Genomic DNA, 72089 nt, shown 5'->3' on the forward strand with positions numbered 1-72089 from the left:
TAAGAATTACCACATATATGTGCCCTTTGATTCTAGCATTAAAATATTACAATTACAATAAATCTATTTAAAAAGAAAAATTGGGGTTTCTTGCGCCGCCACTGTATATTATTATAAATTTGGTTATAGCCGCCTCCACTAAGTGACAGTCTAGAATTTTAGTTTATGGGGCTTAATTAAAATATATGATTTATTAATAAATTATTTATTTATGTATTGATTGAAGGGATTGAATACTAATGATGATAATCGTTTCATAATTATAAAATAAAATTTATATAAAATTACTATTAAATTTACTTAAAATTTTTAAAACTCTCAAGGTCTCATTACTCATCAAAATTTAATATAAAAATTAAAAAAAATTAAAAATTATTAGTAAATCTATAAAAATTTTCAAAATTTCAAGTTGGCGACTCACCCCTAGCTCCCTCCCTGCCTCCATTGGTTCTAATAAAAAGATAAAACCTCTCCAGAGTTATTTGCCTTACAAATTTTAGTAAATTAATTTAACAAGAAATTATAAGATGGGTGATCCAGCATGTGAGACTTAGTTGGTGGATTCATTTAGGATGTGTACATGTCAGTTATTTAATTTATGCATGTTGGATTTAATTAATTAAATACATGACGTTTAATTAATCTCCCTGTCTTTTTCTGTTATGGAAATTTTAATATGTTTAATTAATTATATTGGTTGGTTTATGATATTAATCAAATAATTAATATATTTTTTCACTGATTTAAAATTCTTTGATTGAATTGATATAAATTTTAAGAGATCAAAATCAATATATTTGTAAATATCTAATTTAAAAATTATTAAATAAATAAATTATTATAATGGAAAAATAAATTTAAAACACACATAATTGCATAATCACTTAATATAAAATTTATATAATTTGACTATAAGTTTAATATTTATGGGCAAGATGAGAGAAAAAATTCTACTTCGATGAAAAATAACAAAATAGAATCACTTAGAACTCTCAACCTTAATGCTAGTATATTTTTTGAATATCTCATAAATTTATCACACAAGTAGAAAATATAATATTTATGCTAATTCTATCAGCTCATGTTTTTCGCTATTATAAAAGATCTTATTTTTTATTTTAATCCGCTTGCAATGTGAAATTTCGAGTTGAATCATAATTTAAATAAAATAGTATAAATAATATAATTTTTTGTCAAGATCAAAATTTGGATTGAGAACAATTGAAAAGAGTGAGAAGCCAAAATTATAAATTAAAAAAAAAAGTAAATTTATTTTATTTTATTTTCTCTCTAACAAACAAACAAACCAAATAAAATAAACTGACTTAAAAAAAATAAATTAAATTTAGAGTCATCTAGAAGCTTGATTGGATTAATTAATTATAATGTGAATAGCAATTGAAAAGAGTGAGAAGCCAAAATTATAAATTAAAGAAAAAAGTAAATTTATTTTATTTTATTTTCTCTCTAACAAACAAACAAACCAAATAAAATAAATTGACTTAAAAAAAATAAATTAAATTTAGAGTCATCTAGAAGCTTGATTGGATTAATTAATTATAATGTGAATAGTTTGCATATGTAATTATATATTTAATTATATTAATTGGATTGTTTGATTCCAGTGTCCTTTCACATGGCAACCATTTTGTTTGGGCTTATAAATATATGTATGGGAGTCGACAATATCCTCGTACTCCTCCATTTTTCAGTAGGCAAGGAAAATAACTTTGAGACTATGGCTTCCACCTGCAACTTCAATAGGGAACTTAACAAGGTGCCGATACTCTTCCTGCCATTTATTATTAATTTTTCTTTTTTTTTTTTAAATAAATATATATGTATATTTTCGTATAAATATTAATTATTTAATATGAGCTCATATATATATATATATGATACATGCAATTAATTAAGCAGGTATTGTTTGAAGGAGATTCATGTTATAGGGAGGTGATATTGAATAGACCAAGCAAGTTAAATAGCCTCGATTATGATGTGGTATATATATATATATCAATTCCCTTTATTATTTTTAATTTCCTCTTTAATTTCCTGTGATAATTCTGCATTTTTAGTTTTCAAGTAAAAATAATAATCAGTTATTTTTTTTTTTAAATTCTGATTTACAGATTTCTCAAATGATTAAGAATTTCAGAGACTTTGAAACGGATTCTACTATAAAATTTGTAATTTTGAAGGTAATATACATTTATGCTCTGTTTGGATCTTAACCCAATTAAGGAATGGAATTTATGAGTCATTATGTTAATTAATACATCATTAAAAATTAATTAAATATTATATTTATTATAAAAAAATAAATTTAATTAATTAAGTATTATTTTTTAAAAAATTAAAATTTTTAATATTCATTCAGTAATATATATTTGTATATAATTAATGATGTTTTTAAATTTTATATAAAAATTTGTTTTATTAAATTTTTTAGAAAATTATTAAATAATATTAAAAATTTGAATAAAATATATTTATTTTCATAAATTATTTAAATATTTATTAAAATTTAAAATTATTTATTAATGTTACCTGATAAAATATAGATTTCATTAATTATGTTTTGAATATATTTTTAACAGGCAAATGGGAAAGCATTTAGTGCAGGTGGAGATGTTGTTTCAATTATTCGTTCCATGATAGCAGGTTAATTAAATTCTTCCATCACTTGCTTCCAAATTTATTTCATTCCATTCATTTTTACCACAACTTTCAATGTTAGAAGCATAGATTGTGAATATCATAATCGTTTTGTTCCAAAATTTTGTTTATAATTTTTTTTTATGGCATGCAAGAATTTACCCCATTAATTAAAACTTGAGGTAAAAAAAATAAAATTCTCTATAATCATCTCTTTAAATTCTCTTGCTGTAATTAAAATTAAAGATCTCATAATATCAAAAACAACTTTAATACTATTAAAATATAACTCATTAATGAATCTTAAAGAAATTATTGTTGAAAATAATAGTTACGAACTTTGAAGGAATTAATCTTCTATAAATCATAAAAGGGATATAGAGATACCCTAATGTACCAAAAAAAAAAAAGAATTCATTAACAATTTTTAATTTAATTATATTAGAATCGCCTTCAAGACTATGATGTCTCAAGTTCAAGTGAAATTTTTACTTGTACTTGGTATATCAAGGATCCAAACACATAGACTTTCTCCGATATATTGTATCATAAATTTATAATAAACCAGATTTAGATAAGAAAAATTTCAAATTCAAACCTCAAACGAAATCAATTTAAAAGTGATGGTTTCTTAATATTATTTCATCATCTATTGTTGAAGTAATAAGATTAATGTAGTTGTTTAATTTTATCTCCTCAATTGTGTTGTAAATTTTCAAAATGTTTATATTGATTATAATGGAAAAAAAATAATGCTTCATAAGTTTTATAGTTTTAAGAAGAATAAAAATGTGACTTGGTCTAGTGAGTAAATTCCACCTCTCCAATTCCTTACTTAAAAAAATATTAATATTATGCACAAAAATCAACTATATATGTGATATTATTTTATTAAAATTACAACAAAAAAATCTAATATGATTACAAAATTGGTTATAATTGCAACTCTAACCATTTTAATATTATTATATGAAAGCTTATTAATGAATTTTAATTTAATTATATTAAAATTATATCTAAAACTGTGATGTCTCAAATTTAAATTTCAATTATAATTAAAAATCGATTTTGTGAGATTATTATATTACAATTACAAAAAAATAAAGAGTCTATAATTTATCTAATATAATTACAAAATGGGTTATAATTGCAACTCTAACCATTTAATTTATTTTATATTGTGCTTAATCCATTAATTCAGGACATTGGAGTTTTGGAGCTAGATTTTATAAGAAACAATTTAACTTGGACTACTTATTGGCTACATATAAAAAACCTTTGGTGAGTTTTTTTTTTTTTTTTTTACTTATTTTAATTTGATAAAATTTTAAATTTATATTTTTTGCAACTCATTAATTTTATTTTTTTATATATAATTAAATAAAGCTTCCACTCATTGATGGTATTGTGATGGGAGGAGGTGCTGGCTTGTCAATGAATGGAAGATTTAGGATTGTCACTGAGAATGCCGTAAGTAATTATTATTATTATTATTATTAGTATTATTATTATTATTATTATTTGAAAATTATTATTATTATTTTACAGGTATTTGCAATGCCAGAAGTTTTTATAGGACTTTTTCCAGATGTGGGGGCTTCGCATTTTCTTTCTAGACTTCCAGGGCATTTTGGTAAAATTCCCATCTTTATTATTTATTTTTAAATGTAAATACTTTACAGTTAATAAAATGTAAATCCATGCATGCTTTGTGGATTATTTATATTTTATTTAAATTTTATATGATTATTTATTGAAATAATTTTTTTACAGTTTATTGAAATAATTTTTTAAAATTAATTATTTTTATAAAATACATTTAAAAAATAATTATACATTAACAATAATTTTTTAATTTATCAATTTAAAACATTATTTCAAATGTCCTCCATTTTCTATATATAAATATTAGGTCATGTTTGTTATGATGTAATTAAAATTATAACGTAATCATAATTACATTGTATATTTGATTACGTTATTTAATAACATAAAAATTTTAATATAATAAAATAATAATTACATCATATAATCAATTATGGTAATCAATTATGGTTAATGTGGCAATGATCATTTTGATTTTTTATTTTTCATTTATGGTCAACACTAATACTACCACTATTTAGCTGCTACTGTTACTATCACCACTACCTCATCTTGTCATCACCACCGTATTACCATCATCGCCATGACCACCACCATATCACTTAATCATCGTTATCACTATGTAGCCATTACCACCTTTACCACCATATAGTCATTGCCACCACTACCACTCAACTATCACTACTACTCAACTACTAATTATTGTAACCATTATCATTTATTATTAATAATATAAATAAATTAAATATTAAAATCAAAATTATCATTATATTATATTATTTATGTTTTTATTTTACAATCAGAATGTAATGACAATTATATTACATAATAATTTTAATTATATTACACAATTAATTACATTGCATTAACGTAACCTTAACGTAACCTTAGTTTATTTAGAAAGAATTACAGTAATTATATTCTAAATTATATTGTATCTGACACAGGGGAATATTTAGGACTTACGGGAGCCAGACTAAATGGTGCAGAAATGGTTGCATGTGGCTTGGCAACTCATTTTGTCTTCTCAAAAGTACATAATTTATTAATTACTTCCTAATATATATATATATATATTGCATATAATATATTTATTAATTAGATTATAATTAATATGGTAATTCTTACTTTTATGATATAGGATTTACCTTTGCTGGAAAATACACTCCAAATGCTGGCATCCTCAGAAATGACAATAATTTATCAAGTTGTTAATAAATTTACGCAAAAACCAAGCATAAACGAAGATAGTATTTATCAAAGGTGATTAAATTTACAATTATTTATTAAGTAAATTTATTTCTATTACTAATAATTCATAATAGATTCGGCTACTAGAATTTATATGAGGATAAATTTATCAACTATTGATACAGTTATTATCATTTGTTATTTATATTTTGATTAAATTTATTGATTAAAAATTGAGTTCATATATGGATTTTTGGGTGATTTGTCTCTCTAATTAGCTTGGAGACTATTAACAAATGCTTCTCAAAAGATACGGTTGAGGAAATTTTATTAGCACTTGTAAGTATATAATTAATAATTTTGTTTTTTTAATATTTAATTAATAATATATGTTCTCTTGTAAAAAGGAAAATTATACGACTCATGTGATCTAATTAATTGCTTCATTAATACCAAATGAATTTTCTTAATCTGTTGCAGGAAAAAGAGGCAGAAAACAAAGCAGAAATTTGGATCACTAAGGCAATAAATTCCATAAAGGCAGCTAGTCCAACAAGCCTCAAGATTGCCCTTAGATCGGTATTATTATTATTATTATTATTATTATTATTATTATTATTATTATTATTATTAAAGTGAATTTGACACTTGAAAATTATTGAATTTAATTCATTTACTAAGCTTAAAAAAAAAGCTAATTTCAGAATCATGGCTTTAAGTGAAAAAAAAAATATTTTTAGATTCAAATATAAATTTTACTAAGAAACTCAAAATAATATTAATGAAATGCTTCATATTAATGTTATTATATTAATATTTTAATCATTTCGCGATTGCAATGAAATTTATCTTTTTATATAAAGTGTTTATTTGATTTGTTTCTTTAAAAAAAATTAAAGATTGTCTTAATTTTTTATTTTAAATGAAAATAGATTTTATATTGTAACTAATAGTGAAATTTCATGCTACTTTGCTATATGATAAATTCAAAATTAAAAATTTCAGATAAGAGAAGGAAGATTGCAAAATTTGAAACAATGTCTCATTCGTGAATATACAATTTGCTGCAACGTCATCCGAGCAACTATTAGCAATGATTTTTATGAGGTAAAAATTGGGAGTTGATTATTCGTTTATATTTTCTACTTATTCTTAATTTTAAAGGATTTCTTCTATAACTATTAAATAACTCTACAGGGTTCAAGAGCTATGTTATTTGACAAGGACAAGAAACCAAAGGTATATGATAATTAAGTCTTTGCATTAATCTTCTACCAACCCATTTGAGGTATCCTGAAAAAATAATTCATATAATTATTGCAATAAATGCTAAAATTAGTAATAAAAATTTTGCAGTAATACCAATTTTACTGTTTATAAAGTTAGCATACAATAGTAATATGAATAATTGCTACTAATAGCATGTGCTGCCAATAATAATTTTTTTTGTAACCATCACAATTTTGTTATAAAATACATACAGTCAAAATTTTGTAGTAGTAACATTTAACAATTCATATATTGTTATCATAAATTTATGACAACAAATTTTATACATTTTATACTTTTAGTAATAAAATTTTTAACTGTTAAATTTAACATCTATTATAATAAATAAAAATTCTGAATGTGAATTTTAATTAAAATTAAAACTAAATAAATCAAAATTATATAAAGTATATATTTTTCATATTTTTGAAAGGTTCCATGATTTTGTTGATAGAATAGCATATGTTTCTTTTGATTTTGTTTGCATTTTTACATTAATTATTCTTATATATTCATTGAAAACAGTGGCAACCTTCAAACCTGGAGTTAGTAAGCAACGATATGGTGGATCGCTGTTTCACTGGCATAGACGATGATGACTGGAAATATTTACAAATTCATGATAGATCTAATATAGTTGACGTATTAAAGCCTAAACTTTGAGTATATTCTATTAATTATGAAACAAAATAATAGAAAATAAATATCAAATAATTATATAAATTATTGTTATTCAACTTCAATTACTTGGTACGTTGTTTTAGACTATAGCAAGAAGTGGCATCTACTTGTATTTGTATTGGTATGTTAAACTTGTATAGAAATTAATAAATTAATTATAAGCTTCCACAGTTATTTATTTAGAATAATACTAAATGGAATTTATCTTTTTTTAAAATTAATTAGAAACAATATCATGAATATTGCTTAAAACAAAATAATTAAATTAATAATGAATGACCATAGACTTCAATTAATTAAAATTTTCATTATAAAGGATTACTTCTACCAAATAATCCTTGTCATATTTGATCTTGAGAACAAGCCAAAACTAGGATTAATGGCGGTAATTAACCCTCTCCATCTAATGCTAAATTATGCCTACGTACTCTGTATATACTTGGACTCATCACTTGCTAAATAAATTTCAGTTTCTACTACATCTTCCTCTTTTAGTTTCACCCCTTTAAGATTTGAATGCGCACCACCACTCCCTCCATTCTCTTTCATCTTGAAGAAGTTCATCACCGATGGCATCTCAATCAGGTAAGGTGATATGCAATTCACTTGAATCCCTAACCACCCAAACTCCATCGCCACATTCTTCGACAACCCACAATCGCATGCTTTGTGCTAGCGTATATGCGTGAGATGCAACTCTCCAAATGCTATAACAAACACTTTCAGTGTAATTATACTTCCTTGACGAGCAGGAATCATCACTTGAGCAGTACATTTGGTAAGCTTCTATCAGGATAATCCTCACCACTTGCTCAAAATTGGTTATGTCGTCGTCCTTGATCCTAGGTCTGCATTGATTGCCAATGGCAGCATTCTTCACCATTATGAGCTTTTCGAAAGGGAGATTGTGGTGTCTGCTGCCTTTCGATGTCAGATTCTATAGTTACGCCATCGAGCATGAACACCACTACAGCGGCTCGAAGGTCTCAGGACGCCAATAGGCCAAAATCGTCTTGGATGTCAACGATTATCACTTAGGCCCTGTGATTGCAAAAGATTATGGTCATGCACTTGCCGATGCTTGTAGCCCTTCTAGTAAGTACTCATAAGAGGTGCCAACGAGATCATGTAATAACCGAGGCAGAATACTAGGTGAGAGATCATCTAAATGATGGGTTACTAATGGAAAAGAAATGGCATAACTAGCCAATCATTCTACGACATTTTTAATTCTATATTGTTACGGTCTACGAAAAATTCCTTGTGAGTATGGAACTGCAAAACAGAAAATAAATTGGTTAGAGGTCCCTTGAGTATGGACCCGGTGAGGACCCTCCAATGCTTAAGTTAGAGCTAATATGAGAAAATAGTATATCATATTGATTATGGAGAAGAACATAGCTCCATAGATAATCTGATATCTTTATATAGGATATAGACAATAGTTAGTTATGGTAAGTTAACTATGTAATTATATGGATATTATTAGCTAGCATTATTATATAATTATATTTCTATGTATAGTGCATAATTATAGGCATTGTTATATTTGACAATCCTATTAATATTACTTACTTTAATCAAGATTCTTTTCTTTTATTAAGTGGGTCTTACAGTGATTGAATCGACTAAACAAATCTCATGGCTGAACGATTAAATATGATTAGGCTCATGGGCTATTTGGAAACTCGCGTTACTGGTCAAATATATATATTTTAAGGAACTATATCATTAGTCCCCCTTTCAAGTATGAATCTTTAGGTTCGTTGTACTTAGACAATAAAGTTTTGGCCATCACCTTACAATTTTTAGAGTGTGGACTATTACTTTGAACTTGATAATGGTGGACTATCACTTTACGTAGGCTTACACTTTCATTTGTTTAGCCTGGTGGACTATTGCCTTTAGTAGGTTAAGAACTTTTATTTTTTAGCTCTGGCAGACTATTATCATAGCATGGTAGACTATCACTGTGGATAGGCTAAGCACTCTTAGTTTATTTAGCCTGACAGACTACTACCGTAGATGGGCTAAACACCCTCAGTTTATTTAGCCTGGCTGATTATCGCTATGTATTGGCTAAGCACCGTCAGTTTATTTAGCCTGACGGACTATTGTCGTTAATGGACTAAGCACCTTTAGTTTATTTAGCTTGGCGGACAATCGCCGTTAATGAAGTAAGTACCCTTAATTAATTTAGCCTGGAAGATTATCGCCATGGATGGGCTAAGCACCTTCAGTTTGTTTTTAGCTTGGTACATTGTTGCCTTGATAATCTTGATAATGGCGAATTATCGCTTTGGAGCTATTGGCTTTTTTGAAATTATTTGCAAAAATAGTACTTGTATAAATATTTTTGTGAAGATAATCCATATAATGCATATTGTAGATTTATCCAAGATTGTTCAATAAATAATATTACAAATGGAATATATAATGTACATTTCCAAGGGTTTACATACTGATTTTGATCAATAATAAAGGCCTTCAAGCTTAAATAATTTTGGAGAGCAAACATGTTATTCATGAACATATATTCATATATGCAAGGCTATAAAATGAATTTTAATCACCTATAAACAGGAGCTAAATGGAAATCAAAAGCAATACTAATTATGGAAATTAGAAAGACAAATTCTAAAATAATTTCGGGTGCCTCCAATTTTACCATTCAGCTTGAAAATAATATTTGAACTATACAACTTAATATAATGAAGCTTGTATAATTGCCCTGAACTAGTTCTAGAAAATAATTTCTAGAGTTGATTTAGAATAATATAATTTAATTCGAGCCCATTGAGCTATGATAAAACAAATTTTTATTCATTTAAAGTCAAAATGAATTTCCATTTTAACAAAAATAAGATCTTGTGCCATCATGCGAGAGACAACGTTGTGGTTTTGCAATATAAAATCATGGATAAAGCAAGTTTGCCATCCCAACATAACATTGCCCATATTCAACAATGGCACTATTTCAAATAAACTAGAGAATAATAAGATACAAACAAACACATGGTCAGACCTTGATATGCTTTCGCAAGTGCACGGGTCACAGTAATATAGTTTTAAAAATAATATCGTTCCCACAGGGAATTGTGCTTAAATTGAAAATAAAATGATAAGCTAATTAGAATGGTAAAATTTAAAGATATTAAAAATGAAATTTCAAATTAAAATTGGTATTTGAGGAATTTAAACTAAATCAAATAATTAACTAAATTAATTAAACCAGATTACCAAAATTTAAATTGAAATTGCTAATTATGAAATTGGTAGGAATTAAATCTAAATTCAATAAAAATTAAAGTGATTCTAGAGATAAGATTTTCCATATTGTTTGCATGTGGTTTATCCCTAATTTAGCCAAACACATGAGAATTTCAATTTTGAGGGAAATCAATTCTTAGTTCTTTGAAACCTCTTTCAAGCATTTCAAAGTTGGTATTCATTAAATCAAACCATATTTTCACGGTATTTCAAACCTAACAAAAACCCAATTAAAGCTCTAATTGATTTTGAAAAGTCCCCTTAATCCTCTTAGCTTATCTCTAACACTAAGAAAACTAAGTTTATTGCAAGATTATCTATCCTAAACATTCACTTTTCAATCTATCTATCAAGGATTAAAGCTTAATTTAATGAGGGCCCATTCATCAAGCAAGGCAACAAGCTCACAAGAAATAAATCAAAATGCAACAAATCTTATTTAAATGACTAAATTAGTTCAAAATCACAATACAAAACAATATTTACAAACCCATCTCTAGAATCTCAAATATCTACTCACAAATCATGGTTTTAAGACAAACCCAAGTATAGAAATGAAGAAATATTGGAAAACTAAGTTAAGGAATAGAAAAACCCAGTAGAATGATGAAGTATCAGCTACTGGAGAGTTGCAGAAATGTCCTCTGTTGCTGCTGCAAAACCAGGCGTGCTCCTCTTCCTTTTCTTCTTTCTTGCCGAAAATCTCTCCCTCTTTCTCCTTATGGAAAGAAATAGATAAAAGAGCTTTTATATGGTTCAGAGATCTGCCCTAGAATGAGCAAAAAGGTGAAAAATTCTAGAGAAAATGATGTGTTAAATCAGAGGAACGAAAATGTCACGTCAGCCATTTTCAGTAAAACGACACAAGTTGAATCGGTTGTGTCGCGGGTTGTGTCGCGGGTTGTGAAACTTGCTACCCGAGAAAAATTGCATATCTGACAATCGACACAATCTGCTACATAAGCTGAATCGGTTATGTTGCGCGTTGTGTCACTTTTGGCCTCTTTAACTCAACTTCAAATTTCTTGCAATTCAATTCTAATTTCTTCCAAATGGCTGCTCTGATCAAAATATACCAAATTTCTCCAAATTTAACCTACAAAACAAATAAATTTCAAAAATTAAACTAAGAAGTGTAAAATTATAAAATTGACTAAATATATGCTAATATCTATAGTAATAGCTATGAACAAGAGTAAATTATGTACAAAATTATACCTAAATGATGATATAAAATGCATGCATCAGACCTTTAGTGATTATGTACTTAATTTTAAGCAAATCATGGCTATTTCATTTTTTAAAGACTGAAGATGTTTTTTTTTTTATAAATTTTGACAAACCATGGAAGCTAATATAAGTAAAAATTAATGACATTATTATTCTAAAATGAATAAATATCATTTAAAGAAACGCAATAATGTACTTAAAAAATAAAGGTAAGACTTGAAACCGTTTCTTTTCAAACCAAACGATGGCATTTTTGTGGTTTCCAACAAAAATAATGCAATTCTATCTATACGAAAAAGGGTGGCTCTTTCGTAATTAAGAGCAAAACTCAACCAATTGTAAATTGGTGAACATCATGTAAGTACAACTTAGCTTTAATGCCTTTTATAGAAAGGTGGCATATTTTTAATTTTCCATAAAATCATTTTAGCACATCACAACGGCAGTATGCAAATAATTCAAAATTTATATGGAACATGTGAAGATGGCATGTATTGTGATTATGATTAGAACTCAATATGGCAGGACTCATACTTGAATAAAACGTGAGCAGTTGCTAAATGGTGGCCTAATTGAAAATACAAGTAATGATTAAGGCCATTCTTATGATGGCATCATTTTTAATTTCCTCAAAACCTTGACAGGCGGCATGAGTAAACTCTAGGGCTCTCTACTCAGTCCTGGCAACAAAAACTAATGGCAATTGATGCAATTATAATATAGAAGTAATAATGATACCTCACGTAAATAAGGATCCAATGAGGAGACTTTAACAGTATAAGATTGGTGGCAAAATTGTAAAAACAAATAAGAATCAAGCCTCCTCTATGTTTAAAGAACTAATGGTAAGAATTGTAAATAAAACTAAGAGTGGAGCTAATTTATAAGCTCATCATTGGTGATATTTGTGAAAATAAAAGTAGATTTTTGGGGCACTTACCTTAGCTGTGTCAGGCTTGTAATTTTTTATGAAACAAATTGGCCGTAGATCTCTGAAATCCCTATCGTGGTAAATTAGAGTGACTTGAACCCATGTGTCTTTTTGTAATGTCTCTATGACTTCTCCTATCACAAGCTTAAAAAATCAAAGGTGAGGGCTTCTCTACAAGAGATAAAAAGGAAAAAGACATAGCTTTTTGTGTCGATTCCCATAGACAGCGCTATTGTTGTGGTCTATAGAAATTTCTTGTGAATATGAGACTACAAAACAGAAAATAAATGAATCAGAGATCCATCGGGTATAGACTCGATTATGAGATAATAGTATATCAAATTGATTAAGGAGGAGATCATACCTTTAGAGATGATCTGATCTATATATAGATATTACTAGCTAGCATAATTACATGATTATATTTCTATTTATAGGGCACAATTACAAGTATTGCTAGATTTGACAATCCTACCAAGATTACTTATATTTAATTTAATTAAGATTCTTTCCTTTTATTGAATGGGTCTTACAGTGGTTAAACTAACTAAACAAATCTCATGACTGAACTATTAAATATGATTAGGCTCATTGGCTATCTAAAAACCCGAGTTATTAGGTCATATATATATATATTTTAAGGAGCTATATCATATATCAATTAATTAATTGCTTTATCCTTATAAATTAAAAAATAAGAGATTTTATTAAGTGTGCTTCAAGAAATTCTTGCTTAAACACAATTTATAGTAAATCCAAAATATAATATATTTATTAGGACCCATATATAACATAAGTGAAATCTTTGTTTGTATTTTGGATCATAATATATCAAATTTATGTTAGTTTTTCTTGTGTGCTCCACACATATGTTCTAGGCGCTTTCAATATATTAATCAACCATAAAGAACATATATTCTAAGACGCCTCGCTAGTATATCTCAGTTATATAACCAATGGGCCGGTTCGATCTCTCTATATTGTTTGATTTATTGAGTTTTTTTTTTTTTAATAAAGATTGGAAAAGTAAAGATTACACTTACTAAATGAGTGATATATTTTCAACCACCAAATCAAATCAGACTAGGTAATTGTAAAATATTTAGTTTGTGAACTTGTAATCTCTTATATATATATATATATATACACACGCGTGCTAAAAAATTAATATAAAAATAATAATTATTTTTTAAAAAATTAACTATATAAAAATTGAAGTATCATTAAATAAAAGTAATGAAAAATTGAAAAGATTTTATTCATATGTTTATATGAAGATTTAAACCAATTGAAATAAAAAAAATTTTCATATTAAATTTTAAGGATGTCTTAACTGTTCTGTCCAATGCTACATTTCATCTCTTTCACTTTCCTATATTCTCAAAAATCACAATATTTTCCCCTCTCTCATCTCTTTTTTTCTTTTTTTTATTCTTTTCCTTTTTTATTCTCTATTAATTAAAATTTTTCTTTATTTTCATAAAAAAATATAATTTAATTTTTTTAAATGTGAATGATATTTGTTCTCATAAAGGAGAGATTGCAATAAAAAAATCATCAAGCTACACAGTAAAATAATAAAATTGTAATTTTTTATTCTCTACTTATATATATATATATATATATATATATATATATATATATATGATTGATCAACGTGCATAACGAAACAAATACTAAACTTTAGATCCTGAAAGCAATATTGATCAATACTTGTTTAAGTGGGGGAAAAAGAAAACAAGAAAGACGCTTCTCCTTAAGAGTATAAAAATATGCGGTGATTTTCAATCCATAATCAAAAAACACAAATGCTCTGTTAAAAGCATGTCGTAATCGATCTTTTTTTTTTTTTTAAATCTAAGTTGTAAGTTAAGATCAAGAATTTTATGTGCTTCCTTTCTCTTTCGAATTTTTGTAAAGTTGCTTCGTTTGATATCTTTATTTGTTACTTACCTGTCCAATATAACAACATATATAAAATTGGATATTAAGTACTGATAACAAACATTAGTATTTGTTTTTACGGTGTATCATTGCTTGGAGTATATGTGAACATGGGTATGTGTGTATCATTGCTTTTGTTTATAAGACCTAGAACATGGGTATGGAGTGTATATATATAATTTCATATATTTTGCATATTTTATTATTTAATTCATGTAATGACTCTTTTTTAATATGTGTTTCATTGCATTAAACAAGGTTCTTGGGCAAGTACAACAGATTTATAAACCAGCATGACCTAAGGCCCATCACCAATCTCATACAATTAATCAACCCAATCCAAACCCATAGACCTTAGCCTCAGGAAACCACCAACTACCCACAAAATCATTGAAACATACTGCCTACAAACGATCGCCTATACCATTGTGCAATATCACCGGTTACCTCGGCCGGAGCCGGTATTTGTGCAACAACTGAGAGAGAAGAACAAAACATCGCTTGTTTTCGAAAACAAATCAAGCATATCCAATCGCTGATGACATTTTAGCCACTACTCTAGCCAACAACAGAAGCGTTCCAGAGGAGAAAATGAGATCAAAATGCAAAGGGCCAAGGCATTTCAGTCTAACATAGCCTTTCCTCGCGATAAATTCGGTGGACTGCGGAGGACTCCTTTGCAAGCACTCTTTCCCCACAATGGAAACTCTACCTGCAAGCCAGAAAGCAACCAAATATAGGGTATCTAAAACTCTACTCTCATCATTTCATCGCCCCTGTAGATACCAAAACTCAAACTTTACACACCACATCCAGGGAAGAAGGAGAGCTGACTTCCTGGCCGGAGAGACAAAAAAACAACGAGTTCCTCCCCACCTCAAAGGGCAGGGGAAGTTAAGTGATAATCAACCACGGCAGTACTGAAAGAAGGATTCAAGGAAAACCAAACGAAAGAAATTTTCTCCCTTAATTTTTGTAATGAGTATGACATTATTCATCACATTGAGTAATTACACAAATTATTTTCATGAAATAAAACACGATATATTGCTGCAAGAGAGAGCGCTAGTTATATTTTCTACCAAATCCAACTCATATTATTTGGTCTATGCAAACCTTGAGAACAAGCCAAAAGCAGGATTAATGGCGGTAAAAAAAAAAGTCCATCCAATGCTAAATAATGACCACTCATGTACTTGGATTCATCACTTGTTAAATAAATGGCAACTTCTGCTACATCTTCCTGTTTTAGTTTTGCCCCTTCAAGTTTTGAATATACACCACCACTCCCACCATCTTCCTTCATCTTGAAAAAGTTCATCGCCAATATTGGCGTTTCAATATGAAATAGGGCGACAAGCAATTCACTCGAATTCCAAACCGCCCAAGTTCTGCTGCTGCGTTCTTTGCCAGACCCACAATCGCATGTTCTGTATTGGTGTATGCATGAGACACAACACCTCCAACACCAGAACAAACGCTTGTCAGCATAATTATACTTCCTTGGCGAGTAGCAATCATCGATCGAGCAGCGTGTTTGATTCCCAGGGATACTCCTATCAAGAACTAATTTAATGTATACACATCTCACATTTTAAGCAACAAGTTATTATTATTTTTTTTTAAGCATTAAGGTGGAAGGGTGAGATTTGAACCTTAGCTGTGTATTAATAATTAATACTACCAGAAATGTCCATCTTATTAATATTCGAAAATAGTCATAATATTTTTCCTTCCATATATATTTGGATGATACTTATAGAAAAAAAATACTTTCATTAGATCATTTGATCAGATTATTATAACTATTAAATTTATAAATATATGATCATCGATTAATCAGAGCATTTTTTTTATATGAGTTTTTCAATTTTAATATGAATTAATAAAATGTTTTAACTAGATGAAAGAGGTGAATTAATTAGGTATTCTTAAGGACATGGGAATGAAGGATTTTGGATTTAAATGTCTCTATCTCTATTAATGATAAATGTTCCGAAAGTGAAAGACAATTGTGAATAGGCAATGTATCATTTAAAGGGCATAACTTCAAATTGTAGCGGCAGCTGGGACTGGGAGAAGTGAGGTGCTTGCCATTGCCATGCTTTGAGAATTAAGGAACTTAAAAAGCTACTCTCTTTTTTATTTCCTCTAAACAAGTATCAAAAACTTTCTTGTTTTTAAGGATGGTAACAGGTCAACCATTTGCGGCTATCCGATTCAATTAAACTATAATAGAACAAATTTAAATGATATATAACCGGGTTTGGATATGTTTGGGTTGAGAAACATTATTTGTATCGAATTTGAATTTTATATGTCTATTATTTATTACCCAAACCCATTTATATAAATAAATAATTAAATATAAAATATATATTTTCTATAATAATATTTATATATTTGTATATATTATATTTTAAATAAATATTTTATAAAATTATTAAAATTTTAAAATATAAATTATTAATTAAAATATTTATTATATAGAATATTAATTAAAATATATAAAATAAAATGAATTTAGATATTATACTGGTAATAATAATAATAATCAATTTAGGAATCCAATAGTTAAGGATGGATTTGAATTGAATTTAGGTGATGTAAATATTAATTAAGTTTAAATTTAAATATGATAATTTTCACAAATCGTTATATATGAACCATTCGTGTACTATATATATTGTTATACGTGAAGCAAATTTTATAGACACATCGCACAGGTGACGTAAGCCAATCAAAAAGTTAATTAAACAAATTTATAAAAAAATTATATATAATAATATAGCTCACCATAAGTTTAATTAAAATAATAATTGATAATTGGTTATAATATGCTAAGTATAGGTAAGAATTATTCTAATTTTATATACACCTAGTCGTCATTAATTTTATGTGTCAAATAATCAATTAAGGGTGTATGATTTCGATTCTAGTTCGAAGTCTATTTAAGAATCGAAATCAAATTCAAATTTTAATATGATTTTTGTTCTATATTTTATTATTAAATAATTTTATTTATTTATTTCTATTGAGGGCGAAGATAAATAAGATAGAAAGAAAAAGAAAATGAAAAACCATTCCCTTCATGGATTCATCATCATTTCATTATTATTATTATTATATATAAAAGAGGATTTGGAAAATAGAGCATTTTGGCAGAGAATGGAAGAGAGAAGCGCCTGGGGTTGTTAGGCTTTGCGAAGAGCTTTATCGTAAGCGTGATGGACGGCTGTGATTTTTTATTGAATGAATGGCTAAGATTGATTTAAGTTATAAAAAAAAAAAATTAAAAGGACAATGCGTTAAGAGGCTGTGAGTATTGAGCACATACCATGAGACTTTGCGCTTTAAGTTTTCTACCACAAAGGTACAAGTGAATCTCCATGCAACAAAATTGCATATTTTATTTATTTTGATTTGATTTAATTTTTTTTAAATTTTTTTAAAATGAATCGAATCAAATCAAATTAATTAAAATCAAATTAAATTTCTGAATCAATTCAATTTGGTTGAATTATTTGTTTTGAATTGAATAGTGCTCACCCCTGCCACTATCACTATCACTACCACCACTACCATTATCATTATCACAAGTAGGGATGGTAACTGGTTAAATTTTTGCAGGTACCCAATTTAGCCAAAACCTAATAGGATGGGTTTTGGTTATATATAATCAGATTTGATAAGGGTTCGAGTTTGAAATTTAATACCCGTAACAGGTTTGTATCGATTCAAATTTTATATATTAGATATTTGTCTCCTAAACCCATTTATATAAATATTTAATTAAATATAAAATATATAAAATATAATTTAAATATTTTATAGGATTACTAAAATTTTAAAATATAAATTATTAATAAAAATAATTTTATGTAGATATATATATATATATATATATATATATATATATATATATATATATAATATTAAATGGATTCAGATATTTTTTAAGTAATAATAATCAGATTTTGGTAGTTGAGAATAAATTCTACTTAGATTTGAGACAGGTTCGGGTTTTGAGAAATATTAATCGGGTTCGAATTCAGATACGGTGATTTTCGTGGGTACTCTACTCGTTGCCATCCACAACCACTTTTACTATCACCACCACCATTACTGCTATTACTACAACTACCATATAATTATAGGTGTAAAAACTGAGATATATTTTACATCTCAGAGAGGCTATAATTGGAGATGTCATTATTTCTGATACAATAATTCCTATAAAAATGGGAAATGTCTTACCTTTAAGTGCGGTTTGAACTATCTATTTACGTAATTGGAAATAACCAATTAGGTATCTATACTATCCAAGAATTTGCATCCTCCACTTGATCTGCAGAAGTTTTGGTCCAAGGTAAAGATTCGAAAAGAAATTAAAATCAAAATTAAAATCATAATAGAACATAATCTAAAACTGAAATTGTATCGAAATTGCTTAGTACCGAACTGAAACCAAAACTATCACTATCACTATAACCACTACCACTATCACTACCATTATACTACTAGTACCACTACTATCACTATCACTACTACTACCACTATAACCACTACCATTATGCTACCACTATCACCACTATCACTAACAGTACCGCTAGCATTATATTATCACTACCATTACCATTACTATTATCACTACTACTACTACTACTACTACTACCATTATCACTACCACTATCACTACTACTATTATTAGTATTATCATTATCACTACTACTATCACTACTACTATTATTAGTACTATCATTATCACTACCACTATCATTAACACTATCACTATTAATATAGTTATATGTGTAAAAATTGAGATTCGAAAAGAAATTAGAATTAAAATTGAAATCAAAATCAAAAATAAACTAGAACTAGAACTGCATCGAAATTTTTTAAAACCGAACCGAAACTGAAACCAAAGTTTGATTCCAAGCATAGTTCTTAAAAATAAAAAACCAAAAGTTTGATTCTGATTTGGATTCTTATGTAGAAACGTATCGATTCTTATGTAGAAAAAATGAAAACCAAAACCAAACACTCCTACATAGTTTTCCTGAATTTGGCTAGTGCAATTTATTTTGAAAAATTATCATTTAGATCTAATTTTTTATAAATTTAAAAATGATATGCTCCACATTTGAAATAGATAGAATTTATATATTTATGTAATGAATCTATAATAAATAAAATCTAATTAGTATGTTTTTGGCTTTAATTTAACTTATTTTAAAAAAAATTAATTTGAAATGAATCCAATTCAAAGTAAATTTAAATCTAATATTTTTTAATATTTTAAATTTAATTACAATTAAATTAAATTATTTATATATATTAATTGTAAAAATTTAAAGTAGAATATTATTTTTTAATATTTAAAATAATATTTTCAAAAATTGATTATTATTTTTCATAACAGTTTTAAATAATTTTCAATATTTTATCTGAATTTAACAACTTCAAGACAACATTTCATTTTTTTTAAATTTATACATAATTTAAAATTAGTTAAGTACAAACATAAATTCATTTTAGCAAGATATAGATCTAAATATTAAACAAGAAAAAAGTAAGTAACTTGAGAGCTGAAAAGTTAAAAAATGGAGTGAGAAGAAAAAAAAAAAAAAGGGTAAACATTAGGCAATTTAGCCGTGTTTTGACCCTAGCAATGCGTTTTAGCTTGCAGTGATCTGTCTTCCAGTGATAAGCGATCGAAGATGAGCGGCGGCGTTTGTCTCTCCCAGGTCTCTTTCGGTTTTGAACTTGGGTAGACTCGCCTCAATTAGGGTTTTTACTAATGGATTGCAATATAACCGTTCCAATACTAGACTGATTATATTTATTAATCAAGAAACTACTATATATTATAAAAAAAAAATTGTTAATTTTAAATTGAGGTATATAAAAAATATAATTCATTAAGACATTTTATCAAACATGTTGAAGATGAAAATAAGAAGAAAAAATGAATTAAAAAAAAATTTTTTGACACTAGAACAATAACAATAGTATTATTTATGAAAGGATCAATATTTAAATTTATGAAATATTTTAATCCCAGCTAATTTGCTAGTTAACTATCTAAAATTACAAACCTTAACTTATAAATCGAAGTTAAAAATTATGAAAACCTAGATTTAACAATTGGATTAATTAAGAAGCAAAACAAGCAAAGAGAAAACCACGAAACATGTACCTTAACTAATAAATAATTTAATTCTTTAGCTATGTCAAAATCAAGAGTGAGAATATATATATATATGTATATATATATATATATAAAGCTCTATACAAATTTTAAAACATGTATCATTTTATTTTTATTTTTTTTTTATCATTTCACTTTTTTTTTTCTCTTTTATATCTTACTTTTTATATTTTTCATTTTTAGAGTTTTCTAAATAAATATTCTCACCTTATAATATTTAATATTATCATTGTTTTTTCTTTTAAAATATTTTTTAGTATAATAATATCTCAATTCCATAATTTTATCAATATCATTATCATTATAGTAATATATATATATATATATATATATATATATATATATATATATATATATATATATATATATATATATATATTACAAAAATTGGGAGCCAAGGGCTCCATGTTCTTTGATTCTAGAATTAAAATATTACAACTACAATACATCTATTTTTTTAGGAAAAGAAAATGGGAGGGGGGCTGCGTCCGCCATTGTTAAAATTATAGTGATTATTGGTATGAATAGTTTTAATTATATTGGTTTGTTAGATTCCAGTGTTCTTTGACATTGAAACCACTTTGTTTAGGGAAAATTATTATTTAATTTTTATATTTTAATGAAATTAATTACTTACTTAATGTAGCTTATATATTTTATTTTTGTTAAACTATTTAATTTTTTATTAAATTTTTTGTTATTTAAATTATTATTTAGTCTCTTTATTTTAGGAAAACTAATTAGTTAGTCCTTATATTTTAAAAAATATATTAATTAGTCTATATAATTTAGTTATGTTAACTTTTTAGTCTCTCTCTTTTTTTTTATACCCAAGCTGCCTTAACTCTCTTCCCTTATTTTTCTCTTCCCTTATTTTTCTCTTCCCATTTTTCTTCCCCTCCACACACACAACCTTCTCCCTTCATATTCTCTCTATTTTTCATGGATAAATTTCTCCAATAATCACTTAACTTTGTAAAGTATTTCATTCTAGTCATTATGCTTTAATTTGTTTCAATAAAATCACTTATCTTTTTTATTTTTTCACTAATAGTCACTTAAACTAGAATCTGGTAGAATCGCCAGTGAACTCTTATATGGCATGTCATATATAACTTTAATTCATAAAAAAAAAAAATCTTTTTGATATATCAAATTAAAAAACTAAAGAAAAAAAAAAGTTTTTATCTCTATACACTACAAGAAAATATCAGAATAGAAACCGAATTTAGAAACGGATTTATATCGGTTTATAATTTGAAACGGATTTTGAAACGGAAATCTGGTAGAACAACTTAAATACATTAAAAACCAAATAGCAACTGATTAGAAACCGAAATTAGAAACGGAAACTCGTCGGTTTCTAAATTATGAAGAACATTTTGATGGCAAATTTAGCAACTGTTTATAAACCGACATAAACCGATTTTTGAAACCGAATAATTTTCCGTTTCTAATATTTGTCATATTAGAAACCGAATATATCGGTTCCTAATTTCTTTCACTTTAATTTAGAAACCGATTTAATTCGGTTTCAAAATAAAAGTATTATCTATTTATATTTAGAAACCGATTCGTATCGGTTTCAACATTCATATAATTTCCATTTTATTTACTAAAAATTAAAGTCTGTATAGAAACCGAATCCTATCGGTTTCAATTTTCCTTTGTTTTATTTAGAAACCGATTTATTTCGGTTTCAAAATAAATCTAATCATTAATTTTATTTATTAAATTTTAAGGATAAATTAGGAACCGATTCATATCGGTTTCTAATTACCTGAAATTTAGAAACCGATTTATATCGGTTTCAAAAGTAATGTAATTTCTATTTTATTTACTAAATTTTAAAATAAAATAGAAACCGATTCCTTTCGGTTTCTAATTACTCAATAAATTTAGAAACCGATTGCTTTCGCTTTCAAATTTTACTTAAAACGTTAGAAACCGATTCCTATCGGTTTCTATTTTCTTTTATTATATTTAGAAACCGATTTATGTCGATTTCTAATTGAAAGTAATTTAGAAACCGATTGCTTTCGGTTTCAAATATTAAATTGTTCTCTAATTATATTTATAATTTCTATATTATTTACTAAATTTTCAAAATAGAAACCGATTATTATCGGTTTCTAATTTTTCACCGATGCTTAGAAACTGATAACTTTCGGTTTCAAAATTTATCGATTATATATTTGATTTAATAAATTTTAAAGTAAAGTTAGAAACCGATTTCATCGGTTTCAAAATCAATGAAATTTTAAAATAAATTAAGAACCGATTTATATCGGTTTCTAATTCTTTTAGTTATATTTAGAAATCGATAGCTTTGGTTTCAAAAATTAAAGTGTTATCTAATTATTTTTATTTAATTTTAATTTTAATTATACAGAATTATATTAATTTTATTTTCATAAAACTATAGGGATAATTTAATTTCAAATATATATATTATATTAATTTTTTTCAACTATATTAATTTTTATACTATTCTAGAGAAATGTCTTTCATAAACTTACGCTATTAAAATAATTTAAATCAATAATTAATTATATTTATAAAAATAAAAAAATATTTACAAGTAAATACTAATTTAATACTAGCTCCATTCTATGTCAATAATTTTTAAAATTTTTTATAAGAATTAAAAAATTATTGGATAAATATTTTTATAAAAATAATATTAAAAATTAATTAAAATTTCTTTATAATATCATTGAAATGTAAAAATATGTGAAAAAAATAAATATATTGAGAATAATAATAATTAAAGTAAAGTTAAAAAATAATTAATATTTTCATAATTTTATAAAATAACAAATAAAATAGAAATTTTTTTTTTAAATGAGAGTGCTAAATTACATAAAACTACGTAGTTTTAAGGATAGGTGACCTTAACAAACCTAAAACGCTCCTCTGTTCTTCATTGCCGCCCCTTGCTTCTTAAAGTTTCGATCACTCCTAGACGCGACGCCCTCAGTTGAACGAGTGTCTTGTCATTGCTTGTCGTTGCATTCCTTCACTAAGCTCATCATTCAAATTTTGTGCATTTTTACCTCTATTTTCAAGTGAAGCTCCTGTAATTTTATATTTCCCTGTGTCTCACTCTCTTTTTTTGTTTATTTGTTTTTTTTTATTCCTTCTTTCTGCGTTTACTCTTTTGTTTTCTCCTATACTCTATGTGGACCACTGTTATCATATTGTAGTTAGGGGTTTTTCTTTGAATTGCTAGATTTGTGCTTGCTTCTTCTATTTTGAGTTCATTGACCATTGATTTGTAGGGAGATTTGTTCTTTTGGGACAATGGTTATAAAGGGAGATTTGGGTTTTGTTGCTTCTTTATGTATTAATTTAGACCTTTAGATTTGAGGTGTTTTTCTAGAAAATTGCAGGTTAGTTTTTTAGATTTTATTATCTGTTAGTTTTTTGGAGCTTAATTATACAGTTCCGGCGTTAATTTGAAGCTTTCTTGGTGGTCATTCGGTTTTCTCTTCTAATAAGCCTTCTGGTGAGCATATGTTTTCTTTCTATATTTAGTTACTGATTTGTCTAACTTGTCTTTTTGTTTAAAGCTCTACTGGGTTTCTTGAGCCGAGTATAGGTTCTACTGGATTTCTTGAACCGAGTATAGGCATTCATTTCTCTTGCATTGGTATATTTGTTAACTTGTAAACTCAAGTGAAAATAAGAAATTTCATTACTTGATTTTCATCTGTATATGTAGCTTGTGCATGAGATATGAAATTACGAACAGGGACTATTCCCATTCTCGTTTCTTGATTGCTAAATTTGATTACTGACCTTAGTATAACATTAATATATGCAATGGTAGTGGGGGTGAGTTTGGTTGGTTGTGTGAGATTCATCAAACTTTAATGTCATTTTTATTGGGTAGGCAGTTGGATTTTAATTCTATTGTGTTATCTACATCATTGTGCCACATTCCTGTTTGCTACTGGCCTCCTTCACCATCCAACCTAATCTCTACTGAATCCTCTTCCCATCCAACCCTTCTCCGCCTCCTTCACCAAACCTCCATGAAACTCTTTTTGGTTGTGTATATAGAATGTTAGGGGAATCAAGCATTAACTTGTTTGTGAAGTTAGTCCTTTTCGGTGGAACCAATCCAATTTTCTTTCATTTTGGAAAAGGTAGATCTTTCACCGGGTTTTCAAAACAAAGACCTTTCCTCCAAAGAATTGTCAACTCCATTTTGTTGAGAAGACAATGAACATGCGGTTGCCCTGGTTCTCGTGAGTGGCTTCCACAATGATCCTCTAATATGCTTATCCGATAGCACGTGTTCTTTATTCTGTCCATCTCGCCCACCTTCCGGAGTCCATGGACCCGTAAACGCCCTCACGACCTCCTTCAGAGAGGTAACAACTTCTTTCACTTGTCCTCTCCAATTGGCGTTAACACCGATTTTGACTCTAATTCATCAAGATCTCAACAAATTCCAAAAGATTTAGCATAGGAATCGCCCATCTGCTTGTGTCCACATGAATCACTTACAGCTGGCGTAGATTTTGCTTCAGAATTCTGCTCATATGCAGCAAGCGATTGCCAAGTTGCACCGCTTGTTCTTATCCGCTCCAAGGACAGAGCTTTCTGCAAAATATATTTTTAATGAAAATTAGCCTATTACATTTAGATTAAACTTAATAGTTTCATCAAGTTATATTTGAGTGAAGAACAAAACTTACCTGTAATGTCGTTCACCAAACCATAATCATGATGTGCAAGTAAGCCAGGCCAAGTTCCCTAATATCCTGTATCAGTTAAGTTACAAAGTGGAATAACGTCCAGAGATGTATGGTTAAAAGAAGACATAAAAAGAACAATCTAATAGAGATTGTATTCCACCTTGATCTTTCTTGTTCAATGGTTATTTGAATCTTCTTCCCTTGAGATCTTGCAATCTTTGTCCTCTTTCCACCAAAAGCTATACCTTCTTCTATGTTCTTCAGTTTGCGATGCAGCATTTCAATCTCCTCATCAATTCTTCCAGACCTCTGAAATATTCAGACCAATGTGAAGATGAAATACATTACAACTCCATATAGCAACATTAATAGACATCATAAAACCCTCAGTTGCACACAAAAGACGGAACAAGTTTCCTCTTAAACAGGAAATCAGTCACACAGACAAAAAGAATACATGTTTCTTTGACATTTCCTTCTGATTATAATTATATGCCTACAATGTCAAACAAATTGCTCAGTTTCTAGTGTGCATTAGTTGAATGCATTTATATGGTTCCTTACTTAAACTGCTTGTTTCTTATGTGACTTCTAACCAAGTTTGAGTTCCATTCTCTTTAGAAGTCCCATCACAAAACTTGAGCTCACCAGTAGCATAGTAAGACATTAAAACTCTGCAAACACTTGAAGAAGTAAAATTCATAATCTTTGATTCCTTGTAAATTCTATGCACAGCTTTTTAATACAAGCTAGTCTCATGAAATGTCACTCTCCCAAAACGTCACTCTCATAAATTCTATGCACAGCTTTTTGAGAATCAATTCATTATTTACATTAATCTAATAAACTAGAAGGGAATTAATTAATGATAAACGACTTGGATAGATTCCTATTATATATATGAAATAAAATATATAATAAATATTTTATCAATGAAATTTAATTTTATAATAATAGAGCTGTCTCTAAATTTATATCTTAATTTAAATTTTAATTAAATTTATATCTTACCATGTCATGCATATGATGTGGTGTAAAAACCAATAAAATGAATACACATCAATTATTAACTAATTAATTTTTTTATTCAAAATTCTAATGGATAATTGTAAACACAGTTTGTTTTTCCTTTTTCAAAGCAGTTTTTTCAAAGCAGTTTTTACCCCTGTGTCTTAATCTTACAGGTTAGGGCACTACGTCATTGTACACTGACTTCATGCAATAATTTCCCCCTTGATTTGGAGCAACCAAAGAGGATGCGTACAGTCATTTCCCATTGACTAAAAATAAGGTCCTGGCCGTTTATTTTCTTTCTTGCCAATAAAGTTAACTTATTTGGTTAAATTAAATTTATTATAAATTTAAACTATAAAATATATAATAAATTTTATTTATTAAATATTTAAATTTTATATATTTATATTTTAAAATTATAATAAATTAAATTTAAATAAAAATTTAACTCTTTTAAAATTATTTCATTGTTTTTCTTAGAAATTTCAAATTTTCATTCCTATATAACTAATGGAATGCTCATGCTATGCACAATAATATATATATTAAAAAAAATAAGAAAAATTTATATAAGATTTAATTTGATCATTAAATTATTATTAATTAAAAAAACTATTCTTTAATTAAAAGAATTTTAATAAAACTATTTAAAAAATTAAAACTCTAAATGTTAGCAACAAACTTTGGCCAAATGAGTTAATAGTTACTCTCAAATTAGTAATCTTAATAGTTATAAATTTTTTTTTCTTTTTTAATGATTGAGAGAGAAAATTTTTAAGTATCAATTTTTCTTTCAAAATAAATACGAGTATTAATTTTACTGCATTGGTGTGGTGCCCAGCTAAGTAAACAACAGAGGGTGAAAATTATTAGGTCCGGCCTCTCTCAGGGATCTTAGCTTACACGTGAGTCGTCCATGTGATTGTAAATTACACTATATTTATAATTACACTATATTTATTTATTTATTTACTTTGAGGTGTTAAATTTTATACAAGAATTTACTGACAGAATTTCTTTTTTTTTTTTTTTGGAACTACAGTCTGTCTCATTCTCTTTTGGTCACTATCTCTCGTTATTTTGTCCGTTGCTTTCATTATCTGTCTGTTATTGGTAGAGATGATACAATTCTAATTGGGTTAGGGCCTTACCTTTCAAAGCATGATTGGGGATATGATGTAATTCTGATATATGACATATCATTACTAATATTCACTTAATTATTACACAGCTATTAGCAAAATGGGATCAGATCGGAGATGGATGTATGCTAGGTTAAAAGATGGTCTATTGACCTCAGAATTCATAGAAGGTATTGAACAATTCATAACATTTGCTAAGCAACATCCAGAGTGGATGGATGGGGATAAACTGAAGTGTCCATGTAATCATCGAAAGTGTCAGAATCGTAATTATGCCGATGAGAATACAATTCGGTTACATTTGATGAAGCATGGATTTGTGCCATATTATTATAAATGGATTCTACATGGGGAACCCCGCACAAGTGATATTGATAGTCAAAACATAAATGTTATGATAGCGGAGTCTGTTCAAGAGGTTGATAATAGCACAAGCAATACCTATGAGCAAATGGTAATGGATGCAGCAGGTCCTGATTTCTTTCAGGATGTAATGGAGGAGCCTCCAAATCCATCAGCTCAAAAATTGTATGACATGTTACAAGCTGCTAATCAAGAGGTGTGGCCAGGTTGTGAAAGCCATTCGCAGCTCTCAGTTGTTGCAAGGATGTTGAACATCAAGGCAGAACATCATTTGTCAGAAATGTGTTTTGATGTCATTTGTCAACTTATGAAAGAGGTGTTCTGGATGAAAATTTAATGACTCAAAACTTTTCTGACGAAGAAGTTGGTTCAAGCATTGGGCCTACTGTTGAGAAGATTCATTGTTGTACTAATGGATGTATGTTATATTGGGTGAAGATAGTGAGTTAACGAATCGCAAATTTTGTGACCATCCACGGTTCAAACGACATAGTCGAGGCTCTTCTAATTTTCAAACCAATGTGCCACATAAGAAAATGTACTACTTTCCTCTCACACGAGATTGCAAAGATTATATGCTTCAATGCAACAAAGAAAAGAAATGAGATGGCATACTGAGCATGACCATGAAGATGGGGTAATGTGTCATTGTTCAGATGCAACTACATGGAAGCATTTTAATAAAACACATCCTTCATTTGCTACTGAGGTTAGGAATGTAAGGCTAGGACTGTGCACCGATGGGTTTCAACCATTCGGTCGACCGACAACAATATTCATCTTGGCCAGTCATTGTCACTCCTTACAATTTGCCTCCTTGGTTATGTATGAAGGAAGAGTATATGTTCCTAACGGTAATAGTTCCTGGTCCGAGAAACCCAAAAGACAAATTGGATGTGTACTTACAAATTTCCTTATTGCAGAGTTGAAACATTGTGGGAAGTTGGAGTTGAGACATATGATGCATCAAAGAAGAATAATTTTAATATGAGGGTTGCGTTATTATGGACAATAAGTGATTTCCCTGCATATTCAATGTTGTCCGGTTGGAGCACAGCAGGCAAGACTGCTTGTCCATATTGTAGGGACGATTCAGATGCATTCACATTGACAAAGGGTGGTAAACAATCATGGTTTGATAATCACCAGTAAATTCTTACCAACTAACCATCCTTTCGAATTAATAAAATTGCTTTTAGAAAGAACAAAGCATACAAAAAGTGCTCCCCCCATTCTATCTGGTGAGTAAATTTTAGAACAAATAGAACATCTAGGATTAATTTGTGTCACAGATATGGGTGCAGATGAGAATAATATTTGCAAAGCAAAAACACGGGTTGGAAGAGACGGAGCATTTTTGGGATTTGCCATATTGAGTACTAACATGCTTCGCCACAACTGATGTCATGCATAGAGAAAAATGTATTTGAAAATATTTTTAATCGTGATGAATGTTGAAGGGAAGACGAAGGACAATGCAAAATCAAGGGAAGATTTGAAAGAGTTTTGTCACGCACTGAGTTAGAGAGGGATATGGCAACAGAAAGTATCCTAAAGCATGTTACACATTAGACAAACAATCAAAAGCGTTGAATGGCTTAAAAATCTTAGATTCCCAGATGGTTATGTGTCAAACATGGGTAGGTGTATAGACATGCGAAAACTAAAGTTGTTTGGGATGAAAAGCCATGATTGTCATGTCTTTATGCAAAGATTACTCCCAATAGCATTTAGGGAATTGCTTCCAAAAAATGTGTGGCAAGCATTGACCGAATTGAGCAATTTCTTTAGAGAGTTAACTTCAACAACACTTAGAGAAGAAGCCATGTTACACCAATGAAGAGATTCCTATTATATTATGTAAACTAGAGCGTATATTCCTCCAAGTTTCTTTGACTCCATGGAACACCTCCCAGTGCATTTGGCTTATGAAGCATGGATTGCTGGTCCTGTGCAATATCGGTGGATGTATCCATTTGAGAGGTAACTAGTTTAATGTATTGTTGTATACTATCATTACATGGAAAAATGAAAATTTGTTGTGACTAAATAGTAAATGGTACAGGTACCTTAGGAAGTTAAAAAATAATGTGAAAAATAAAGCCAAAGTGGAAGGTTCCATATGCAATGCATATTTAGTTGAAGAAGCATCGTCATTCTGCGCTCATTATTTTGAACCCCATGTCAACACAAGGCATCGAAAGGTTCCACGCAATGATGATACAATGAGCATATGGATGAACATCTAGGAATCTATCAATTTTCACTCATTCCGTAGGCCACTGGAAAAGGAAAGGTTAGATATCTCACAGAACAAGAATTTCAAGCGACAAATGTACATCTTGTTGAATTGTATAGAATTAAAACCGTAATTTGATTAATTTTTTCTAATATTCAATTATTATAATTTTTGCAATTCCATTATTGATTCCTAACTTGTAATTAACTATTTTCATTGTGCAGCATTTTTGTTAATGAGTTACACATGGCCAATCCAAATATCAATGATAAACAAGTTGATGAGAAACTAGAGCGTGAATTTGATAAGTGGTTCAATAAATATGTTCACAATCCCTCCAACAAGATATCAAGCCAGATTTTAAAGGATCTATCAAAGGGTCCATTAAGAAGTGTTATGTGCTACAATAGTTATGTAGATAATGGTTATAAATTTCACACTAAAGGTTATGGTTCGCATAGGCAAACGGCGATGAGCAGTGGGGTATGTATCAAGGGGACTAATTACGATTACTAATGAAAGTGACTACTATGGACAATTAATTGAAGTGCTACGATTGGAGTACCGGATTACCAATCAAAAGAAGCGTATTGTTTAAATGTGATTGGTTTGATCCAACACCAAATGTGGGAACAAAGATTCATCCAAAATATAAGCTTGTGGATATTAATCATAAAAGATCCTTCAATAGGTATGAACCATTTGTTCTTGCTATCCAAGCTGCTCAGGTGAATTATTCCATATATCCAAGCTTAAAACGTGACAAGGATGATTGGTGGGCTGTGTTCAAAATCAAAGCGAGATCATTATTGATCTTCTTGAGCAAGTGAATGTCACAACCCCCCCTGCACGGGAAGAACCATTTCAAGAAGATGAAATGGAAGTCCCTTTGATTCAAATTGACGATGATGATGATCAACAACAATACTTGAATGATCAAAACGGTGTACTAGTTGAAATTAATGAAGAGGATGTTGAAGATGAAGAAGAGCTTGAATTGGACTCAGAAAGTGATGAGGAATGCGATGATGTATATGATAGTGATACTAATTAGAATTAGGTATTTCTCTTAATGAATTTATATTTCTAAACTTGAAGTATAAACTCTAACTAATTTCATCGTATTATGTATCATAAGTTGAATGAAGCTAACTAATTAATACAATTATTTATGCAGGATGCGAGGCAACGGTCGCAGGGAGGTTTGTTGGGTCATTCACGGTCAAAGGCGCTTACATGCGAGGATGAGCCCAATGATCAACTAGACCAATCTACAGGTCAGCCTCGTGTTCCTTCACGATCCATCGGGAGGTCGGCACGGATCCGAGGGGTCTCATCGCTTCAACACGAGATCGAGCTACACCTCCACCTCCACCGCCACCACCTATTACCCCATCTTCTGAGCCTGCAATTGGATCAACCTCTGGTCATGAAGGTCATTCAGTTGGGGCAGCACCAATATCATCGATGGATGGCCTATCACTCACTACATTTGGAAGAAAGAAAAGAATAAAGCTCATTAATGGCACGTAAGTATTTAAAATTAATTAACTTTATCTATGATTTGGTATTACCTATCATTGGGAATTGAAGTACTGTGTTTCTACATTTACATAAAATCAATATATTTGCTGTCTTTCTTTTGTACAGGTTACATCCATCTGAGGAATGTGCTAATAATATGAAGAATATATTCAAGGATATTATGGACCCATAGGCGAACTGTTGGAAAACTATCACGCCTGAAACAAAAGAGTTTTACTGGGATGAATTTCAAGTAATAAAATAAATATTTAAATATTAGCTATCAGATAACTAATTTGCATAGTTTATGAAACCTCAAAAAAGAATGTTATGAATAAATATCATTTAAGTGATGAGAATTTGTGAATTAATGTAAAAGAACACAATTGAAGTATATTAATGCTTAAATGATCTATATGAACAGCTTGTGTGATATTGAAAATATATATTGTTGTGAGTTGTTGTAGTTGGGGTGGATGTTATTTATTGTTGAGAATATATGAAGTGTTTTTAACAGGTGCAATTAATACCTAATAACTAGGTTGGATTGTCCAAAATTAAGGGGAAATGCTGTCAATTTTTTTCTAAAATATTATCATACTAATACAACTGTCTTAATTTTTATTTATTTTATACCAGAAATACTTTGATTGGCAAGAGGTGACTCCACTAGTAAAGGAAGCTTGGGCGTAAAGGCTGCAGAGCGCTATAAGGCCCTAATGTGCAATGTCAGGAAAGGAAAATCCAAGGTCATCGTGCCTAATAGTACAATGCAAAAATGGAAGGAGGCATGGAGTAGCCCAGAGTTTAAAGCCAAGAGCCATCAATTCACTGCTAACCGTTGTAGTGAGATAGGGGGAGTTGGGGCAGGCATCTCTAGACACACAGGGGGTTCAGTTTCACATGCTACTCACGCAGATAGAATGGTAATGATTTCATATTTACTATAGGATGGTAATGATTTCATATTTACTAGTTTTGTTATTGTCTGTCTACATATTAGTAGCAAATAATCGAACATTATTATAAACATCACTAAAATCATTATATCTTTCAGAAGCCCACTTGGTCAAGACCTTTTCCTTATGAACTTTTCCATAAGACCCACACTAGGAAAGGCACCTCCGATATGGTTGATTCACGAGCGCAATCAATTAAGGTAAGTGAACAAGTATTTTATGTCTTTCAATTATATGAAAAAAATGAATAAGTGAGTTTGTTTATTCAATTGCCAAGAAAAATAAATTTAAAATATGTGTATTGACTTATGCAGGATGCATTTTTGGCGCTTAAGGAGCAGTCGTCTCAACCACAAGAGGGGTGCAGTGACCCTCCTATTGTAGATGAGGTCGCACTATATTATCAAGTTGTGGGGGGGGAGAAGAAGAACAGGGTTTATGGCATTGGATCTCAAGCATCAATTTTTTACCCTAGCTCATCACATGGATCATCTTCTACTGCATCCTATTGTGCTCAGTCAGAGGCAATGGAGGAAGAGATTCAACAATTGCATCAGACTATTGCAACGCTCAAGGATAGTTTGGTTGCAATGGAGGAGAGAGATCGACAACGCGAGTTGATGCTAGAGGAGAGATATAGACAACGTGAGCAGACACTGGAGGAGCGCATGCAACAAATGATGCAAAACATGATGGCACAAATGATGCAGGGTACGCAGTTTACAGCCCCAACTCCACATACGACTCATCAAGATGATGGTAGAGAGGCTGATAGTGTTGATGAGTGATTATCTTGTTGATGACAAGTAGCTTGTTTTTTTGTTATTATGATATTTTATTTTTCCATACAGTACCCTTCACTGTCATATTTATATATAATATTGACTGATATTTGATATTTGATAGCCTGATATTATAAATATTATGATATTGAGCATTTAAAATTAATATTATATTATATGCTTCAATACAGGAAATAATATATTAAATAAAAAAATAAAAATTTTCTACTAGTAATTTGAAACGGATTAAAAACGAATTTTTCCGTTTCTAATCCAATAACACAAGGATCGGTTTCAGAATTTAGAAACCGATTTGAAACGGAATTTCTGTTTCAAAAAAATTGAAACCGAAATATCAGTTTTTAAATTAAAACGGAATTTGAAACCAAATATATGTGGTTTCTAAATTTGAAACGGAATAGTGGTTTGAAAATAGATTCAGAATTTGAAACGGACGCCATTTTCCGTTTCAAATTTATTTAGAAACTTGCGGATTTAAAACTGAATATTTCGGTTTCAAATTGGTTTCTAAATGTATTTAGAAACCGATTTTCACTGATTTGAAACCGAATATTCGGTTTCAAATCTCCTTTTTTCTTGTAGTATATACTGCTTATTATATTTATTAATCTCTATTTTTAAACTCAAAAAACCATAGGAAAGAAACAAATTTCAATTAGACCTAAAAAATGTATAATTTTTTTATATATAATTTAAAGCACATTCCACATAGGAGTTTTACCAAAAATTGTAGCGAATTCTTGTCAAAGTGACTGCTAGTGAACAAAAAATAAAAGATAAGTGATTTTATTAAAATAAATTTAAGTATAATGACTAAAATAAAATAATCAACAGAATTGAGTAATTGCAGCTAAAATTTATCTATTTTTCATCTTTTAATAGAAATTAGTATAAACTATAATGTAAAAAAGTTAATCAATTTCCATAAATTTTTAATTAATCAAAACAATAATTTAGAAAAATTATTTTTCAATAGAGAAAAGATAAAAATTATATTCAGGAAATTAGATAAAAATATTTAAATAATTTTTAAAAAAGATAAATCCTTATTTAGTATTCACACAGCAAACTTTTTATCAAGGAATATGTTTTTGAAATATTATATTTTCAAAATATAGGAACTAATTATTAGTTTTCACTAAAATTGAGGAACTAAATGGTAGTATTTTTCAAAATAGATACATTAATTAAGTTTTTTTATTAAAATAGAGAGATTAAATAGTAATTTAATAGGTATTGACTAATAAAAAATTTAACGGAGAGATTAAATAGTTTAACGAAAATAAATATATAGAATTAAAATAAATAATTATTTTTTATCCTTTATTTGAAAAAATTATATAATAAAATTGATGTATGCATAACGATTTCATCGTAACTGTTAATTATGATGGGTTTTACGTGATTTTCAATATAATTAATTATTATGATTAAATTATTATATATACAATGATTGCACTGAATAAAAATTTATTTATTTATTTGAGCTTATAAATATATGCAAAGGAGTCGACAGTCTCTTCGTACTCCACCATTTTTCTGCAGGTTGCGGAAGGAACGCAACTTTAAAACTATGGCTTCTAGCTGCAACTTCTAGAAGGAACTTAACAAGGTACCGATACTCATTCTGCCATTTATTATTAATTTTTCTTTTTAAAAAAAATAAATAAATATGTATATTTTCCTATATATATTAATTATTTAATATGAGCTCATATAGATATATGATGATACATGCAATTAATTAAGTAGGTATTGTTTGACGGAAATTCATGTTATAGGAAGGTGATATTGAATAGACCAAGCAAGTTAAATAGCCTAGATTATGAAGTGGTGTGTATATATATATATATATCAATTCCCTTTATTATTTTTATTTTCCTCTTTAGTGTCCTGTGTTAATTCTGCATATTTTAATTTTCAAGTAAAAAAAATCAGTTAATATTTTTTTTTTATTTTAATTTGCAGGTTTCTCAATTGCTTAAGAATTTCAGAGACTTGAAACGGATTCTACTATCAAATTTGTCATTTTGAAGGTATATATATATATATATATATATATATATATATATATATATATATATATATATATATATATATATATATATATCCACCATTGCATATGTAAATTTTGAATATTTTATTTGTGTTAGCTGGTATTTTTATTTTTTCGAAATTAAATTTAATAATTAATTAATTAATAAGTATTATTAAATATATAAAACATAAACAATCAACAATTGCTATTAAAAAATGATTGAGCAGAGAGAAGAATATAATTTTTTTAAGTGAACTATTAAAAATTTAAAATTATAATTGTTATAAAAATTTTAACTCACTTTTTAATAGCTATTTATAAGTTGTTAATATTTAATTAGTCATCATTAAATAAGGTTTAAGAAAAATAATTTGAAAATCATTCATAGTCAATTATGATTTGTGAATTCATTAATTTTGTTTTCAATTTCTTTTTAGCAGGCAAATGGGAAAGCATTTTGTGCAGGTGAAGATGTTGTTTCAGCTGTTGTTTCCATGAGAAATTCTTCAATGATTTGCTTCCAAATGAATTTCTTTCCATTATTAATTTTGGCCTAAACATGAAAAGAAAATGAAAATTCCCTATAATTATCCCTTTTTTTATTCATTTAACTCTAATTCTAACTTAAACATGAAACTTTACAGTATTAAAAATATTCTAATACCATTGATATATCTTCCTTATCATTGATCAATATTTTTTTTTGAAATTATCATTAATTAAAAGCGTTTGTTTATTTTTTTTAGAAAATAAAAAAATATAACTTTTATTAAATAAAAACATAATACAAATCTGAAATATAAAATTTTATATTAGTATAATTTTATATACAAAAAAAATTAAAATAAACCATTTACATAAAATATAATAGCAATTATCTTGATTTAAAAAATCTAATCGCATTGATAAAGTATTTGATTTAGCAATTCAACGATAAGCATGCTTTATTTAGTTGTAATTACCATTATTTGACTACACAGTCTTTTCTAATAGCTTGATCCGAAGACTATTAAATTTTGATATCCTTATGAAGAGATGATTTATACTTTCTATCATTGATTTCTGTCCAAATAATAAAATAAAACACCTAACAACTTTATGATAAAAAAAAAAAAGAAAAATAAATTTTGCAATGAGAAAATAGTAAATCTCACAAAGGAAAATATCAAATGCTCATAGAAGATGAGACACTAAATTCTCTCAAAGGAGGCAACAAAATTAAAATTAATCAATAAGGATAAACTAAGGACAAATACAAATATATTATAAAAGGATACAGATATGGAGATTATTGATAAAAATATAAAAAAAGAAAAAGAAAAAAGAAAGATGGGAAAAACAAAAAAGAATAGGGAGAGGAATAACCCAATAGAAATACTCACCGATGATCACCCGAAAAAGCTCATAAAAATAAGAAAATGAGAAAAGAAAGAGTTTGGAGAATAAGGCAGTTAAGATTTAAATAATTAAACTGTTGGTTTGTTAATTTGACCATTATTAAACTATTTCATCATCTATTATTGAAAGTAATAACAATAAAGTAGTTTTTTAATTTTATCTCTTTTAATTGTATTGTAAAATTTAAAAATAATTTAAGAACAATAAAAATATTTAAAATTCATAATAAAAAATCGACTTTGTAGATTATTTTATTACAATTACAATAAAATAAAAAATCTATAATTAATCTAATATAATTACAAAATTGGTTATAATTGCGACTCTGTCCATTTATTTTATATATATCGTGCTTAATTAATCCAGGACCTTGGAGTTTTGGAGCAAGATTTTATAAGAACAATTAAACTTGGACAACTTACTGGCTACATATAAAAAACCTTTGGTGTGTCAATTATATATATATTTTTAACATATTTTAATTTAATAAAATTTTAAATTTATATTTTTTATAACTCTTTAATTTGAAATTTTTCTTTTTGTATAATTAAATAAAGTTTCCACTCACTGATGGTATTATAATGGGAGGAGGTGCTGGCTTGTCAGTGCATGGAAAGTTTAGGATTGCATGGAAATTTTAGGATTGTCACCGAGAAAGCTGCAAGTAATCATCATCATCATCATCATTGTCAATGCATGGAAAGTTTAGGATTGTCACCGAGAATGCTGCAAGTAATCATCATCATCATCAGCATCATGATGGTTGTTATCGTACAGGTATTTGCAATGCCAGAAGTTTTTATAGGACTTGTTCCAGATGTGGGGGCTTCGCATTTTCTTTCTGGGCTCCCAGGGCATTTTGGTAAAGTTCCCATCTTTATTATTTCTTTTTAAATGTAAATATTTTACAATAAGATGTTAGTCCATGCTTTATTTTATTTAAATTTTAATATGATTATTCATTGAAATAATTTCTTTAAATTGATTCAAATATATATATATTGTTAATATTTACATAAAAATATTTTTAAAAATAAATATAAAATTTATAATAATATTTTCAATTTATCAATTTAAAATTTTATTTCGGATTTCCTTCCTTCTCTATATATATTAGTTTATTTAAAAAGAATTGTATTAATTTTAATCTAAATTCTATTTTATTTGATGCAGAGGAATATTTAGGGCTTATGGGAGCCAGACTAAATATAATGGGACAGAAATGCTTGCATGTGGCTTGGCAACTCATTTTGTTTTCTCAAAAGTACATAATTTATTAATCACTTCCTAATATATATAGTGCTTATTGGTTATTATTAAATCTGGCCATGAATTAGTTCAGAATCAAAATTTGACTGAAATCAAACTAATTTATACCTTTTAGTGAACCGTAAATTAGTGGTTTTTTTTTTCATTAATTTGAACCGAAATCAGCCATTGATTGGTTCTAGTTTTTTTTTTTTTTTCATATATATATATATATATATATTATTTTTTAATTAGGTTAATCATATAATAATTCGTACTTTTACGGTAATAGGATTTACCTTTGCTGGAAAATGCACTCCAAACACTAGCATCATCAGATCAGATGACAACAATTTATCAAGTTCTTGATAAATTTGCACAGAAACCAAACTTAAAAGAAGACAGTATTTGTCAAAGGTAATCAAACTTATTACAAGTATTATTTAGTAAATTCTAGTCCTATTACTCAATAATTCTTTATTTATTATTGTTTATATTTTGATTAAATTTATTGGTTAATCATTGAATTCATATATGGATTTTGAGTGATTTTGTCTTTGTAATTAGATTGGAGACTATTAACAAATGCTTCTCAAAAGATACTGTTCAGGAAATCTTACTAGCACTTGTAAGTATATATATATATTATTGCAAATTTTAAATTTGTCGTTATATATATATATATTCTCTCTGTCACATAAAAATATATATATTTTTTAAAATTATAAGCCACTTTCTCTTTTAAAATAAGTTTTTTTAATTTATTAATATACTTCTATTTAATATTTAATATGCATTAAAAAAATTATTAGTTTCAACAATAATTTAGCAAGATGAATTATTTATTCTCTCCGTCCACTTTTATCTATCATTTAAGGTTTTTATATAGTAATTATAGTTAAATTATCTAAATTATAATAAAATACTCTTTAATTTGATTAAATTATCATTCATCTCACCTAATTAAGAGAGAGAGAGGGGAAGGTGTTAAGATAGGTTTTAGGAAATTGTACAAATAATTATTGTGTCTTATACAAATGAGGACAAAATTAGAAAAAATAATTAACACTCTTGATTTTCTCAAAATGACAAATAATTATGGACAAAATAACTTTTAAAAAAGATAAATAAAAGTAGATAAAGGGAATAATTTTTAATAAAATAATATGAATAAAAGGTATATTAGAAAAAGATTAAATAATATTTAGTTCTTTAATGATTATATTAACTATATTTTTTTAAATTATGTAAAAATAAAAATAAGTTTATTTTTTCAAGGAATGGAGTATATCTTTTTTGTTTTTAATCTTTAATTAATAATTAATAATATTATTCTCTTAGCCGGTCCCAAGCCCGGATAAAGGAGGAGGGTTGCGGTAGGTGACAACCAGCGTAAAAATTTCGTCACACCCTATGATATGGATTCAAATGATATAAACGTTGGGGCGTCCTCTACTAACGACAAGCTACATCGAAGCCCGGGTATAGTGAGAAATATGCAAGGGTGTAGGGCATTCACTGAAGCGACGCGCCATCTGGCGCCGGGTGTGGTGTTAAGTGAGCAAGGGTTCCCACATCATGGACGGGTGTGGGTAAAGAAGTTAGTCCATAAGACAGATAATAGAACAAATAGTGGAACAGAACACAAGATAGACATAGAAAATAATAGAAGATATCATAGAAGGAGACCAATTAGGAAGGAGCAGGATAGGAGGAGGATCAGGGTTGGTACTTGGAATGTTGGATCACTTACAGGAAAATTAATGGAGCTTGTGGATACCTTGGAAAGGAGAAGGGTGAATATTGCTTGCATTCAGGAGACTAAATGGGTAGGAGAGAAAAGTAAGGAAGTGGGTAATTCAGTGGTACAAATTGTGGTTTACCTGGAATGGAGAGAAACAAGAACGGAGTGGGTATAATCATAGACAGGACATTGAAAGACGCAGTAGTAGCTGTGAAAAGAGTAGGAGATAGAATTATACTAGTAAAGCTAGTACTAGACGGAGAAACAATAAATATAGTTAGTGCTTATGCCCCACAAATAGGACTAGACAGTGAGAGTAAACAAAGGTTTTGGGAAGATATGGATGATTTAATGCAAAGCATACCGAATGAAGAGAATGTTTTCATTGGTGGAGATTTGAATGGACATGTAGGAAGTGATAAGCAAGGTTATGAGAATGTTCATGGAGGTTTTGGTTTTGGCAGTCGAAATGAGGAGGGCAAAAGCATCATGGATTTTGCTATGGCATACGACCTAATACTAACAAATACCTACTTTATAAAAAGAGAGTCACATTTAGTGACTTTCAAAAGTGGGCAACATAGAAGCCAAATCGACTTCCTCTTAACCAGGAAGACAAATAGAGCTCTATGCAAGGATTGCAAGGTCATTCCAGGAGAAGCTTTAACAAGTCAACATAGGTTGGTGGTCTTGGATGTCAAGTTTAGGAACAATTCAAGTAAGGTCAGAAGAAATAGTGTAGCTCGAACAAAGTGGTGGGAGTTCAAAGGAGTAAAGCAAGTGAAGTTCAAAAATGAGCTTCTTGAGTCCGAAGTATGGAAGCTAAATATGGAGGCCAATGATATGTGGATACAGATGGCATCAAAGATTAGAGAAGTAGCTAGAAAAGTACTTGGGGAGTCTAAAGGACATGGACCACCCTCAAAAGAGAGATGGTGGTGGAATGAGGAAGTACAAAAGGCAGTGAAGAGAAAAAGGAAATGGTATAAGAAATTACCTAAATGTGATAATAATGAGGCATATGAACAGTACAAGATAGCAAAGAAAGAGGCAAAAAAGGCAGTTAGCCAAGCAAGAGCACAGGCCTTTGAAAAGTTATATGAGAAACTTGGAACTAAAGAAGGGGAGAAAGATATTTATAGATTAGCAAGGAGTAGAGAAAGGAAATGTCAAGATCTCAATCAAGTTAGGTGCATTAAGGATAAAGAAGGAAAAGTGTTGGTGAAAGATGAGGACATTAAAGAAAGATGGAGAAATTATTTTAATGATCTCTTTAATAATAGTCAAAATGGAAATAGCGTGAATATAGATTATAGAACAATAGAAAAGAATGTAAATTATACTAGAAGGATTAGATCTTTAGAAGTAAAGGAAGCACTTAAGAGAATGAAAGTAGGTAAAGCCTGTGGACCCGATGAAATACCAATTGAAGTGTGGAAGTATTTGGGAGATATGGGAGTGGCATGGTTAACTAAATTATTTAATAAGATCCTAAACTCAAAGAAAATGCCTGATGAATGGAGGAAGAGTATTTTAGTACCTATTTTTAAAAATAAGGGAGACATACAGAGTTGCTCAAACTATAGGGGAATTAAACTCATGAGCCATACTATGAAGTTGTGGGAGAGAGTTGTGGAGCATCGACTACGTCATGATACTTCTATCTCTCTCAATCAATTTGGTTTCATGCCTGGTCGTTCAACTATGGAAGCGATCTTTCTCATTAGAAGCTTGATGGAGAAATATAGAGATGGGAAGAAAGATCTACACATGGTTTTATTGATTTGGAGAAGGCTTATGATAGTGTTCCAAGAGAGGTCTTATGGAATGCGTTAGAACAAAAGAGGGTATCTATTAGGTATATACAAGTATTGAAAGATATGTATGAAGGAGCAACTACTATTGTGCGCACAGTGGGAGGGGACACAAGAGATTTTTCGATCTCAATTGGATTACACCAAGGATCAGCCATAAGCCCTTACCTTTTTACATTAGTTTTAGATGAACTGACGAAACATATACAAGAGAGTATTCCTTGGTGCATGATGTTTGCGGATGATATTGTTCTGATAGATGAGACACGAGGAGTCAATAGGAAGCTAGAACTTTGGAGAAGTACTCTAGAGTCAAAGGGTTTTAAGTTAAGTAGAACGAAGACAGAATACATGCATTGCAAGTTCAGTGAAGGCCAAACTGGTGATAGGGAAGGAGTTAGTTTGAATGGAGTGGCACTATCCCAAAGTAATCACTTTAAATATCTAGGCTCAGTCCTTCAAGTAGATGGGGGATGTGAGGAGGATGTTAGTCATAGGATTAAAGCCGGATGGTTGAAGTGGAGACGTGCCACGTGAGTTTTATGTGATCGTAAGATTCCCAATAAATTAAAAGGAAAATTTTACCGTCTGACCATACGACTGCTATGCTATATGGTAGTGAGTGTTGGGCCTTTGAAAGAGTCCTACGCATCTAAGATAAGAGTTGCAGAGATGAGAATGTTAAGGTGGATGAGTGGCCATATTAGACTAGATAAAGTCCGTAATGAAAGTATTAGAGAAAAGGTAGGAGTGGTGCCAATTGAAGATAAGTTGAGAGAAGGGAGATTGAGGTGGTTTGGTCATGTGAAGCGTAGACATACGGAGGCTCCAGTTAGACAAGTAGAGCACATTAGGCTAGAGGATAGAAAGAAAAAAAGGGGTAGACCTAAATTGACTTGGAGGAGAGTAGTACAGCATGACTTAGAAGCATTACACATTTCTGAGGATTTAACCCAAAATCGTTCAGAGTGGAAAAAGCGAATCCATATAGCCGACCCCAAATTTTTGGGATAAAGGCTTAGTTGAGTTGAGTTGAGTTGTATTATTCTCTTGTAAAAAATTTATTACTAATTAATTACTTCAATTATTATTCCTAAAAAAAATTCTTCATTTATGCAGGAAAAAGAGGAGGAAAACAAAACATAAATTTGGATCACTAAGACAATAAATTCTAAAATTAGGTGTTTATTTGATTTATTTTTATTAAAAAATTAAAGATTATTTAATTTTTTTTTATTTGAAATGATAATAAATATTATATTTTAGCTAATGGTGAAATTTCATGCTACTTGCACTATGATAATTTGAAAATTGAAAATTTCAGATAAGGGAACCACGATTGCAAAATTTAAAATAATGTCTCATTCGTAAATATATAATTTTCTGCAATGTTATTCGAGTAATTATTAACAATGATTTTTATGAGGTAAAAAATTAAGATTTGATTATTCCTATGTATTTTCTAATTATTCTTAATTTTAAGGGATTAATTTTTAATTATTAAATAACTCTACAGGGTTCAAGAGCTATGCTATTTGACAAGGATAAGAACCGAAGGTGTATATTTTCTTTTTAATTTTCATTGGTAATTTTTTAAAATATTAATTTATCATGTAGTATATATTCTTCATAATTTATTTGGTAGATTGGTTGATTTTTCACTTCCATGATGTGGAATTTTGGTATGGATTATTATTTATTTACTTTTAATAATTTTTTAAATGTTTTTCTTTTATGTGTTAAATGGTTTAATGAACTGATCATCTTATTCCACCTAATAATTTCACCTATATTTGACTCCAGTCTCCAAATACATTTTAAATAATTACTTTTAAATAATGAGAAGAAAATATTTTCAGATATTTTTGCTTATAGATTTATCAAATTTGTTGTAAAAACTAAAAGGTTTCCAAATTAAATATTATTTTATTAAAAGTTAAATTTGATAGTCAATAATTTTAATTCAGTAATATTATAATTATTTTCAAAATTATGAAAATTTAAATTTGAGTTTTAATGAAAATCAATTAAATTAAAATTATATAAATAATTTTTTTTAATATTTTAAAATTTTTAAAAGGAACATAATGGCCACGATTTGAATTAGACAAAATGATAGTATACATGCAATGGCAAGTTAGCTCGTAGTAAAAATAATTGCTTAGGGATCATTTATAGTTATTCTTATGTGGATTGATGCGTACTCCGCAAGTATACGGGTCGTTCAAGTAGTAAAGAAAAGATATCGTCCCACAAAGATTTGTTGTTTGAGTACCAAATTATAAAAGTCACGATTATTTGGGCTATCGATAATGTGTTGCCAAAAAGTAAAGTAAAATATGCTGCAAATTAAATTGAGAAAATTAGGAAATTATAATAAAATGAGCAATTAAATTTTTAAGTACTATACTAATTTACTAAAATTTCAGCAAGTAACTAAAGATTTAATTAATTAATAGTAAAATTGATTCCAGAGTTAAGGTTCATGAAGAAAATTTCATTGGGATTTGGATAGGCAAAACCAAGATAAGGGAAATATAAGTTTGAAGAAAGTTGATTTTGATTTCCTTTAATTTCTCTTTCAAGCAAACTAAAGAGTGTTTTAAAAGAAACTAAACATCATTCTCATGCAATGTTTAATTACTCAAAACCCTTTAAGCACTTTAATCAACTTGAAATTCCTCTTAACCCACTAGTTTATTTCTAATCACTCATTATCTTAATTATCTATCATAGATTTTCACCTCTCGGTCTTTCAATCTAAGATTAAGAACAAAACCCAAAGGGTACCAACAATGGGAATGTAAATAAGTACACAAGATAAGAATCAAAACTTATATATACTAAAATCTGGTTAAAACTAGTCTAAATCCAAAAATTAAAACTTAAATCATTACACCTAACTCTGAAATCTCAAGTATCTACTCACTCATGCATGTGTTTACAAGTAGAAAATATGAAATGGAGCAAGAAAACATGAAAATAAAACTAAAAATAAAAGAACCCAGAAGAAAAGGATCTAAATCTCTGAAAATAAAAGCTGAAAACGTCACTCTATAAGTGTTCTTCCTCCAAAAATAGCGTGGTTCCTTCTTTCCTTTCTCTTTTGATTTTTCTCTCTCTTTCTCCTTGTGGTAAAAATGAGAATATGATGCTTATATATCCCCTTAAACTTTACCCTAAAAATGGTCTTTAAAGGGATAAAGACAAAAGGTGTGAAAAAAGAAAATTTTTTCATGTCAGTAAATCTGCCAGCGCCATCCCACATGCTTCATGTTGATTTAAGTTATTTTCAACATGCTGCATGTTGATTCGGAGGGGTAGCCTTTAGGTTCTTTACAACCAGCTACACGGGGCGTGTGGAAGTCCTTGAAACTTTCGGCAAGTTTTGTTCCAAAATCTCGGTCTCTATGACCCAGTGTTGAATCTACATGCCTCATGTGGATTCCTGCTGGCTGACTCTTGCCTTCACACGACCTTCAACACGGGATATGTTGAAGCCTTTGAAAATCTTAGCTAGTCTTCTTCCTTAGACAAATTTTTTTCATTTTTCACACTACTTTAAGCTTCCAAATCACTTTAAATTTCTTCTATATGGACCTTTTTGCCTTTAAACCTTATTAAAACCTATCAAAAACATTAAAATTCTAAAAATCAAATATAATGAAACGAAAATTAATAAATTAACTAAAATAAGCATTAAAAGTATAAAATTACTAAACTAAAAAGGGAAAAATAGATGCAAAACTACCCTAAAATACCTATATAAAATGAGTTTATCAAATTCCTCCAAACTCAAACATTTGCTTGTCCTCAAGCCAATTAAAAACAATTATATGCAACTGGGGTACCTTTTTCTTAGATTTATGAAAATCACTTATCCAAGCTCTCAAACTTACCTCTAGCCACCAACAAACCATATGCCCACCTTAAAGGTATGAGGAATTTAATTCTCACCACAGTTATCACCGCTTAGCCTCAGGTCAATTATTCATTCCATTAAACCCAAACCAATCAATTACATAGAGAAATTATGCTTAAATAGGCTCTAAAACAATCCATAAACTAAAGTGTCTCAAATGATGATGGAAATAGTTGAATGGATGAATAATGTGTTAATCCCATAGGCAAACCAACTAGTCCAATCTCCACTAATGTAGCAAAATACAATCAAGAGATCAAAAGGACTTTTAATGGTTGTAATAGGGCTAAGGGGTAATAATGTGGCTAACAAAGAAAATGTAAAAGGGAAACAAAACATGAGAATAAATAAATTGTTAAAAATATCAAGATACACTTTTATTTTTATTTTTATTTTTATTTTTATTTATTTTTTTGAATCAAATGGGAGGAAGAACTTTACAATAAATCACCAATGCTAGCATATAATTTTTAAACTCTTTTAGGGACTACATAAATAATATTGAATTTTGCATTGCAATTGTTCCTTTTTAATCCACCCCCAAACTCATTTCTTTATATACTTGGGTGGTAAATAATTTTTTTGCAACATGATAGATTGCTAGCCAATTTTACTTTAATACTTCTCCCACTTGATTATTATATGCTTCTCTCTTTTTTTTTTTTTTTTTTTAAGAATCTATCACTTAAACAAATTATTCTCATAAAGGGTAGGTAAGTATTTAGGTTTATGGCTAGGTAGATTATGGGTATCAAGGAAATAAGTGGTATAAATGAAGACTCAAATTGGTTTCAAAGGGGAAATTTTAAAGTAGGGTTGGTTAAAGCTAAAAATGTGGGTTTAAAAATTCAAAGAATGCTTTGATCATTTCTCTTTTCAAGTGAATGCTAAGATTTCGCTTCGAAAGGTCTAAAAGGGTTATTTTAAGATTGGTGAGACAATTAGTTATTTCTTACTCTAGAGTTTTTTTTTAAGTATTCAAAACTCAATGTATTTAATTGGGTGACCCTTGGCTAAGAAGATATAAATCTAGATAAGAATCTTATAACCTTATACCAATTCGAAACTTTCAATCCATCAAACCCATCTAGAGGCAAGCTCAATCGCTTTTCAAAATGATTCTCAACCTTCTAAGAATTAGGTAAAAATTTATTTTTTTATATATGCATGATTCCTAAAATAAATTCAAAAATTTTAAAAAAAATGAAATAAAAACTATACATAATCTATATGATAACTATATGCAAATGTATATATTTACATGGTGTAGGTGTATGGTGTATGTGATCTAAGTAACTAAGTATGAATGAAATGCAAATAATTAATGTAAATAAAAAGGATTAAAAATTTTGCAAAGATTTTACCCTCCCCCAAACTCAAATGAGACAATGTCCTCATTGGCTTAATTGAAGTGGCAAGAATGTAAATGAAATCAATTAATGATAGCTCGAGAGATATAAACCAAAAAAGAGTGGAAAAGAGTTACTATGTAGAACATACATGCCTAGTATTGAATGATCAGAATATGTACATAAGGCATGTGAGTTATAAGTATTTGGAGCATGAGACATATTGAAGTAAAGGTAAATTGGCATGCCTTGTGCTGAATGCTGATCAACTGACACTGGGTACCAACATGGGCATGTCATGCTCCATGAAAATTTTGGTGGGTTTAAAAAATTTTGCAATTTGAAGCAATTAAAATAGCTCACATGATAGCATAACCCTTAGTATGAGGCATATTAAAGGAAAGCAGTTTCAACATGTGAATGTCTAGATGTTGTATTGCAATAGCTAACAGAAGAGCAGCTGCTATATTTTCAATAATCCAGTTATAAGACTATCAAAAAGCAATATCAATAATGCTATTACAATAGCCAATAGAGACTGAGATTAAAGAAAATGATCAATTCAATAGAAATCTATATTACAAAGACAATGCATGTAGCACAACAAAATAAACCAATGCAACCAGCAATAAGGAACAAGCCAACTTAAGATTCATGAAACAAACAAGAATGAAGAAAAAAAAATTTAAACCATTCACAAATAGATAAAACTTGTAGAAGTTCCAATAACCATGAAATTAATTGTTGAAACATAAAGCAGACTGACCAATTTACACAATTAAAAGCTAAAGTTTGATAAGGTAACTGAAACTAACAAAAACAAAGTTCTAAAACTAGACAGCTGGTTGGTCTTCTTCATTTGTGGATTGTACTGGCTCATTTACTACTGTAGGTGCTTACTCATTGGATTTCTCAGAAGCAGTATCCAGGTTTTCTATCATAGCCTTCATCTCTTCGAAAATATATTGGCCCCATTTGTACAGCTGGTTAAAAGAGGCTGCCAGCTTGTTATAAATGTTAATCATTTCTCTGTCATGAATTTTTTGCTTTTTCTTGAATGAAGAAAACTTCTTTTTAATCTTTTTCTCAAGCTTGGCTTGCTTCTGACTAAGTGCATCAACCTTAACTTCTAAAGCTTTCAGAGCGACCACAATATCAGAGCTATCATCAGAGGCAAGCTGCTATGCACCACTCATTCTGTCAATTTTGGCTTCCAAATTTTTAAGAAAAGTAAATAAGTCTGATTGTCCAATAGTAGGTGGGTAAGAGCTAGAAGGACAAGCATCAGTATGCTGTCCTATACCCTGTGAGTGCTGTTGCTCTTCACCCTCATGTCCCCCATTTACCAGCACGTAAACATCACCTCTTTTCATGCAAATTTTCATCTGAGTTATGATAATCCTATCCAGAAAGGACTGGCCAACCATAGACACCATAGCTTATTAGTCAGGGTTAAAACCAAATGATTTGGCAATCAAGTCACCATCCCTCCAATAACTATATTGCCAGCTGAATGCTTAGACACTATATGTTTCATATGAGAACAAAGAAAATAAGCACCATTTATCTTTTTCTTCTCTTTTATGCACCATAAAAAGAATAAATCATTTTTCCCTACAACTCCATTACTGTGCCTCCTGCTTAGTATATATAAGACATGAACCTTTGCAAGTATCTAAGAGCAGGGTCTTGGATAGCTGAGGCCTTAGCAGAACTAGGATTGTAATATTTTCCATATGGTGCAATTGACTTCCAAAATGAAGGGGGGGTCATAAATAGTCCTTTAACACTCAATCACTTCTGCACCATCATTACAAAAACCAAATAAAGCATTTACTTGAGTAGTGTTAAGTTCCCTATCCTGACCCAAACACCTAAAGGAAATGGTGTCCCTATGGTTATTGGTCATGAGCTAGATATCCAATTTCAAGGAGCTTAAAAACTCAAATGTCAGTTCTTTTGAAGCAGGTTCTTGAATTTTGGCAAAATCACTCCAACCTATATTCTCCAGATATTCACTAACAGAGTCATATAGCCCTATCTCCCTGAGACTGTGTTCATCAACATACTTAGTGGCTAAAATTTTCTTATTAGAAAGTGCCTCATAATTTTTCCTCATATCAAAATCTCTAAAAGTCCATGGGTAAAATGAATTTACCTTCTCGCCAGATTGAGGGATAATTGGAGCAATTTGAGACACTGTTAGGAAATGACGCAGAGGTGATTGAGCCCTAGTTGGAGCAGAAGAGACTTGTAGAGAAATAAGACCTTGAGAAATGGAGCGTGTCCTAGCACTAACAGGTTGTGGGGAAACAACCCTAGGCTATTTCGGTGGAGCAGAAGAGCTAGGAACTAATTTCTGTCTTTTTCGCGACTCATAGACAGCAGAAGGGGTGGATTTTGTGTGTTTTTGTGTGGAAGGTGTGGCATTTTGGGTTGTATTATTGGGATTAGGTGTAGAATGAGAAGATTGGCGAGTTAGGGAATTAGGGTTGAAATGGGAACTTTGGGTGTAGTATTGGGTGGTGTGGGACTTGGTGCTAGGGTTGAAGAATCATTGTTACTAGTCATTTTTATGGCTCGCAATTTGGGTATGTGGGTGGAAAGTTGTTTGGTGCGCACCATGGAAGGAATAATGAAAGCTTAGGTCGTGCAGCTGATGAGATGAAATAGGATAAAATGGGTAAGGTAAAGGTTTAAGTGGTGATATACCTAGGGTCTGACATGAGGCATGTTGGAAATAGTTATGGGATGACATGCCTCGTGTGATTGGGTAAAAGATGAATGACATGAGGCATGTTGGGATAAAAGGGAAAAGTGACATGCCCCATGTGATTGTACATGAGGTGCTACATGAGGCATGTGAGACCCCTTGAAACTCTCGGCAGTTTTTACATTTTTAGCAATTTAAAGTGCTAAGAACAGGTTTTGGTGGTAACAATACCCCCAGCATACATCATGTTGAACCCAGTGCTAAATAACCTCATATACAATCCAAAAATGTGATCCTAAACACACAGAAACCTAACCCAAAACACAATTTGCACAAAAATTTCACTCAAAATCCATAAAATTCATCAATTCACCAAACACAAACTAAAACATTACTTAAATAATATTTGCATTAACAGTCACACCACAAGGAATAACACCCAAATTCAACCCCAAACTTAACATTAAAAATTCATGAACAAGGAATAAAATTCTGCTACAGACACTGTTCACATGACCAAATTTCTGTAGAATTGTACTATGAAATTTCACAAAATATCCAATGGCAAATATGTTAATCTCAGTGCAATGCATCAAAATTAATTACCCAAGAAGTAAAGTCAATAACATATTGCTATTGATTATTATGAAAGTTCATGCATTTCTCACTAATTTCCTCAAAATTTTGAAACAAAAATAGCATTCCACTCCACCATATTGTTGCAATCAAACATAAAGCTCAAATTAGTTCAGATTTGACTTTGTTAAGAACAACATGCATTATAGAAAACAAATATGAGGTTCAGCAACTTCTCAGACATTTATTCCTTTAATTCAGCATACACATTTGCTTAAAAATCTCCATTAACCTGCATAAAGAAATTTTAATGTCAAATTTGAGTTCAATGGGGTGTGAAAATGAAACAAAGCAAAAGAAAAATTAAGTATAGGAAAAAATTTTGGGGTGCCTCCAAAAGAGCGCTAATTTTAGGTCATTAGCTTGACCCTCCTTAATTTAGTGAATTGGTGGATCATCAAGGAAACAACTTGTTTCCTTCTCTATTGGCTGGCTTGTGATATAAATTTTGAGCCTTTGACCATTAACTTTAAAAAGCCTAGAATTTTCACTCTAAATATCCACAGCTCCATGGGGATTAACTTTGACAACCCTAAAAGGAATAAACCATCTTGATTTCAACTTTCCAGGAAAGAGTCTAAGTCTAGAATTATACAATAAACCAGGTCACCCTCTTTAAACTCCTTCCTTTTAATATACTTATCATGCTAAAATCTAGTCCTTTCCTTAAAAATCCTAGCATTCTCATAGGCATCCAACCTTATCTCTTCAAGTTCATTTAATTGAAGCGACCTTTTCTCTCCAGCACTTTTTAAGTCAAAATTCAAAGCTCGGATTGCCCAATATGCTTTGTGTTCCAACTCAACCGGTAAATGACGTGATTTCCCATAGACTAACTTAAATGGTGTAGTTCTAATGGGTGTCTTATAAGCTGTCTTGTATGCCCACAATGCATCATCTAGCCTCAATGACCAATCCTTCCTTGAATGATTAACAATTTTTTCCAAAATTCTCTTCAATTCCCTATTAGATACTTCAACTTGCTCACTGGTCCAAGGATGATAAAGTGTAGCTACCTTATGAGTAACCCCATATTTCTTCAAAAGATGTTCAAACTGTTTATTGCAGAAATGAGATCCACCATCACTTATTATAGCTCTTGGCACTCCAAATCTAGTGAAAATAAACTTTTTCAAAAATTTCACTACTATCCTTGCATCATTTGTAGGGGAAGCAATGGCCTTAACCCATTTTGACACATAATCTACACCTATCAAAATGTATTTATTCCCAAAAGATGATGAGAATGGTCCCATGAAATCTATGCCCCAAACATCAAATAACTCAATCTCTAAAATTCCTTATTGTGGCATTTTATTTTCCTTGAAATATTCCCCACTCTTTGACATCTATCACATCTTAAAATAAATTCTCTCATAATTTTTAACATGTGTGGCCAATAAAATCCAGCTTGAAGTACTTTAGCCATTGTTTTATCCATACTAAAATGACCTCTATAGTCAGAAGAATGACAATGCTCTAAAATGTTTCCTATTTCCTCTTCAGGCACGCACCTTCTAACTAGGCTATCTTTACATCTCTTAAACAATAATGGATCCTCTCATGTATAAAATTTTACATCATGCAAAAATTTCTTCCTCTATTGATAGCTCAAATCTGGTGGGAAAACTTCACATAATAGGTAATTGACAAAATCTGCAAACCATGGCAATGCATCACCAATAACTAGCAATTGCTCATTTGAGAAGAACTCGTCAATTGGCAATTCCTCTTCATTTCCATCTTTACTCTAATACTTAATCCTTGATGGATGATCTGCTATAATATTTTCAGCTCTCTTTTTATCTTTAATTTGTAAATCAAACTCCTGTAGCAATAAAACCCATCTTATCAGTCTTGGCTTTGCTTCCTTTTTATTCATCAAATATCTTATGGAGGCATAGTCTGTATAGACAATCACTTTTGATCCAACCAGATGTGACCTAAACTTTTTCATAGCAAATGCCACGGCTAAAAATTCCTTCTCAGTGGTAGCATAATTTACTTGAGCATCATCTAAAGTTTTGCTGGCATAATAGATTGCATAAGACCTCTTCTCTTTTTTTCTGACCAAGTACAGCTCCCACAGCAAAGTTACTAGCATCACACATAACCTCAAATGGCAATGACCAATCCGAAAGTTGCATAATAGGTGCTGTTGTTAGAGCTTCCTTCAACCTGTTAAAAGAATAAAAACAAGCTTGGTCAAAATTGAAAGGAACATCATGATTTAACAAAATTGTAAGAGGTTTAGCAATTTTTGAAAAATCCTTTATAAGTCGCCTATAGAAACCAGCATGCCCAAGAAAACTTCTAATTCCCTTCACTGAAGTTGGTGGAGGCATCTTCTCAATCACTTCTACTTTAGCCTTGTCCACTTCAATTCCTCTATGTGATACTAAATGTCCAAGAACAATGCCTTCTTGCACCATAAAATGACATTTCTCCCAATTTAGCACCAAATATATTTCTTCACATCTTTTAAGCACTTTAGAGAGGTTAGATAGACAATTATCAAAAGAAAAACCATATACAGAAAAATCTTCCATGAAAACTTCCATAATTTCCTCAATAAAATCAGAGAAAATGGCCATCGTACACCGCTGAAAAGTAACTGGTGCATTACATAAGCCAAAAGGCATTCTTCTATATGCAAATGTACCATATGGACATATGAATGTGGTTTTCTCTTGATCACTAGGATGTATTGGGATTTGAAAAAAACCAGAAAACCCATCCAAATAACAAAAATATGAATGTTTTGCTAACCTCTCTAACATTTGATCAATAAAAGGCAAGGGAAAATGGTCTTTCCTAATGGCACTATTAAGCTTCCTGTAATCTATGCACATCCTCCATCCTGTGACAATTCTAGTAGGTATCAACTCATTATTTTCATTTTTCACAATGGTCACACCTCCTTTCTTAGGGACTACATGAACTGGGCTAACCCAACTACGTCAAAAATAGGATAAATGATCCTAGCTTCAAGCAATTTCAAGACTTCTTTCTTCACCGCTTCTTTCATATTAGGATTCAACCTTCTTTGATGTTCTATGGTGGCTTTAAAATTATCCTCTAAAAGAATCCTATGCATGCACAAGGTAGGGCTTATACCCTTGATATCATCAATGGTGTAACCAATGACTTTCCTATGTGCTCTTAACTCTTTCAATAATTTTTCAACTTGAACATCACTCAGACTTGCACTAATAATGACAGGATAAGTTGAATTAGGTCCAAGAAAAGCATACCTTAATGTAGATGGAAGAGGTTTGAGGTCTACCTGTGGTTCTTCCTTCTCAACTAGTAAGGGTGGTTGTGCAACTTCATGTTTCAACTCTTCAACTTGCAAAACTTGATCTCCTGCAACTTCTTGAGTAGCTTCCAAAATTTGAGCAAAAGCTGGAACTTTAAGATTTTCATCCTTTGTTGTTCTACTATGTACCAAACAATTCTCTAAAAGGTCCTCAGGATATCTTTTCCTAAATTCTTCTTCCACAATCTCATCAATAACATCCATGTCACACCTTACCCTCCGTAAGGTATAACATGATCCCGTAGTATACCTAATGAATTACCAAACTTCATCTACGGATAACCCATTAAATATACTACAAGGGATTTTAAACTTTTTCTTATTTCTTTTTACAGTGGTGAGCACTTTTGACAGATGTTAAAATTTTTTTTTAACTGAAATCAAATAAAAAATCTGAAGTATCAATAATTTCTGTAAAAATTTCGGCAGAGTGCCATCTGTATTTGGAGCAAAATAGTTCTTCAAAAACCTGTAAAAAGGACTTCCAATATATTTGTTCAATCCCAAACTCCAATATGGCTCAACTCAAATCAGTGTCCTCAACACAGTTCAAACTCAATTCAATATCATTCTCAGCAATTCCAAAGATAAAGTGCAAAGTAAATGAGTATTTCAAAAGCTGAAATAAGAGAATTGTAATACAATATTTTGATAAGCCAAAATAAATTACAACTTTATTTTACAACTGCTCAAGACCAAGTACAATATATACATACAGTTCACATACATTACAATAATATTTACTAGAAAGTGGTATACTCAATATACCTGGCAAAATCCCAAAGCGAAGTCACAAGCAGCCTACTCTGCTACTTTATCTGTCTGTCTACCTGCGACAGCAATGAAAAAGCTATCGCTGAGTAAAATTTACTCAGTGGTGCACAATAATAATTTAAAATGCGGTATATAAAACTTTTATTGACAATTTACAATTCAAATAATTCACAATTTCATGTCACAATTTTCAAAGCTCATATAACACAATTTTATCAAACAATTAAATAACACAGTGTTGCTAATCAATAACGTAATTTAGGTCATGACACAAATTTTTTGAACATGCCGTGTTATACACCACGATAATGCATACTCACCCCACTGATCAAAATCAATGAGGGAGGTGACTAGCTAGATAATGAGTACTTATCCATACTCATCTCAGATTGGCAAGTCAAAGAGGGAGGAATATAGTCATACTCACCCCATAAATGGAGGAGGAACATAGTAATATTACCATGCCAAGTGTAAATCAAAACAATTCTAAATCACAATATTTAAATATTTCATACAAACCACAAATCACATTTTATCTCAAAATTTCCATTTGCAAAATAGGCAACACAATAGTTTCCAAATAAAATTCCCAAAGCCAAAACAATAAAAAAATTATTCATAACTCATTTCTCCAAATAAATTTTATAGTAAAAGCAGTGAATATAAAAAGTATTGTGCACAGGCCAGATTTGAGTCGCCTCTAGGCCTTGACTCAATATTCCTTATGCTTTTCAATATCCTTTTCAACTGAAACACACAATTTAAAGTGTTTTAGTACTCAGTTAAATTGTTTCTAACAATAAAATTCAATATCTAAATTTTCTCGATACAATTCCCTTCAATTCATTTCATTAGTCAACCTATAATGTTGACCATTAATACACACTAGGTGAATTAATTTTAATGTTCCAAATTTGTCACATTTTATAGTCTCTAAGTATTGGTATATGTTACCAATTTCATTTTAAAGCTTATTGCATTTTATTGCCATTTTCCAGATTTCATGACCAATGTTTACTGTCTATTGGACCAAGCTACAATGTAAATTTAACATATTTCTCTTCATTAAATTGTTTCTCATTGTGTCTTCTTTAATTTTCTTTTTGAATCACTCCATTTGAAGTTGTATAGCTCAAGTTATGGTTAATTAACCATAACTAGGTCAAATCTAAATTTTAGTTTCCTTTTTAGGCATTTTTGGTTCTGATTTTACTAATTTATTTGGACTATTTGTAATCACATTGATGTTTAGCATTCTTCATAAGTATTGTTGTCCTATGTCTTAGGGACAACCAGAAATTTTGCTTACCATTTTTCAAGTCTTATAGAACTCTTTATAGACAAATTGTTAACTTGGACTCAAAGGTCCTATATTGGCATGGTCCTCAATTAGATCAATAGCTTGACCTTAAATTCTAACCTTATACATTTATAATTTGAGAAAGTTGTCTAAAACAATGTTTTAGGTCTCTTTCATAGCTTTCCAGATTGGTATGGCTCATTACATTGGGAGATTTCTTGTAGGAGATATGCCTATTTGAATTTTCTGGACTTAATGGTCAATTGTACCAATTCCAGATTTAGTGTATCAACTTAATCAACTTAATTGACCTAGTTCCCTTGATTTCTGGGTTTTGGTCAAATTACCAATATTGTAGATCTATGTCTTATTGAAATTTTGGGACTGATTTCATGTCATTTGGAGTTCTATGGACTAAGTTATGGTCATTTTACTATTGCTGATCAAGTTTTACTTATATTGCAAAGTTTAGGTCATTTTTAGGTCAAAGTCAATTCGGCCAGTTTTTGTAACCCAACTTTGGCGATCATTTTGACTTGGTAATTGGCATTTCTGGGCTTGGTGGTCTTCACCAAAGTTGTTGTCCTATGTCTAAGCTTTCCAACGGTATAAATTTCAGGTCATTTGGACAAGTTTTGAGTGAGTTATGGCCAAAAGACTAATTACTGTTCATATGGTCAATTTCTGAGTTCTTATGTTATGCTAATCCGGATTTGGTCATTCTTTTAGGTCACTTCTAAGCAGAATTTTGGCATGACCTATGCATGAAAGTTGGCCTATTTTGTATTTATTTTTACCGCTAATTAGTTTCATACCAATTGGGGTCACAATTTTACACTTATAGCTTAATTACAAACTGCCCTTAAACACATTGCTCAAACACCAACCAAATGCTCATTCACCTTGGTATAAGTTAATTTCTCATACCCAATTCTGAATTAGTATCATACCATGACCATTCATCACATCACATTTTGGTCACTTTGGGTAGAATATAACAATTCTCAATACACACATTATAACTTTAATTCTCAATGTTACATTCAACACAATATATATACATGTAATCACTCATCACTTCATATACACTGCCCTCAAACCATCACTAACAGAATTCATCAATTAATTTCATGAGATCAAACACTAGTCCATGCTCTTCAAGGCTGCCAAAAATGGCAGTTTGCCAAGGCTTTCACAATTACTTCCAAAATTATAAATTCAATTGTTTAATCACACATACAAGAGGATTAAATTGCTAGCACTTCAAATTGACTCAACCAACACTAATTCCCATCAATTCCCATCAATTTAATGTAAGAAAAACTCAAGCAAGCTCACTTCCCATAGCTGCCTATAATGGGCAGATTGCAAACTCAACAATTTCTTTCAAAATTTTCAACCAAAATACTCCCCATAATCTCAACACAAACTTTAATTAAGCAAGGGAATAAAATAAGCACTTACCTCTTATTGGAGCTTGCTAGAACTTCTCCAAATCCTTTCCTTTTTACTCCCAATATGCTGCCCAAGATGTATAGTCTAACTTTAGTAAAGAAAGCAAGTGGAAAGGAGGTGGAATGCATGGTTGCATGGATGTAGGAAGGATTCGGCCATGGGAGTTTTCTTTGGGAGGTTTCGGCTGTTTCAATTGCTAGAGGTTGAAGATGAATTTCTGATGTCTAAGGTGTCTTATATAGGTGTCCCAATCTGCCTTAGTGGAGCAATAACCATGGTTTAATATTTAATTAATCAAAGTTTCATAAATTACATTTTTATGCACTAAACTTTCATCTTTTATATTATGTACCACATTTTTAATTTTTATGACATTTTCAAAGTGTGTTATCACTCATTTTTAATGGAAATTAAGGTCAAAAGGCAACTCTAGGTGTCAAATGACTAAAATGCCCCTCTTCGGGTTGCATTTCTGATTTTTCGGTAACACCGATTTTTATCGGTTTCTTGAATTTTTTCGTTTTTCTTTATACTAATTCTTTAATTTTCTTTGACATTTCTAATATCAATTATACTTAAATAAGTCTTTAAGTATGTCTTGAAACTTTAATTCCGAGGGTTCCCTGCAGTCCTGGGGTCGGCTATTGCCTGCGCCGTAACTTCCCCGTGCGGTCACCCATCGCTGCGGTGCTGGCTCGTTTAACTTAGTTTCATTTTCTCTCTTTTATTTTTCCTTAATTTTTCTTGTATTTTCTTTTTATTTATTTCATCATTTCATGTCTCCTCACTAACATTTAAGTGTAGTTTCAGGCATTCTAACTGTCCGGACAGACACTGATCACCGGAACAGTAGAACGCACTACCGAATATAGGAGTGTTACAATCCACCCTTAAACAAGGGTCAACTTCATGATGTTTCTTCAAAGCTTGATTCAAATTAAATTTCACCTCCTCTTCTCCAACTTTTAATGTCAATCTACCATTCTTCACATCAATTATAGCCCCTGCTGTGGCTAAGAATTGCCTTTCTAAAATGAAAGGTATGTGAATATCCTCTTCCATTTCAAGAACCACAAAATCCACAGGAATGAAAAATTTCCCAACTTTTTAGGGTACTGGATATTTGATAGATCTATCAACTAGTTGCAAAGAAATGGTTATTGGCTTCAATTCTCCAATCTTCAACTTTTCACAAATGGAGAGTGAAATCAAACTTACACTAGCTCCAAGATCACACAATGCTTTATCAATGCTAGTGTCCCCAATATGACAAGGAATAAAGAAACTTCCTGGATCTTTCAACCTCAGTGGGAGCTTATTCTGTAAGGGAGCACCACACTCCTCTGTTAGTGCCACAATTTCATAATCTTCTAGTCTCCTCTTGGTTGATAAAATTTCTTTCAGGAACTTAGCATATGAGGGCATTTGAAAAATTGCATCTGTAATTGGAATGTTGATGTATAATTTCTTCAAAACTTCCAAAAATTTACTGAACTGCTTATCTAGTTTTACTTTTTGAAACCTCTGAGGATATGGCAATGGTGGCTTGTATGGTGGTGGAGGCACATAGTTTTCCTCTTCTTCTTTTTCAACTTCCTTCTTCTTGTTTACTTCCTCATTAACTTCATCATAATTTGAGGTAGATTCATTCTTGTCTTCATTTTCTTTCTTCTTTTCCTCTTCTACCTCATCTTTCTTTCCTTCTTCCACAATTTTCTCACTCTTTAGGATCACTACCTTGCAATGTTCTCTAGGATTCTCTGGTTGACTTGGAAGTTTTCCTTGTGCTTTGCTAAAAGAGCTTGCTTGTTGAGCTATTTGGTTTTCCAACATCCTATTATGAGTGGCAAGCTGATCTATCCTTGAAGTTAATTGTTGAATCATTTCTCCTTGTTTCTGTTGAGCAGCTAAGAACTTCTCCATCATAGACTTCAAAATTGAATCTTGGTCTGAAGACTGAATTGGTGGTTGTGGAATAGGAACATTTTGATTCATTTGTGGTGAAAATCTAGGTGGTACTCTGTTTTGCTGAAAATTCTGCTGTTGTTGCTGAAAATTAGGAGGTTGTTGATAATTCTGCTGCTGCTGTCCTTATCGACCTCCCCAAGAAAAGTTAGGGTGGTTCCTCCATGCTGGATTATATGTAGCAGAAAAAGGATTACCAACTGGCTTTTGATTATAATTCCCAACAAAACCAACTTGCTCATTTCCAAACTCTTGCCCATAAGAAGGAAAATCATTGATACAATGCATATTTCCTGCACCAACATCTTTTGCATGACTAGATCCTCCAAATGAAGAATCAACCTTCATGCTTAACTTATCCATTTATCTCGTTAAAGCATCAAATTTGGCATTGAACATACTCATGGCATCTAACTTATATACACCAGCCGATGGCTTCTTCATTTCATTTCTTTCACAACTCCATTGATAATTGTTGTAAGCAATTTTATCCAATGCTGGATAAGCTTCATCTTCTGACTTCTCCATAAGATCCCCTCCTGAAGATGCATCAATTATACTTCTAATTGCTGGAGAAACACCATTGTAGAAATGTTGAACTAGCATCCATTTAGGGATTCCATAATGTGGACATCTTCTTTGAAGATCCTTATATCTCTCCCATGCTTTATAGAGACTCTCATCATCCCTTGGTCTGAAAGAAGTTAATTCATTTCTCAATTTTGCATTCTTGCTAGGAGGAAAGTATTGAGCCAAGAAAGCTTGTGACAACTCATCCCAAGTAGTTATTGAATCTAGAGGTAATGAATGCAACCACTTCCTAGCACAATCCTTCAAAGAAAAAGGAAATAATCTCAGCCAGATGGCATCATCTGACACTCCATTTATCTTCAGCATGTCACTAATATCAAGAAAATGTGCAAAGTGCACATGTGGACTCTCAGTAGGACCTCTCCTAAACTGTGATTATTGAACCATTTGACAAAGTGAGGGCTTAAACTCAAAATTATTCGGTTCCATTCTAGGCCTTGTAATACTTGGTCTAAAATCTTCAAAACTAGGGAAAGCATGATCCTTAATTGATCTGTTATTGTTGTTTGCCATAGCTTATATCACTTGTTGCTCTTGATGTTGCTCTTGTTGTCTTTGAATTCTGAGTTCAGCTTTTCTTCTTTTAAACTTTGCTCTTAAAGCTTTAGCTGTCTTTTCAGTCTCAGGATCAAAAATTAAATCAATTTTTGCACTTTTTATTCTTCTCATATAAAAGATAAGTACCTGAAAAAAAAAAACAAGAAAATCTCAAAGTAAAATGATAAAGAAAAGAAATTAAAATCAAAAATAAAATGCCCAAATTAACCAAACAATCAATCGTCTAATATCAAACAAAAACAAATCCCCGACAACGGAGCCAAAAACTTAATGCGTACTCCGCAAGTATACGAGTCATTCAAGTAGTAAAGAAAAGATATCGTCCCACAGAGATTTGTTGTTTGAGTACCAAACTATAAAAGTCACGATTATTTGGGCTATCAATAATGTGTGCCAAAAAGTAGAATAAAAGATGCAACAAATTAAATTGGAAAAATAAGAAAATTATAATAAAATAAGCAATTAAATTTCTAAGTATTATACTAATTTACTAAAATTTCAGCAAGTAACTAAAGATTTAATTAATTAATGGTAAAATTGATTCCAGAGTTGAGGTTCATGAAGAAAATTTCATTGGGATTTGGATAGGCAAAACCAAGATCAAGAGAAATACAAGTTTGAAGGAAGTTGATTCTGATTTCCTTTAATTTCTCTTTCAAGCAAACTAAAGAGTGTTTTAAAGAAAACTAAACCCTATTCTCATGCGATGTTTAATTATCCAAAACTCTTTAAGCACTTTAATCAACTTGAAATTCCTCTTAACCCACTAGTTTATTTCTAACACTAGGTGATTAAGCTCATTATCTTAATTGTCTATCATAGATTTTCACCTCACGGTCCTTCAATCTAAGATTAAGAATAAAACTCAAAGGGTACCAACAATGGGTATGTAAATAAGCACACAAGATAAGAATCAAAACTTATATATACTAAAATCTTGTTAAAATCAGTCCAAATACACAAATAAAACTTAAATCATTACACCCAACTCGAAAATCTCAAGTATCTACTCACTCATGCTTGTATTTACAAGTAGAAAATATGAAATAGAGCAAGAAAACATGAAAATAAAACTAAAAATAAAAGAACCCAGAAGATGAGTATCTAATTTTTGAAAATGGAAGCTGAAAATGTCACTCTGCAAGCGTTCTTCCTCTAAAAATAGCGTGGTTCCTTCTTTCCTTTCTCTTTTGATTTTTCTCTCTCTTTCTCCTTATGGTAAAGATGAGAATATGATGCTTATATATCCCCTCAAACTTTGCCCTAAAAATTGTCTCTAAAGGGATAAAGACAAAAGGTGTAAAAGGTGTGAAAAGAGAATTTTTTATGTCAGCAAATCTGCCAGCGCCATCCCATATGCCTCATGTTGATTTAAGTTATTTTCAACATGCCTCGTGTTGATTTGAAGGGGGAGGCTTTAGGTTCTGCACGACCAGCTACACGGGGCATGTGGAAGTCCCTGAAACTTTCGGTAAGTTTTGTTCCAAAATCTCTATCTGCACGACCCAGTGTTGAATCTACATGCCTCGTCTGGATTCCTGTTGGCTGACTCTTATCTTCATATGACCTTCAACACGAGGCATGTTGAAGCCCTCGAAAATCTCAGCTGGTCTTCTTTAGGCAAATTTTTTTCATTTTTCACATTACTTTAAGCTTCCAAAACACTTTGAATTTTTTCTATATGGACCTTTTTACTTTTAAATCTTATTAAAACCTATCAAAAACATTAAAATTCTAAAAATCAAATATAATGAAACTAAAATAAACAAATTAATTAAAATAAGCATTAAAAGCATAAAATTTCTAAACTAAAAAGTTCAAAATAGATGCAAAACTATCCTAAAATACCTATATAAAATGGGTTTATCATGGATTAATGTTGCCCTTTAATTGGACTAATGTTGCTTTTTTCTTTTTTAATGTCTAAATACAAAAATTTTCATAATTTTATCATGACCTATTTCATAATTCAAATTTATAATTATATAAAAATTTCAGCTCATCAAACATTTAATATTTTTGTTTTGATTTTATTTGTGTTTTTATATTAATTTTTCTCATATATTTTATTGAAAACAGTGGGGACCTTCAAAATTGGAGTTAGTAAGTAATGATATGGTGATCGCTGTTTCACTAGCATAATCGATGATGACTGGAAATGTCTACAAATTTCTGATAGATCTAATATAATGGACATATTGAAGCCTAAACTACGAATAGTTTCTATTATAAAAAAGTAATTAAAAAAATATCAAATAATTATATAAATTATTGTTCTTCAATTTCAATTACCTATATTGGTACGTTATTTTGGACTACAATAAGAAATGTCATCTACTTCTAGTTGTGTTGGTATCACATTTTATCAGGTTAAACTTGCACCAATAAATATGCAATCCTCCACTTAGTTATGATGATTTAATTTTAATGTACCGTATCATATATATTATCCTATTATAGCAGTTAGTTTTTAAAAACTATCTTGATTAATATTTTTTTATATAAATTTGAAATTATAATTAATTCAAATGAAAAAAAAAATAAAGTTATAATAGAAATATACATGTTTGTTACCCCCCAAAAAGCTCATCCATCAAACGTTAATGGCTACTGTAAATGCCAGTCAATCGAATTGGGTGCACTAGTCAACTTTGAAAATCATTTCCCTGTTCTTTTCTTTTCTTCCTTGGGAGCCAAAGTCTCCTTGCCTCTGTCAAAGTTGTCGGCCTCCTCTGCCCTAGCTGGCAGAGGCCTTCTCTTCATTCTACCTAGTAGTCCCCACCATTGGGTAGATGTAATTTTTTGAGTTGTTTGGTTGCAAATCTAAAATTTAGAAGAGAGGATTTGTTTGCTTGATCTGCTTGTATATTCTCTGTTTCTCCTTGTGTGGATGATTTTGGCCTCTAAGTTTGGTACTTTCATAGTGTCCTCAGAGGAAAAGGGATCCTAGGAGTATAAGTGCTAGCCACCTTCTTTGGAGGTCATAGGGTTCTCTCTCTTCCTCTTGTTTGCTTTCTCCTATGAGGATTTGTGCTCTTATGCTTGATGGTTGCTTTTTTTTCGTCATTCCATTTGTCCTGCTTTGGTTGGGTTTTTTGTGGTTACAAATCCAATTGTGCATATGATGTGAGGAGTGGTTGCGGTAGTGGATTGCAAGGTGCAAACTAAAGAGCTGACTCAAAAGGCGCGAATAGGACGCAGTTGTCTCACCAGTGAAAAGGCGGACTTGGTGATGGTGGCAACGATGAAGGGTTGCTGCTTCATGGAATGCTGGGTCATGGCTCAATTCAATTCAAATACGCGATATGTAGGGTTTGTCTCATGAGCTCTAGTCCTCTTGTTGGGCGTTGAGTTTGTGTCAGAAGTTGATTATACTTGGGCTTTTTATTTTCAAATCCTGAAGTTAGGATGTGATTAGAGTTTGGGCCTAAACTTTTCTATTACCTTAGGATCCTGAGACATATTGTTGGCTAAATTTTAATAATCGTCCTTAAACTTATATAGTTGTAATATTATAGTCTTTCAATTTAAAAATATAACATCAAATTCCCTCGACTTTCAAATTTTACACAGTAAAATTCCTCTAATTTCCAATCACTAATTTTCCAGTTAGACGTTAGCCTGGACAGTTCTAGTGTAATACTTAATTATCATTTCTCTTTCCTCTCTCAAGCCATGTGTAAATTGAATCCTTCTACGAGAAGAGAAAATAATTTTTCATATGCTGAGAGAATAATTTTACACTTTGCATAAGAAAGGAAAGAAAAATACTAACTAAGTGTCATCCTAAATCTGTTCACGTCAGCATCTAACTAGAAAATCAGTAATTGAAAGTTAGAGGAATTTTATTATGCAAAATTTGAAAGTTTAGAAGGTTTTATGTTACATTTTAAAGTTAAAAGACTATAATGTTATAACCATATAAATTCAAGGACAGTTGTTAGAATTTATCCGATATTTTCTATTTAATGGCTGAGCTTTTTATTACAATGAAAATAATCTTTAGATTAAAAAAAAAAAAGTTAATATGTCAAGTATTGGTTATAGCTAGCAATGGCAAAAGTTTCTGAACCCGAACCCGAACTCGACACGCCCTGCATTGAACCCCATTAAATTTCTCCAACCCTGATTTGTGCGTGATAGGGATGGGAAGACCTTCTTCCTGCCCTGGAACCCTGTAACTCGCTCTCCATAATAATATATTATATTTTATTAAAAAATAATTTATTTTTATATATTTTAATATTATAATTTTAATAAAATATAACATGTAAAACTTGCATTTCAAATTATATTTTATTTTTTAATAAATAAATTTACATTATATACTAGTAAATTAAAATAAATAAAAATAAGAAAAAATTCCCACATGGAAACCCGCCCTACCTCACACCGTAGAGGGGAATGCCCCGCTCTGAACCCGAACTCTTGTAAAGCGAAAACAAAAAGAGTGATCCCTACCCCCGACCCAACTCTTTGCCATTCCTAGTTATAGCTACAAAACTTCCCCCTTTGGATATAATATTGGGCTTAAATTTTATATGTGTTACATAAGTCCACCTCAAAAATAGGATAAATTTTGATAACTGTCCCTATACTTATCTAGTTGTAACATTACAATCATTAACTTAAAAATGTAACATAAAACCCTATCAACTTTTAAATTTTGCACAGTAAAATCTCTCTAACATCCAATCACTGGTTTTTCAGTTAGGTGCTGACCTGAGCAGTTTTAGCATAGAGCTTCGTCAGTGTTTCTCTTTTCTCTCTCAAGTCATGTGTAAATTGAATCCCTTTTCTCTCTGTAGATAAAATAATTTTTCATATGTAGAGAGAATAATTTTACACTTTGCATAAGAGAGGAGAGAGAAATGTTGACTAAGCGCCAAGCGATAGCTGTTCGTATCAGTTTCTAACTGAAAAATCAATAATTAAAAATCAATAATTAAAAATCAAAGGGAATTTACTGTGCAAAATTTGAAAGTTTAGGGGGTTTTATGTTATATTTTAAAGTTGAAAAACTATAGTGTTATAACTATGGACCTATTTAGTTTAACTGTTGAATACAGCTGATAGCTGTTACTGTTAGCTAATAACTGGTAGCTAATAATAACTGATTTATGTTAAGTATTTGGTAAAACTATATTTAGCTGTTACTGTTGATATGTGAAATGATTAATAAGGGTATATATTATATAATTTATTTTATTATTAAAATAAATATAAAATTATAAATTTATTATATTATATTATTTATTTTATTATTAAATTAAATATACAATTATTAAATTAATATATTATATAATTTATTATATTATTAAAATAAATATAAAATTATTAATCTATTATATTATATTATTTATTTTATTATTGAAAATAGAAAATAATTAAAATTTTTCAAAAAATTAATTAAATAACTTTAAAAATATAGATAAAAAAATAAAGTAATTATTATTGTTGATAAAGAAAAAACTTATAATTAATTTTAAGTTTTTAGATATAAATAAATATTTTATATTTTATGTTATCAATGAAAAAATATTTTAACAAAGATGAAATGTGTTAATTAAAATGTTAAAATTATAAATGAAAAATATAAAATTATTAATAATATTAATTTTTGAGTTAAATAAAAAAATGATAATATGGTCAAAATAAAAAATAAAATCGAATCAGTTATCAGCTGATGAGAAACAGCTCTAAAAATAAAACTGATATAAACTACAGCTGATGGGTACCATATCAGCTACCCATCAACTATCACCTTTATTTTTTAAAACTTACCAAATACTCTAGTTTACCTGTTTTGGTGTCTATCAGCTATCAGCTGCACCTAACAGGTGAACCAAACACCCCCTATATAAGTTCAGAGATAATTATTGAAATTTATCCCTCAAAACTATTGTATTTTAACATATATTTTTTAACAAATATAAATTATTATTAGGCTAGTAATTTAATGATTATTTTAAAAAAATGATTGATTTTTTATGTTTCAGATCTAGGAATTCAAAACCTTTGTTAAATTTTTTATTGTAAAAATTTCTAAGACATAAAATTTGGAATTTATTTGTTAATACATATATTTTTTTAGAAGCATTTGTTAATACATATTATAGTTGTACAAATAGAACCATGCATAGACGTTCATCACAATTCACAAATTCAATTTGAAACTTCCAACACATTCATCACTAGGACTTGTAGGCTCAAATGGTACCCTAATCTACATCTCCTAGAGAAGATTGTGAAGGCCCTTGCCCGCTTTCTTCTATTTTCTTCGCAGTCTCACCTCCTAATCCAGACTGTGAAGACACTGGTGCACCTTCTTCCAACTTCTTCCAGCCATCCCCAGCCTTGTTCTCTCCTAACCCCTGAGCCGTGTCATAAGATGCATGCAATCCTAATAGGAAATAATACACCAACAAAACACCACTCCAGATACCAAATCTTACAAACGACGGCCCGTCTATCGACCCTAGAAGGAAAATGTTGATAAGAATCGAAGCAGATGGCAACCATGGCACCAATGGAACACCCCACATTTTCGGAGCCCTTGCCTGTGGAACAAAAACATCAAGTGCTAATGTACCCAAGAACCATATTGGTATGGTAATCACATATCCAATCCAGCCATCTACTCCTGCACCCCAAATAGCAGCAGTAGCAGTAGAGGAACCAAGAATCACCGAAATGCAAACGATGAGCTTGGTATGATTTGCAGATGTTGTGACCCCAGTAACATAGTAGCGGCGAACAAGAAGAGCCACCGCCACAAGCATGAAGATGAACAATGTAGAGATGGAGAGAAGATTGGCGAGAATATCCATCTTTGTAAAGAAAGCGACGATAGCTGTAGCAGTGATCATAACAATGGTGGCATTTACTGGAGTTCCTGTTTTTCCATTAACATGAGCAAACCATGGAGGCATCATGTGAGTACGAGCAATGTGCGTGAGATATCGGGCTTGGCCTACAGCTCCCACGAGAAGAGCAGTGGTCATACCTTCCAATGCACCTAGAGCCACGATGTATTTAGCCCAATTCAAACCCACATACTCAAATGCTACTGAAAATGCAGCGTCTCGATCAAGTTGCTTGTATGGAACCATTAGGCACAAGGTAGCAGCAAGCAAACAATACGCTAAAGCAATTATTATCATTGAACCCACAAGACCAATTGGGATATCTCGAGCAGGGTTTTTAGTTTCTTCAGCCATTGTTGAAATAGCATCAAATCCAACATATGCAAAGAAAATTACTGCTGAAGCTACGAAAATACCACGGGGGCCATAGGGAACAAAGGAGCTGTAATTTTTGGTGTCTGCTTTGACGAGGCCAGCGACGATGATGAAGACGATTGTACCGACATGGATGATGGAGGTGAGGTAATTGAAACGGGAAGAGCCCTTGGTGCTAAGAACGGCAAAGATACAAATGACGAAGGAAACTACAACAGCGATGGGGTCTAGATGGCTATAGTCCTCGGCGAGGCTATGGACTATGATTCTGAAGTCATCGGGTTCGTGGTTGCAGAGAGTGGCGAAATAAGATGTCCATGACCGAGCCACCGCAGCACCACCAATCACATACTCAAGGAGGATGTTGCCAGCAGCTATGAAGGCTACAAAGTCACCTAACTCTACCCGAAGGTAAGCAAATGATCCACCTGAAAGGAGGGAAAAGAAATCTTGTTAAAAATTTTGTTTTAGAAGTATTGTAGTCTCATCAGACTACTTTAATACTAATTTAAAGCAGCTAGATAAATTTTTTTTTTCCTTTTAATTATCTATAGTACGTTATTAACAATTTTCTTGATAAATTAATAAAAAAACAGAAGAAACTAAGACTTTAATTATGTGTATTTATATAAAGGATATAATTTATAACTTCAAATACAAAATAAATATCTATATGTTAATAAAAACATTCATAATATTATCATTTTAATTGAAAACAGATAAAACGACAATTTCATTAAAATAGTAAAATTGATTTTGAAGAAATGCCTTGTTCTTGCTTATCATGTCTTTTTCCATCTCATAAAATAGCTTAAAACTCAATTACACCCTTATATTTATTGAAAAAATTTTAATTTAGTTCATTTTTTATTTTTTATCTAATTTAATTGATAAATTTAAATTTAAACTTAATTTATCCAAAAAATTCAATAAAATCAAGAAATTGAGATTCTTGATTTTGAGATTAATTCAAGAGATTTAGTTCTAAAATTAAGAAATTAAACTCCTTAGTTTTTTATTTAAATCAAGAAATTTAGTTCATAAATTTAATTTTTACGTTAAATTGAGTATAAATTAAAATTTTTAAATTAATTTAAATAAAAAATTAAAAATAGCTAAATTAAACTTATCCAATAAGTACAAATACTAAATTAAACATTTTGCCACGGTAAAACCATCAAACATGTGATATCAGTTAATCTTTTAACTCATATTTTTTATACGAAAATTTCTTATACACATTCGACATACATATATTTAATTAATAAAAATTTAATAAATTATAATTTTAAATAAATTTTATCATGATTTTTTTATAGAATTCATCATAATTTTATTTTTTATAATGTGGCATTTTTAAATTAATTGATATGTACACTCTGAGCGTTACTCTTTTTATCCCTACATTCAAATTAAACATTAGGTATATATATTATGCATCATATCCATGATATGTAGATGTATTTCCATGTTTTTCTCGTTTCAAACTCCTTTAAGACACCCTTGAAACCTTTGTCTTCTTGTGAAAGAAAATTCTATCTTTGAAATATTTATTTTTAACAACAAAATTAAAAAAAAAATTGAAAATTAGTTAACAGATGTTTAAAAAATAAACTATTTATTCCAGTGAAATTATATATATATATATATATATATATATATATATATATATATATATATATATATATATATATTAAAAGGCGCAGTTTCTTTTAAAAGAACGGCCATTAAAGAATTTTCAATGAAATTTTTATTTATATTAAACAAAAAATTTATAATCTAATAACACAACTAATACGCAAATAGCAAAACATGAAAAAATTTCAAGTGGATTTTATAGCTATTTTGTTTAAAAAGAGTACGATTACTTTGTTTTGTTTTGTTTTTTTCCAAAGATTTCTAATTTTTACATTTACGTAAAGTGATTTATTTTTGGTAATATAATTGTTTAAAAAAATTATTAAATTAAAAAAAGTGACACTTTTACAAAAATATATATATATATATAATTAGAATATTATTTATAAAATAATATAAAAATATTATTTTACATAAACTACAATAAGCAAAATTATTGATATTTGATAATAAATTATAGATAACACATTCCACTATATTATTGTCCATGGGTCAATGTTAAGTTGCCTGTCCATGTTGGTGCCGTACAGACAAGGAAATATGATTGTTTTTATGCTGCGGCACGCGACATTCAATTTTGAGAGTTTTTATAAAAATTAATGAATTTTAATTTAATTTTATAAAAATTATTGTAATTAAAAATTAAAATTTTCAGGACCTAAAAAAAATTAAAATTTTCAAATTAATTTATTAATCTATTAATTATTTCATAAATAAAATTATTTAATTAGTAATTATTGATTAAAAGAAAGAAAAATTTAATTATCAAAAAATAATTAGATGCATATTTTTTTAAGAAATTAATAAAATAAAATTATTTTATTTATAAAATAATATATTAATTTGAAAATATTTAATTTTCTAAGACTAGTTTATAGATTGGTAAAAAGTTTTTTCTTTGAACATCCTTATGAATAGAGAGGAGTCCCTTCTAACTCTTAGAGTTTTGCAAGGAGAATTTTGCTTCTTTTTCTTCTTCTTGCGGCTGCGATAATTATCATCATCATCATTCTAGTGTTCTAGATGAGAATCACACCCTTCATCACATATTCCTGATCTTGAAGCATCCTAAATGAAATGTCCATACTTTTTGCCTGTATAGACTAGCCGCCCATCTGCTTGAAAGGAGTGTACAAAAATATTTTCTCAGTCTTTTGAACTGGAAAAATCATCATGGTTTGAAAGATTGCAGGAGTTTGTGAAGTGCTTTCGGGTTCCTTGAAAACTGTCTTGACCGTGCCATCTCTTTGCCGATGAAATGTGGGCTTTGTTACTTGGATAGGTCAAAAATTGTCATACAACTTTTCACAGTTGGTAAACCACTCTCGTGGAATGATCTTTACCAAATCTTCTTTAAACAGTTGTTGAGGAATCTGGACAATAGTGGGTGTAGTCTTTGTCTCTGCAAAAATGAATAGAGCATCAGAGAATACCCATGGCTGAGATAAATCTATGGCATGATCTTGAAGCCTATAGATTATCTGGTAGTGCAAGGTAGCTGCCATTGAGGAGATAGTCCATTCTGCTCTAATAAGCTGAACTTGAACTTTCAGTACTATGGGAAGATTAGAGTCTTGAAGAGACATGTTATAGTTAGGGAAGAAAGTAAGAATCACACTTCCAGCGTGGAGAGTGGTTGTACATGTGCCAACCATAGCACGTTCATAATTGAGAAACTTGGTACCTAATAAAGACAATCTGGTTGTTACTGGGAGGTCTTGTCTGCCATGTGGGGTGAAAACAAAGCGAACAGCTCCATAATGTAGATGAGAATATCCCTGTCTTCTTCATAAGGGGATAATGGTTGGAGGAATTTCAAGAGTCACATACTATTCTGCAATTATGGATTTAAGAGCACACTAATCCAGACGTGAAGTCTGAACATATTTCTTAGTAACAAATCTTCTAGAGGATATGAGAGTTCTAATACTTCTAATAAAAGATCTAGAGTGTGTGTAGATATTATATGGACTTATCAGAGGAAGAAGAGATTCTTCAACCTGTGCAACATTAGGTATGTGTGAAATTTCAACCAGGTTATCTATTTCAGATACAGGAAGGTGATAGGGAAAGAGTAGAGGTGAGATTGACTGGGTCAAAGGAAAAGGATGAAGCTGGTTCAATAATAATGTTTGAAGATAGTATTGGTATTATGAAACTCATAGTTAATTGATCCCCCTACTCATCTCAAATTAAACCTTGTTCATATCCTCCTTTTAAAACTCACAGGCTCTGATACCATGACTGGCCAAGAGCCCCCAAACATGAGTTAAGCATAATAATACTCATTCGGTATCGAGATCCATGGCTAAACAAATCTCAAGGCTTTGTCCTTTTGTATTATTATACAGAACTAGATTTGGAGGACTGTAGCAATGAATCAATGAACTAACATTTTCTAAAATACAGGATCTACAAAGAGTGGCAAGTGTAGAGCATACTCATGCCTTAGTAAAGAATTATATGAATAAGATAGAATTTTTTACTTTCAGGAGAAGGAGAGAAATTCAGAAAGCCATAAAACAAAGAAGCTGGAATGTTATTTCTTAGTAAGTCTTGCTACCAATGAAACTAAAGTTCCCTTTATATAGGAGGAGAGTTGAAACTATTACAACTACTTTTCATATAAACATATGTCTACCTAAT

The 72089-nt window shown here is 30.0% G+C and overlaps 4 protein-coding genes, 1 non-coding gene and 1 pseudogene across 5 annotated transcripts in view; 4 read left to right on the forward strand and 2 right to left on the reverse strand.

Moving 5' to 3' along the window:
• The first annotated feature begins 1738 nt into the window (after window positions 1-1738).
• Window positions 1739-7386, forward strand: LOC131171719 (probable 3-hydroxyisobutyryl-CoA hydrolase 2). Its single transcript, XM_058131627.1, has 14 exons — window positions 1739-1777; window positions 1921-2001; window positions 2133-2201; window positions 2601-2664; window positions 3860-3939; window positions 4045-4128; window positions 4207-4291; window positions 5211-5296; window positions 5405-5526; window positions 5733-5793; window positions 5935-6033; window positions 6460-6561; window positions 6652-6693; window positions 7249-7386. Exons 1-14 carry the CDS (start codon window positions 1739-1741, stop codon window positions 7384-7386), a joined length of 1152 nt encoding a protein of 383 aa, XP_057987610.1.
• A 25669-nt stretch (window positions 7387-33055) lies between these two features.
• LOC131171916 (uncharacterized) lies at window positions 33056-33740 on the forward strand. The gene is made up of 2 exons (XM_058132199.1): window positions 33056-33137; window positions 33252-33740. Exons 1-2 carry the CDS (start codon window positions 33108-33110, stop codon window positions 33723-33725), a joined length of 504 nt encoding a protein of 167 aa, XP_057988182.1. The 5' UTR covers window positions 33056-33107; the 3' UTR covers window positions 33726-33740.
• A 1573-nt stretch (window positions 33741-35313) lies between these two features.
• Window positions 35314-43128, forward strand: LOC131169175 (probable 3-hydroxyisobutyryl-CoA hydrolase 3; annotated as a pseudogene).
• A 15429-nt stretch (window positions 43129-58557) lies between these two features.
• Window positions 58558-59445, reverse strand: LOC131172194 (uncharacterized). Its single transcript, XM_058133140.1, has 2 exons — window positions 59172-59445; window positions 58558-59072 (listed from the first exon to the last, which is right to left on the reverse strand). The coding sequence occupies exons 1-2, from the start codon at window positions 59443-59445 to the stop codon at window positions 58558-58560; spliced, it is 789 nt and encodes a 262-aa protein (XP_057989123.1).
• A 586-nt stretch (window positions 59446-60031) lies between these two features.
• On the forward strand, window positions 60032-60138 carry LOC131172453 (small nucleolar RNA R71). Its single transcript, XR_009142930.1, has one exon. It is a non-coding gene; the product is annotated as a small nucleolar RNA R71 (small nucleolar RNA).
• Window positions 60139-66683: 6545 nt separating this feature from the next.
• Window positions 66684-72089, reverse strand: part of LOC110665834 (cationic amino acid transporter 1) — a 19957-nt gene continuing 14551 nt past the window's right edge. Inside the window, exon 2 of the mRNA XM_021826105.2 lies at window positions 66684-68233. Within this exon, the coding sequence (XP_021681797.2) occupies window positions 66786-68233 (1448 nt within the window). The 3' untranslated portion in view covers window positions 66684-66785. The remainder of the gene's footprint in view (window positions 68234-72089) is intronic.

Source organism: Hevea brasiliensis, chromosome 13, assembly GCF_030052815.1.
Source record: "Hevea brasiliensis isolate MT/VB/25A 57/8 chromosome 13, ASM3005281v1, whole genome shotgun sequence".
In the NCBI taxonomy this organism is placed as follows: domain Eukaryota; kingdom Viridiplantae; phylum Streptophyta; class Magnoliopsida; order Malpighiales; family Euphorbiaceae; genus Hevea; species Hevea brasiliensis.

Coding starts and splice junctions, on each gene's coding strand:
- LOC131171719 (XM_058131627.1), top strand. CDS start 1,739: ATGGCTTCCACCTGCAACTTCAATAGGGAACTTAACAAG. Junction 2,002..2,132: donor ATAGCCTCGATTATGATGTG/GTATATATATAT, acceptor TCTGATTTACAG/ATTTCTCAAATGATTAAGAA. Junction 6,694..7,248: donor ACAAGGACAAGAAACCAAAG/GTATATGATAAT, acceptor CATTGAAAACAG/TGGCAACCTTCAAACCTGGA.
- LOC131171916 (XM_058132199.1), top strand. CDS start 33,108: ATGGTTGATTCACGAGCGCAATCAATTAAG. Junction 33,138..33,251: donor CACGAGCGCAATCAATTAAG/GTAAGTGAACAA, acceptor TGACTTATGCAG/GATGCATTTTTGGCGCTTAA.
- LOC131172194 (XM_058133140.1), bottom strand. CDS start 59,445: ATGAATCAAAATGTTCCTATTCCACAACCACCAATTCAGTCTTCAGAC. Junction 59,073..59,171: donor CAAGGTAGTGATCCTAAAGA/GTGAGAAAATTG, acceptor ATTATGATGAAG/TTAATGAGGAAGTAAACAAG.